The 71,736-nt window shown below is 45.4% G+C and overlaps 1 protein-coding gene across 4 annotated transcripts; it reads right to left on the bottom strand.

The window, feature by feature from the left end:
* Positions 1–36,203: 36,203 nt before the first annotated feature.
* On the bottom strand, positions 36,204–45,443 carry TMEM17 (transmembrane protein 17). Of its 4 annotated transcripts, none has more exons than XM_084798401.1 (5): positions 44,219–45,443; positions 43,806–44,113; positions 38,533–38,636; positions 38,283–38,396; positions 36,204–37,366 (listed from the first exon to the last, which is right to left on the bottom strand). In XM_084798401.1, exons 2-5 carry the CDS (start codon positions 43,903–43,905, stop codon positions 37,085–37,087), a joined length of 600 nt encoding a protein of 199 aa, XP_084654527.1. In that variant the 5' UTR covers positions 43,906–44,113; positions 44,219–45,443; the 3' UTR covers positions 36,204–37,084. The 4 variants fall into 4 exon arrangements, with proteins under 4 accessions (XP_084654527.1, XP_084654528.1, XP_084654529.1 ...); XM_084798402.1 differs by having other exon boundaries at positions 45,296–45,441; XM_084798403.1 differs by lacking the exon at positions 44,219–45,443 and adding an exon at positions 40,477–40,627 and having other exon boundaries at positions 43,806–43,910.
* Between the last annotated feature and the right edge of the window lie 26,293 nt (positions 45,444–71,736).

Below are 71,736 nucleotides of genomic sequence, written 5' to 3'. Positions count from 1 at the left end.
CATCTTTTTGGTTCTGGTGGTTTCCTTCACTGCTTAAGCTTTTCTTTAATTCAGAGTTCAGCTGGGTGAGGTCCTGCTCTGAGGCCACAACTTCCTTGAATGGATTCAGCAGCAGGCTTTTCTTTGTCTCCTCTTTTTCTCCTCAAACTGTCCATTTTGTATTTTTTCTTGCCGAGCCTGTTTCTTTTCATTTATAGATCTGCATACAAGGGATCACCAATAATCATGTGATGATGCAACACTAGGCTGCCGTGAAATCTCCTCTGCCAAGGCCGCTAATCCAAAAGCTCTTCAATTTAGCCTCAGGCAAAAATTTTTTTTGGACAAGGCCAAAAAGCAGAATGTGTCTGTAGGCCACCCACTAAAAACTCTTCTCTGAAATCACTTGGACTAGGCCGTCATGGTCTACATTTCTCTCAGTCTGCTGTCGTCTGTGTTTGGCCCAATAAGTCCCGATTAAAGCTTACAAAGGCTTTCCTAATCCAAAGTGCCGAAGTCCACATCTGCCAGCAAACAGCATGGTCAGGCGCCTGTCGCAGCAAGACCCCACCCCACTCCTGGTACCGGCAGGATACAAAGTGTTGAGTTGACAAAGTGTTGGAGAGCAGTCGGTACGTCTTTTCAAATACTGGAGACTGGAATTCCTTCTCCAGATGCTGGCTGGCGCTATGAGCTGGACATTTTTATAAAAACTGAGCCTTAAGGGGCCTTAAGATTTATCCATGTTAAACAAAAACGTTTCTTTTCTCATCACGGTCCTTTCTGTTAGGTGGAACGCCAGTAAGGGACTGTCTGACTGACGTTATGTAATTTATTCAGGAGAGTCCAGGGAACAGAAGCAAGGGGCAGAGAGAAGTGAGGAGTCGACACAAATCCTTCGTGAAGCCATTTCTGAGCAATTGGAGCTCACGCCCATCCAGCCGGAAGAGGGACTCACCCCTCAGCTGCCATCTCCTGTGAGCCCTGAGCGGGTGCCCGTTTTTGCAATGCCACTCTAGAAACAACAGTGAATGCAGGGCAGAGCCCTGGCTTTGAGGCAAGAGTCTATCAAGGTGAGGGGTCTACTTTGTTCGTGCTTTCTTACCTCGAGGGGCCTCCTGACTCATGGCCGCCCCACGTGGCCACTGCAGCAATTAGGTTCCTGTGAAGGCAGCACCTCCAGCCCTACCAACCCCCCCATAGGTCTTAGACGCTCTTACTCCAGTCCCACGAACCCCAAAGCCTCTCATTCTTCCTGGGAACATTTCTACTCCACTTAGTTACAAGGCAGAAATGTAATTAAAGTATTGATATAGTTGTTGCTTGGGCTCCAGATAAGTGGGTCTAGTGGTAAAATTTCAGAAGATCGGATTCCAGGAGCGATCCGTCGCTAGATCTAGCAGAGGGCTCAGAAAGCCAGTGAGTTTCCCATCCGGAAACGCACCTTGATAGAGCCCAAATAAGATTCACGTTTTCTCCTAAATCCATCCCAGACCACGTGACAGGACAGCAGTGTTGCCTGCTAGTTCCCTTCAGCTGGAGAGAGCAGCAGGTCCCGCTTCCTAGCTTCCTGAGTTGAAGGGGCAGGAAGGAGGAAATCTAGGGAGCGCGCGACTCTGGCAGCTGCCGCTGGGGTCCCAGCCAAGACCCTCAGAGCACACGGCACATCCTGCGCATGTGTGGCTGGGACGGAGAGGAACATTCCTACCTTGTAGTAGAGACCTAACCAGGCCGAAAAGGATGGCTGCTTGATTTAAAAAACTTGTGCTTCCCCCTGGGTTCAAGTATCTTACTTGCTTCTTGCACTGACCGGGCCAAGTGTGAGCCAGTGCTGGGTCAATGGCAGGAGGGGCTGGACCCACGTATTTCCGGTTCCTCTGGCTGGGAAGACAGAAATGGTTTGTGCTGTAGGATTTTTTTTCTCTTGCATTATTATTATTATTTCAAATTTTTTATTGAGTTTGTTCATTTATATGTCTATAACATGTATTCTGATTACTATGCCCTTTCCGCCCTGCTTTGTTTATTTCATTTTTTAATTACCAATTTGAAGGTTGCCATAGCTGTCAGCTCTGGTTTTATCTTACTTTGTACTTTATCTTGAAACAATTTCCAAAAAGGACATTTTGTTCAAAAGGAAACCCATATTCTGTGGGGAATTTAGATAAAACGGAATTCTGTTTTATCAGTTTGGGACTAAAAAGAGAAATAGAACCCCTTAAAGATGTCTGTCTGTCTGTCTGTCTGTCTGTCTGTCTGTCTGTCTCTTGATGGGGATGGGGGCAGGGGGTGGGGGGACACGGGTTGGGGGGATGGGGGTGGGAGCCCGGGCTGGAGGGAGAGGCCTGAGTTGGAGGCGGGCCTGACCTTTCACAGCCCTCCTTGCAGCTGCTGACCTGCTTGGGAGCCTCCGAGAAGCTGCTACATTTGTGTCTAGTGCCTCAGGGAAAACAGTTGGAAAGGCCGGTAAAAGAGGAGAAGGTCATTTGTCAGCACACGAGGACAGAGTCTGTTTCCATTGCCCCCTGCGATGATGTCAGTGTCCTGCAGGAGAGCCTGGTTCCCCACGCCGTGAAACCAAACACACATCTGTGGGGAAGCTGGACAGGCTGAAGGCAAACCAGAGGAAGGCGGGGCTGCCGTGGGTTTCGGCGCTGCACCCCCCCCCCCAAAGATAAACCCTCAGATAAGTGAGGACAAAATGCCTTCAGTTTCGCATCCCTCTTCCAGACCACACACAATAATCCCCTTTGACACGGTCAAGCTAGAAATATACAAGAAATGGATTGCTGGGGGGGAATTTAGTTGAATTTAGCTAAACTGACACTTTTTTTTTTTTAAACCAGGCCTGCCTGTGATTTGAGCAGTGTTCTGGAGGAATTAGTAAATTATGCGTTCTCACAATAGTCCCCAGTAGTCTCACAATAGTCCCCAAACCAAACAGAGTCACTGCTGTGAGTGGAGTGGGGGCCTTGGGGACGGCATGCAGCCTCAGCAGGGGGGCCACATTCTGTGCTGTGTGTTATCCAGCGACAAATAACCCAGGCATGGCCGATCCGGACACACCTGCCATCCTCTTAGTCTCAGTGACTCCATTGTTTGCTTAAGTGAGTTTGGGTCGGAATTTTGTTAGTTGACACCAAGAGAAACTAATTAACAAGTTGGTGTTGGGTGTGTCTACAGAACCTAGAAATGGGGTTCTTATACACCGAGAGCAGGCCTATTGAGCATTTAAGCTTAGAAATCAACTTTAAATTTCTCTGAGAAAATGTTGCTTGCAGCCAAATGAGTTATGCAAAAAAAAAAAAAAAAAAATCAAATGACCTGTTTGAGGGGTTTCATCTCATAGCAGGAGGTACTAGATCTCAAATCCGAGCCTGCCTGGTTCCCAAACGCAGGCCTTTTGCAAACTCTCGAGGCAAGTCTGAAGGGAGCCTTTCTAATTTCCGTTGGAAACCCAAGAGCCTATGGGGTGAGGCACAGACAGAAGGTCTGAATCCGAGACTGTATGTGGGATCGTACAACCCGATATCTCCTTTTAGCCAGACCAACAGAAGCCTCTGGAACTCACGTGGCAGTCCTCATTCGTGTGGTTTACATAAAGGACTTGAACAAACCAAAGCAGATTGGTAATTAAGGTCGTTTGTCCTAGTTAGTCCCCTAATATCAAATCCCCAAATATCAAACACTGTGGTGGTGTAAGTGAGCGTGGCCCTCGGAGCACGTGTAAGGAGGATTGGTAAAAATTAGGAGGTGTGGCCTTGCTGGAGAAGGCACCGCAGGCTTGAGGTTTCAAATGACTTGTGTGATTCCTAGTTCTCTATCTCTCCCCCCCCTCTTCCTCCCTCTCCTCATAATCAAGATGTGAACTCAGCTGTTCCTTTGCTCCATCATCATAGACTCAACCCTCTGAAACCATAAGCCAAATTAAACGCTTTCTTTCACCAGTTGCTTTGATCTTGATGTTTTCATCACTGCGATAAGAGTAGCTGGGACAGAAGTTGTTACCAGGAGCGGGGTATTGCTGTGACAGACTTCGCCGTGTGGGTTTTTGGAAGAATGCGGAAGACTCTTGGACTTTGGACTAAGAGAACAGTTTAATGCTATAACTGGGTCTTTATTTGCCATATTAAGAGGAGCTTGGAAGCCTGTAGTGCTGAGAGCAATGTGGGTTATGAAGGTCCCGATCAGGAGGTTTCAGAGGGGAACAATTTTATCAATTGGGCTAGAGACCTTTTTTGGTGATGTTTTGGCAAAGTATGTGACTGCTTTTTTGCCATTGTCCTAAGAACTTGCCTGAGGCTAACTTGGAAAGCAATGGAAAAATTTCTTTGGCTTCAAGAGAGCCTAATATTGACTCTGTTGTCTGTTGTGTGTCTTACACAGGTGTTTAATGAAAAAGAGCAAGTGGGACAAAAATAAATACAAAATATATACTTTGAAGCTAAAAATAGTAGCAGAAAATTTTATTTTGGAGCCAATGCTTGTAATGAAAGGGAAAAAGAGATCAAGGAGAAGACTGGTGCAAAATGAAATGAAGGGAGCAGTGCCCGTAGGGCAAGGCCCCACCCAGCTCAGCTTCTCACTTATGAAAAGTCCTGAGGAATTTTTTGTTCCCAAAAATCAACAACAAAGAAAGCTCCTCCAATGTAGGGGCCAGGCTCCACCCTACGTGTGCAGTGAATTTGGCAGTATCATATACATAGTTGATGTGTTGCGGTTATTTTACCAGTATGACCTAATAATGTTTATTATTAGACCTATAATTATTATTACAACAGTATTTTTTAACCTGCTTGCAATCAATCAAGACACAGACACCTGTTATATTTTAAAATAGCCTTAGGTAACCTGGGGGCAGGGCAGATATTAATCCCCTAAACTACTTCCCATAGTGGGGCAGGTATCCCATACCATCTGCTTCTAATAATTTCTATCAAGCTACCTCCCATCCATAATCCCAAATACTTGCTAATTATCATCCTCTGGGCCAAGTCTCCATCCATGCCGACCATGTGCTTCTCCTCCGCCTAACCCATGATGGCGCAACCTCCTTCTTCTCTCCTCTCCTCAGGTCTCTCTTCTCTCAAGGTTCTCTCTCTCTTCCTTAGCCCTAGAACCTTAGCCATGCCTATCCCGTTTGCCCTGCCCAGGTGTGATGGCCTTTTATTGGCCCAACAGGTTAGGCTCTTAGGCAAGGTACAGGTAGGTCACAGAGACAGCAAGCAGTAATTAGCATCAAAATACATCAGACCAACCTCCAACAATTATGGCCTTTAAGTCATGAAAGATACTTGACTAAAGGGTGGTGGAATCTTCCTCCATGGTAAAGGAGAGCCACTGTGACAAGGTATTCCAGCACAAATGCTCGAGAGGCTATTGTGTGAAGCTATAAAAGTGGAGATCTCTAGATGTTACAGGAGAGAGAGAGAGAGATCTACCAAAGAGAGCTGCAGACCGGAAGTGGAACCAGACTGAGAGAGAGAAGTGGGTTGCAGGCAGCACAGTTGGAAGGACAGAGCCAACCAAGCCCTTTGACATCGTATATGGAGCTGCATAGAGTTTGCCCTGCTGGGTTTTGGTCTTTCTTTGTCCCAATATTTCCTCATTGTACCCCAGTTCCCACTTTTGGAATGGCCATGAATATTCTGTGCATGTATGTTGGAAGTTTGCGATTTTGGGATGACCGTAGTTTGGAACACAATTTCTCTGTGTAGCCCTGGCTGTCCTGGAACTTTCTCTGCAGACCATGCTGGCCTCAAACTCAGAGACCTGCCTGCCTCTGTCACCCAAATGTTGGCATTGAAGCCATGCACCACTATACCTGACAGAAACATGTAATTTGTTTTTTTTGATTTTACAGGAGTTTATGGTAAATAGATTACCCTGGGTCTCTGAAGAGACTTTGGACTTTTAAAGTGTGTTGAAATTGTGAAAGACTACGAGGACTATTGAAATTCGACTGAGTGAGTTTTCCATTATGATATGGCCATGAACCTGTGAAGACCATAGAGTGGAACGTGGTGTTTTGAATAAAAATGGTCCTCATCGGCTCATAGCGTGAATACTTGGGCTCCAGTTGGTGGAAATGCTTGGTAAGAATTAGGAGGCATGGCCTTGTTGGAGGAGGAGTGTCATTGAGGGTGGACTTTGGGGTTTCCTGAATCCAGTTCTTTCTCTCTCTGCCATGGCTGTGAGTCAAGATGAGCGCTCATTTGTTCCTTCACCGCCATCATGGGTTCTAACTCTCTAGAGCCATAAGCAAAATTAAACATCTTCTTTTATAAGTTGCCTTGATCATAGTGTTTTACCATTGCAGTAGAAAAGTAACTAAGACATAACACTATTTAAGAAAACTTCGTCAGCAAGTAAATTTGGCAGTATCCTTCCCCTGTTTTGGTACAGCCATTTGGTACAGTGCCATGAAAGGGCCTTTGTGACCTACGTGTAAACATTGGGCTTTATCTTTTTAGCAAGTGGAAACCCTTCAGACTTTACCTAGCTTTATCATTGTTTTGCTTTTGAGAAAGTCCTTCCACGTAGCCAAGGCTGTCCCAGAACTCTCTATGTAGCCCAGGCTGACCTTGAGATTGCAGTCCTCCTGCCTCCCGAGTGCTGGGATTGGAGTGCACACTGCCATGCACTCTTCCTCCTTTTCCAAGCCTGATGTTATGGTTTGAGTGTGAGGGAGTGTTCATTCTTTGGACATGGAGCATGGCCTGCATAAGCAGGACCACAGGAGCAAACTTGAGGATGATACTGGCTGCACCTGGAATCTTCTCCTTCTGCTCCCGAATCCTCAGAGGCCTAATAAGCTATGCTATTAGCTCCTGCCAGCACAGACCCCGTCTGCCCCAGGCTCCATGTCCTTCCTGCAATGATGGAGGGAAATTGTGAGCCATGTTAACCCTTTCCTTTCTCCCTTAAGTTGACTTTGCCAGGTATTTTGTCATGGCGGTGAGGAAAGTAACTTGTGATTATATTACCAATATGGCCTAATAATGTTTATCATCAGGCCTATAATTATTATTAAGGCAGTATAACCTGCTAGCAATCAATCAAACACAGACCTGTTATATTTTAAAGTAGCCTTAGTTAACCTGGGGCAGGGCAGACATTAATCTCTAAACTACTTCCCATAGTGGGGCAGAAATGGAGTACCTGTCCCAATCCCATGGCATCTGGTTCTAATAATTTCTATCAAGCTACGTCCCATCCATAATCCCATATACTTGCTAATTATCATCATTTGGGCTAAATCTCCCTCCCTGCTGGCCATGTGCTTTTCTTCCACGTGACCCATGGTGGCCTCCTTCTCCTCTTCTCCTCAGGTCTCTCTTCTTCCCAAGAGTCTCCCTGTCTCCCCATGCCCAGGAACCTTAACCACACCTATCTCATTTGCCCTGCCCAGGTGTGATGGCTTTTTATTAATTAGCATCAAAATACAATCAGACCACCCCCCAACAGTAACCAACAGACTTATTTAAGGCTCTGGCCACCTTGAAAGGTTCCGTTCTCCGGTGATCCTATGGGCACCTCTGGAGACAGTTGGGGCAACATCATGTAATAGAGGCGTCTACAGAGGTGGAACCCATTAGCAGCCATGGGGGATGGTGGGTGAAATTTGGTATGAATAAGGTATTTACATTGGTTTTTTTTTTTGAGGCAGGGTTTCTCTGTGCAGCCTTGGCTGTCCTGGACTCGCTTTGTAGACCTGGCTGGCCTCGAACTCACAGAAATCCTCCTGCCTCTGCCTCCTGAGTGCTGGGATTAAAGGTGTGCGCTACCACGCCTGGCTACATTTATTGAATTTAAATGTAAGAAAATCAAGGTTACTGGATTTCACATTGGCTTCGTGTGTAATCTCTGACCGAGTTCAGATGAGACACAGACTTTGGTGTAGAAGATGGAGTTGATTACAGCATGAGGGTGAGAGTGGGCCGTGATTAGAGGGTCCACCGCAGAGGGATGATGGGATGAAAGTGATGATGACCAGAGACAGCACTGTGGAGAAAAAGCACTCTTACAGGGTGAAAAGGGGGCAGTGGTAAAGGACATGTATCTGTCTACAGCTTTAAACTGCAGAGGAATTTTAACTCAGAACATGGCTGCTCTGCTGAGAGATCACATCCAAAGACCTAGCTCTGTGTGATCCAGCTGGAATACAGACACACCTTTAATAGATCCGAGTTCAAGGCCGGCCTGGTATAGAGCAAGTATCAGGTAAAGAAAAGCTTGGGTTCAGGTATGGTGGTATGTGCCTTTAATCTCAAACGATGAAGGTAGAGTTAGCTTGTAGAAGGAAGCACCCATGTTTGAAAGTGATGTCTGATTGAGTGGCAGGAAAGGTGACGAATCAGAGAAGACATGACGGAATAGGATACGCCCAACTCTCACGAGAAGAGAGAGGAAAGGGAAGCTACTTAAGAGGCAGTTTTTACCAAGACAGTAATGGAGAGATGGGTTGTAGAGAGAGAACTCAGGTAAAGATGGAATGAGCCAGAAAATGAGAAGAAGACAGAAGATTAGAGCAGACTGCTGAGTTAGTTTGAGGCCAAGCAGAGCAATTCCCGGCCAAGAGAGAAGCCAGATTGTATAAGTCAGCTGGGAGAGGAGTTTGAGCCAGAACAGCTGAGATGAACCAGCCGGCCCAGAGCTCAGAAAGAACAATTAAGGGTGAGCTTATTAAGCAGTAAGTCTCAGAGGCTGAAAACCTTCTAGGCCTAGGTTAGATTGTGTGGAGGCTAGAAGCTTCCAGGACGAGGCCTAGGTTAGCAGAAGGAGGCAGTTGGTCTCTGAGATGATGGCTGAAATAGGCGAATAAAACTTTCTTTTTTACATTAGTAGCCTGTAGTGTTATTTCTAAAATCTCTAGAATAAGCAAGCTTGCTGAGGGGCATTTTCTCAGCCAGGCGGTTGACAGGCACATTTGGATGACATCTTGAGGAGGGGACAAGCACATTTGGATGACGTCTTGAGGAGGGGACAAGCACATTTGGATGACATCTTGAGGAGGGGACAGGCACATTTGGATGCTGTCTTGAGGAGGGTGCACTAGCTCATCTTCCTTTTTCACCAGAAGCCTCCTGCTTTAGCCTCACAGCCTTCCTGGTGGTTCAGACGGCTGTGTCTCCACCTGAGGCCAGAGACAGAACGCGAATACCAGTCTTCTGACCAAGAGTGACATATAAGAGCAGATTTAAAATAAGTCAAGAAAAAAAATCCATAAAAATAGCCATGGCTTATCAAGAGCAAGTCTCTCTCTCTCTCTTTGAATTTGAGTGTGTGGTGAATGTACACACGCGTGGAGTTGGAGCATCCTCATCTGGGTGTACCTGAGTGGAAGACAAGTCAGTTTTAGGGATCTTCCTCGGTTACTCTCCACTTTATTTTTAAAAATAATTTTATTTATTTATTTATTTATTTATTTATTTATTTATTTATTTATAGGGATGAGTACCTGTATAGAGGGTAACTTTTTGTCCTTGTGATTTGAGTGGTAATGGCCCCCCACAGGCTCTTAGATTTTGAGTTCTGGCCACCAGGGAGTGGCACTATTCGAAAGTGAGGGGCACCCTTCAGGTGACAAGACAGGGAAGTGAACCTCGAAGAGGCAAGAATAAAAACTTGGTTCAGATCGACTTCATCAACCTGGGTCAAACTTGGGGAGTCTGATGGCCGGCAGTTCATTACCAGCACCTTTAAGTACCGTGCAAGTTGGGAAAAAGCGTGTAGGCAACAGTTATTCCAGCTCCGGGCGCACAATAACGCACAAGGCGTGACTACACTGAGAAGCCTTTGCAAAGTACACGTGGCCACGGGGGTGGGTTCTACAGCTAAAAGGCCAAGAACATAGCGTGCCCTCTGACTGAGACAGCATTGAGGTGAGCAGGCTATCAGACACACCTGACATCTCCCCTAAAGGCGGGCTCTAGTGCCTGGGAGCTGAAGAGAAAGGCCTGAGGAGGAAGAGTGAAGGATCAACCAGTGGGAGGAGGTCTGCGCCTCCACAGCAAGAGGTGAGTGAGGTCTGCGCCTCCACAGGCAGCAAAAAGGCCACCAGGTCTTAATAGCCACTCCCAGGCTCTGGGCGCAAGGTGCTTCCTCCTTTGAGGGGAGGCTGCCCTGCATTTAACATTCTGGGTTCCCTAGTGTTCTGTGGATGCAAGGACCTTTGTGTCCCCAACACAAAAGGAGTAGGAGGTATGGCCTCGTTAGAGGAAGTGTGTCCCTGGAGGTTGGCGTTGAGGTTTTCAAAGCCCACACCAAGGCCAGAGTCTCTCTCTCTCTCTCTCTCTCCCAGACAAGGCATCAGGATGCAGCTCTTAGGTACTTCCTAAGCACCATTTTTGCCTGCACGGCGCCATGTTTCCTGCCATGGTGATAGTAGTTTAAACCTCTTGAACTTATAAGCCGGCCCCAACTAAATGTCTTCCTTTATAAGAGCTGTGGTCACAGTGTCTCTTCGCAGCGGCAGAACTCTGACGAAGACTGTTCTCCCTCCCTCCTCCATGTAGGACCTAGAGACTGAACTCAGATGCTGTGATGGGTGTTCCCGGTTGGCAACTTGACTACACTGAAAATTAGCTAAAAGCCCCAGCAGCTGGCCACGCCTGTGAGGGAGTTTTAGTTAACTGAATCATTTGAGGCAGCTGACTTAAAGGACACGAAGGAAAGCAGCCCCCCACCCCCGCTTGCTTTCGCTCTCACCGTTCATGTATCCTCTGGCTGAGGTATTCCTTCACTGGTGTTAGAGCTGACTTCTTTGGGAAGACCACTGGAGACATCCAGACTTATGGACTGAGAAACCACTGGATTCTTAAACTTGTCACTGGAGACAGCCATTGTTAGACTACCCAGCTCACAGGCTACAAACCATGCTAATAATCCCATATCATGCGAGAACGCGCATGCTTTGTCAGTTCTGTTCCTTTAGAGAATCTTGACTAATACAGGTTGTCAGCCTTGGACACCGAACCATCTTGCAGCCCATCCAGTTTTTGACAGGATCTTTCAGTGAACTTACAGTTTTGTTTAGGCTGGCTGGCCACTGAGCCTTTGAGACCTGCCTATCACTGCGCCCTGCCTCCCCTGGGGCTGGGGTCTGGGCGATCACACCTGGCTTGTGTTTGGATCTGGTTATCCAAGCACAGTTCTTATGCTTGCAGAGCAAGGACTTGACTCACTGAGCCACTTCCCCATCTCAGATAACCTTCTCCACATGGCCTCAACAAAGCTTTCCTAATTCTAGGTCCCTCGCTTTCTCATAGCATTCCAATTGATGTTTTCTCTCTTCTGTTGGTAGTTTAAACTCTAGATAGGTGCTGTCACGAAGGTTTACCTACCTTTACCCATCACTGTTTTTCACTTGTAAAATTGATGCATTAAGTAGGGAAACAGAACCCATGTTCCAGTCTCATTTCTAGATACCCGTGCCCGTGTGTGCATGCGTGTGTGTGTGTGTGTGTGTGTGTGTGTGTGTATTGGTGTGTACACAAGAGTACAGGTATCTGAAGAGACCAGAAGAAGGCATCAGATCCTGTGGAGCTGGAGTTACAAGATGCTGTGTGTTTTTAAACAAAAACCCAAATATTTGATTTTACCAATAAAGACTCAGGAGCCAGATGCTGGGGTGAAAGCCTGTTAGCTCAGAGAGGCAGAGAAGGCACCCAGCTGAACTTCCTACTCAGGTCATGGCCCAGAAGGAAAAAGCCTCTTCTCCATGCTGTCTTTAAAAACCCCTCAAAGTCCAAGACAGCCAAGGCTACACAAAGGAACCCTGTCTCGAAAAACCAAAATCAACCCCCCAAAAAACAACAACAAAACAAAACAAAACAAAAAGCACTGCCAACAACAACAAAACCAACCAACCAACCAACCAAACAGAATGTATGTGTCTCCTTTCTACTTCCTGTGTGTCTCTCTATCTATCCTCTGGACTTCCACTCACTCTTTATGTTTTTTTTTTCTTTCCTATTTTCATTTCCTGTTAGCTGGTTGCTTGCTTCACCTCTTGATCTGCAGCTGACTTTATTTAATCCTGTTTACAGAAAGCTCTTGGATTAAAGGTGAATGCTAGGTGTGGGAAAGATTAAGTTTTGTCACAGGTGGAAGCAGTCTTGGTGGGCTTTACCCTTGGGGTACCCCATGGATACCTTGTGACAGACTGAGTGGAGCCATCTTGGGTCTGGAATTCAGGAATCAGACCTGGGGACCCCACCTGGGCTATTGTTTTTTTAATTGACCCTCACCGGGAGCAGGAGACCGCCCTTCCCACATGACTCAGGCAGGTGCGGAGGAGAGAACAACAAGTTGAGCCCGGGTGAGAGCGTTGGGGGGGGCGCAGTGAACAGGCCGTACCAGCACGAGGGCCAGAGAGACACCTAAGGACCCGTCCCGTGGAACGGATACTGGAAGGTTTACTCTTTTGTCTCTTTAACCTTTTTTTCTTTTTGGGTAAGCTAGTTGGGTTGTATAATAAAGTTTAATTGTTGAGAAACAGAGCCAACAGCTAGGACTGAACCACACCACAGCTACCTGTTTACAATAAACAAAAGGCTTTTGGGTTAAAGGGTTAAAGGTGTGTGCTCGGGCTGAGCCACACCACAACTAGAAACAGTTTTTTTCAGTACATAACCTCAAGGTTGGGGTCACAGTGTGATCAAATACCCTACAACAGTGGGTGACACAATATGAGTGCTAGGAGCCGAACTCCAGTCCTCGGAAAGAGCGGTGTATGCTCTTTGCTCTTTACACATGTATTAACTCTGTGTGTGTGTGTGTGTGTGTGTGTGTGTGTGTGTGTCCGCTGTACCATTTATCTTACATAACTCTTTGTACTTCCCAGTGTCTGCTTGATATCTTTGGTATTTTTTCATGTCTCCGATTCTGGATTCATCACTCCTAAAATCCTCTGTTTACTTATATTTGTGACATTGTTTGGACCACTATGACTTTAAAAGGATGCCCACACCGCAGAATCAACTGATTGAGAATGACATAAGAAGCCTCAGACAAACAGAAGAAAGGATGAAGAAGAGTCCTGACTTGCCTCACCCAGCCATAATTCTGCTACCTCAGGGGCTGCCTAGTGCTGCAGACATGGGGAATTGAGGGCGGGAACTCCATCATTTCCTACTTTCTTTCCTTGAAAAACTACTTCAAGGATCTTTTTGTGCAATATCTTATTCCACTGTCTGCAAAAATCATATTCTATTGGATTTGGTGGCTCTCAGAAGCAAGTTAAAAAATTCCAGGAAGAGCCTGGCGGTGGTGGCGCACGCCTTTAATCCCAACACTCTGGAGGCAGAGGCAGGCGGATCATTGTGATTTCGAGGCCAGCCTGGTCTACAAAGCGAGTCCAGGGCAGCCAAGGCTACACAGAGAAACCCTGTCTTGAAAAACAAAACAAACCAAGCAAACAACAACAACAACAACAACAATTCCAGGAAGTAGCCTCATGAAAAAGAACTATCAGCATCTTTGTCACTAGAGCCCCAGATTCCCCTTATATCTGCCCTTGGCCTGTGCTTTTATGAAACAGAGATAAGTGATCCTTCTGGCGGTTTTAATGTTTAAAATAAGATGGCAAGAGTTGCTGAAAGAGAGCTGCTTGTGTACACTTACTTCTGCCTCCTCAGTGACTGGTCTTTGGAATAGCCCCCCCAATCACAGACCCCTTCCTCTGAGGACCAGGGCCTCTGTGCGTGAAACTAACCTACCAAGTTAATGCCTAATCTTTCATGCTGGAGTTTTTCTTCCTACTTTCATTTTTGGTGGCCAAACCCATTCTTTCCCCAAATTCACTCCCCAGATAATTAACATAGTTTAGTGTCCTGAAATGTGCCCTTGCTGGTCTAAAACCCGCTGATGTGTGAAAGAAATGATTCTGGAGTGTGGGTCGGAGTGCCACACTGTGGACGCTGAATTGCTCAGGCATGCTCTGCAAGCCTGGCCGGGGCAGTCCAGAGCCAAAGTCAGTTCGACTTTGATACAGCGTTGGAGATCTCTCAAGCTTTTCATCTCGAGCAGACTTCTGGTCAAGACTGAAATAAAATGTTGAGGCGTTAGCTAGGAGAAAACAATTTTAAAACTTGGCGTTCGCCGTGCCGCTCTCCGTGGAGATGTGTGAAGCAGGGATGGTCTTCCGGCTGGAGAGAGTCAAGGTGGAGCTATCTGGTTCCTTCCTCTGCTGTCCGTGACTCTGGAACCCGGCGCCTGGGATGAGCACGGCGCCCCTGGCTACCTGCAGCCCTCATTAGCGGGAGAACGAGCTTGGAAGCAAGCTGGAAGAGAAGACAGAAGTCACCCAGAAAGACAAAGTGGGGAGCTGCTTGAGTTGGGGGCACATGGAGGATGCAAGGGGCCTCATCTTGGCGACAGTAGGGTATTGTATGAGCCTCTCGCTGTTTTCACCAGCGAGTCCAGCTTGGGATTCTGGAAGCCGGAACTGTGCCTCTCTGTCTAGATGATTTGCTGTTGTCTGGCCCTTTTCTTTTCTTACCAGATGGTGGGGAAATGCCCTTTGTATGTCACGTTATACATGCACGACATGCCTCACTCCTGGTAAGCCCAGGCATTTTAACAATTGTGTCAGTTCCCAATAGCCAGCAATAGCTGTGCCACCGTTATTTACTGCTGCAATAGTTCCGGAAACCAACCGTCTCCCCTTCACACAGCTCCTGTGCGCAAGCGTTTCTGGGTATGTTGTTTTATTTTGGTTCTTGTTAAGGAATGAAAGACTCTGCAACCTTAGCACAACTTCCATGCTCAGAGGCCAGATTTTAAGCCATGAGTGCATGTGTGTGTGTGTGTGTGTGTGTGTGTGTGTGTGTATGGACACACTAGGATACCCTATTGGGGCACTTGATTATCTTTCAGTCAGTAATAGCGGAAGTGAGCTCTTTAACCAGGAAAGAAACTTGGAGATAGGAATATGAGGAGACTGGAGCTTGGCAGCGCAAACTCCCACCCCTGCTCCCAGGTATCCTGGAATCGCTTGGCCTCCAGGGAAAGCAACTAAAATAAAGTGCACTGGGGCAGGGTTCTCTCAGGATGAGTGGTGACTCTGGCTCTCCGTGTCCCAGCCCCGAAGCATTGCTGCCTCAAATGATCAAAACAACAAGGGAGGAATGTTTTGGTTGGAGAGCCTGCCCCTGTTTCCAGCATATTTTCGACTTGCATAACTTTGCTTTTGCCTCTGAGTAGAACAGAAGGTGGAGTGTTCTTTACCGAAATCATAGGAATCTCTTTCCTGCCATGTGTGCATTCAGGTCTGCTTGCCTTACTAACAACAGTTAGGTTCGCTGTGAGCAAAAATGTTTTTTTATCTTTGGCGAAGAAATCTGTGGACTGCTGATTGGCCTCCATGAGTCAGGTGAGCATTGTGGCAGCGGCTTGAGAGGGCATCTGCTTTTGTTGGGTGGGTCTTTCTCTTTTCCTTCCTTCCTTCTTTCCTTTTCTTTCTTTTTCTTTTCTTTGTTTTCTTCTTCACTTTTCAATCCACTTGTTGATTTGGGTTTATTTGTAAAAAGACTTATTCCATCTTATGCAAGATCTGTTTTATTACCAAGGGGCTATTTTTGTAGCCTCACAGACTGAAGTTTTCAAAATAAGTCTGACACCCTTTGGGGATAGTGAAAATTTATGTGACAAGGAGTCATACAGCAACACCTTAAGTGTATGTATATGTTAAACTCATAAACAAAAGTCAGAAATGAAACGAAAACAAGTCAATGTTTCTAAGGGATGGGGAGATGGTGGGCTCAGCGAGGCCACAGGAGACAGGACAGCCACTGAGGCATACTGGTCACTGTCTTAGCTCCAGGTTGAGATCCTGTTTCAAAGGAATAAGGCAGGCAGAACACTTAATGTCCTATGGTCTTGCTAAGCACACACACAGGTTCATGTACCTGCATATACACTGTATTGAAACGCTCTGTCTGTCTCTCTGTCTCTGTCTGTTTCTGTCTCTCTTTCTCTGTCTCTGTCTCTCTCTCTTTCTCTCTCTCTGTCTGTCTCTCTCTGACACACACACACACACACACACACACACACACACACACATACACACTCATTACTAAGTAGCCCCACACTTGAGCTCCATGGTTTTCTCATCCATGAAATGTTGAATCAGTGAACTCCTTGTTTCTCTGGAACCAAAGGCATACTTTAGAAAATATTTGTCTGGTATTTTGTGAAACTTGATCATAGATGCCGATGAGGACCTGGCAGCTTGTCGTCTAAGCTTTGCAAATGTAGGAACCCTGAGTCATAGCTTCGCAGAGCTGCAAAGGACTGAAGAAGCTGTGTGTGCTAACAAACAGCTCTCTGATTCCGAATGGTCCAATCCAGTCCTTTTCTGGAGAAATAGGACAGTGTGTGGGCACCTTAGGTGGCTCTGAGCCAACAAGGATACAAATAGTTTTCAGAGCTGCTTTCTTCCCACCCCGCTGGCCCGGTCCCTTGTCTTTTCTCTGTGGCTTCTCAGCTTGCACCAAGTCAGTTTGCATCTGCCAGATTTCTGCTTTATAAAAACCGGCTTTTGATTTTATTCCGAGGGATGAGGGGGCAGGTATGCATGCCAACTTATTGCAAAGGCCCATCTGCTCCCCAGCTCCACCAGTGGCCCCATGCTCCAGACTTCTTGGCTATTTGAAGTGGGAAAGAGGTTGGTCCAGGGAGCTCCAGAGTTCCCCCACCCAGCACTTTTCACTTGTTCTGCAGTCCAAGTTTTGTCTGTAAGTCTCATGAGGGCACAACAGCACATTCCTCATCCTGGACTCTCCTGTGCCTGCAGGGCACAGGACCGCAATTAATTTGCAGAACAGAACTTTAGGCAAGCTGCTGAATGTCTCAGTTTGAATCCCAGTTCAAGTAGGAACTATGGGTTTTTTTAGACCACCCTCATACTAGAGTTCTCATTTGCAAAGTGGGAAACAGCATTGTAATTACAATGGTAACATAATGCAACAATAATACCATCAGCCATGTGCTGTACAAGGACATTTCAGTCAGTGGCAGACCAACATACAAAAGAGATCTTAGTACCAGATACTATTGGGAGGGCTGGAGGGAGGGGTTTCATAAACAGTCCTTTCAATTAACCTACCAAAGGGTTTTCCCCAGTAGTAAAAATTAATCAAATGCACATCTAATTGCCAATCCTCTTTGATCAACATGCCATGGCCCAGGGTGATGCACTGAATGTGGAGGAGTGCCTTGAGTGGATGGAGCAGTTGTCAATATAGCATGGTTTAGCCAATCAGCTGGGCAGAAGGACAGGAAGTAGAAGGCGGGGATTCCAGGAAAGGAGGAGCCGAGAGTAGACAGTTGAGAGAGAACAGTTGGTGGAGAGCAGCTGCCCTAGGAGGGTCAGATTGGCAAGTGCTTGGGATGTAGTAGGTTATGAGGATTAGAGTGGTTTAGTTTAGTTTACTAGTAGATTAGTAGCAGTTTAGATTCTGCCCAGCATAGTGCTTACAGCTTTAAATTACTCTTCAGTCTCATTGTATCAGTTATTTGTACCCTAGGTCATACTGATACATATCAATTATTGGCTTCTTAGGCCTTACAGATATAATATCTGCAACAGCGAGTAAATCGGCTAAAGGGTGGGCCAAAGTAGGGATGAAATAGAAGGCGAATTTGAGTCACTATGTCCCCTGCAGTCATTTGCGCCCAGTGTCCCCAGTATGGAAGGCAGTGCTCATGTGTTAGTCACGTTGGCACTCAGGCACTAATAATGCTGGCTGAGTGCACAGACTGAGCACGCGGCTCGAGCTTCACCTACTCACACCTGAATCTTCTGTGGAATGAGAAGGAAACCCAGTATTAAAATCCATAACCCCTTTTATGCCAGCACCCCAAAGCTGACTGTGTACCCCACGTCAATACAAGTAACAGCCGCCATTGGCACCATTCAGCCAGACACCTGTTCTGTAGCAGACGCTGTGCTGGGGTTCACTCAGCATCTCACCAGGTCTCACGGCAGCTCGGCAAGGTGCACACCATTCCCTTCTCTGTAGCCAGAACGAGGGCCCAGGCGTGTCTAGGAATCGCCCAGGGTCACGCCGGGGTAAACGGAAGTTGAGATGGAAACCTACCGTATGTGGCTTCCACCCTGCCCTCTCACTGGCCCCAAACACATGCTCTCAGAAGCATCTAGGTAAGTGTAGATCTATGCAGTCCCGAAGCCAAAGCAGGTAGAAGCTTGGACGCCGCCCCCCCTCTCCCCCAGACTAGGGTCAGTGAAAGTAATCAAAGTGAGTTCTCTGTTTTTAGTCTAAGAACACATTTGCCCAAGGAAAGACTAAGCAAGCAAACTCAAACGCCCAGGTGCTTCCTATAGGTTAGAACCACACGGACTCAGTTGTTATTATATCTGTAAGGCCTAGGAAGCCAATAACTAATACTTATCAGTATGACCTAGGGCACAAATAACCCACACAATGAGACGGAAATGTAATTCAAAGCTGCAAGCACTCCGCTGGGCAGAATCTAAACTGCTACTAACCTACTAGTGAACTAAAATAAACTACTCTAATCCTCATAACCTGCTGTATCCCAATCACTCGCCAATCTGACCCTCTTAGGGCAGTTTCTCTCCACCAGCTGTTCTCTCTCAACTGTCAATTCCCGGCTCCTCCTCCTCCTCTCCTGGAAGCCCCGCCTTCCACTTCCTGTCCTTCTGCCCAGCTGATTGGCTAAACAGCGCTTTATTGACAACTGCTCCACCCACTCAAGGCACTCCTCTGCAACTCACTGCAACTTGACTTTCCCTTCTGTCTTAGCATTTCCCATGGTTCATTGCTTCTGCCGCTCTGTCGACAACCCCTGAACTCTGTGTATTGCAGTCTCACCACCTGGAGCTCTCAATTTGGAATAACAGTTATCTTCTGTTTGAGGGTCCCCAGACATCTGGAGGAACTCACTCAGCTGCGCCAGGTGGAATCATGGCTACATTCTTGTTCTTCAGCTTAGTGCTGCAATACCTGGCTTATGCACCCCTTCAGCCCCATACTCCAATCTCTACCCTTGAACATAGCACACGTTGCTGGCCTCCCTAAAGTTCTCCGTGATATTCCCTTGGTCCTAGGGATATACATTGGTGTTTTGTCTGCATGTATGTGAGGATGTTGATCTTAGAGTTACAGACAGTTGTGAGGTGCCATGTGAGTGCTGGGATTTGAACCTGGGTCCTTTGGAAGAACAGTCAGTGCTCTTAACCACTGAGCCGTCCCTCCAGCCCTAAATAGGCAGTTTCTTAGAAGACATATTTCTAGAAGGTAGATGAGTGGCTCAAGCTCCCTTAGATAGGTGGGAAGAATATTCACACTTTGATCACACCATACTAAGCAATTTTAATTAGTGTGTGTGTGTGTGTGTGTGTGTGTATTTGGGCTGTATATGAGTCTTTTATTAGTTGCTGTTTTTAACAAAATCTCAAACGTTCAATTTTACCAATAAAGACTCAGGAGCCAGATGCTGGGGTGAAAGCCTGTTAGCTCAGAGAGGCAGAGAAAGGACCCAACTGACCTTCTTCCACAGCTGACATCCCGGAAGAAAGGGAGCCTCCTTCCCCACACATCAAAAAACAAAACCAAACAAACAGACTCAAAACGAAACCTCAAACTGAATCTCCCTCCCTTCTACTTCCTGTGTGTCTCTATCCATCCTCCTGACTTCCTCTTACTCTCTCTGTTTTTTTTTTTTCCTATATTCACTCCCTGTCAACTGGTTGCTTGCTCTGCCTCTTGACCTGTGGTTGACTTTATTTAATCTGTTTACAATATTCAAACAGGAAGCTCTTGAATTAAAGGTGTGTGCTAAGGCTGGGCCACACCACAAGAAACAGTTTCTTTTCCCAATAAAAAGCACAATCTTGGGGTTCACAGTGTGATCAAATATCCTGCAACACAGGCCTCTCTGTCACTCCTATTGAGTCTGTTTAGTTATGGCTCACTGATAAAATTGAGTTTCTGGATAGAGAAGCTAAGAACCAAACTATATTAAACCCACGTAGGCAAAACCAAAGTAACCAGCTGCCCCTGACACTTGTTCTCCACTGTGTCTTAGACACATCTTCCCTACACCAGTAATGATTTCCTAAGGCTTCACAAATTTGAAGATCAATACTCTTAAGAAAACAGGGTAAACTCCGATGTGATACATTGGTAAAAGGAAATGTTCCTGGTGGTTATTTATGTATTAGCTTGTTACAAACATCCTCACACCGAGATCTAATCTCCTATCTAATCTCCTTGTTTGGAAGCTTCGGTTTTCCGTCATATCTTGAGGTCCCAAGTGAACCTGGTCCTTTGGAACCACAAATGTCACACCCATGTCTATTACCAGAGCACAGCTGTAGCTGCTCTTTTGCAGGGTAAGTCTCTCACCATTTTAGATGAACAGAATTAATCCCTGACTTAATCAAGCCTTGAGGGGTACGTTTCTGAGCCCCAAAAGCAAAAGGTGAGTTGAAAGACTTAGAAGGAGACGAATTGCCTGGGAATTCCAGGATAGAGAATTATAGGAATAACATCATTTATGAATGCCCACCGGCCCACACTAACTTCACCTCACTCCTGCAATGCTGTCCTGGCACCCATCTTTAAGGAAGAGGAAATTAAGAATTTAATAATTTGGAATAGAGTATTTGAAACTAGACCTAGCTGCCTCCGAAGTCTATGCAGGTAGTTTATTGTGATGCGGAGATTCATTTTAATAAAGTTCATCTATCTACTCACCTGTATTTATCAGTTATTGTATGTTAAGCACTGAAAATATACGAATAAGTAAGATGTTCACCATTGAAGGCCTTGTAATTAAGTAGCAGGAGTCTATTGTAAATATGCAAAGTACAAGTATAACAAGCTGTTATAGATGGAGCAGTGGGGTACACTCAGAGAAGGTGAAGTCTAAGTTCATGTGGGAGTAATGAGTTCTCCCATGGGCTGTGTCAGTTGACCTGAGTCTTACAGAAGAAGCAGTCTCTTCATGTGTGCGCGATTATTTGATGTGGAAAGAACAGTATAGAGAGAAAGAGTCTTGGGGAAAAACTTAGAATGTACAGTTGAAACAAGGGGGACCGGGTAGTATTGGAGGGGTGATGACAACAAGATGATGCCAGGTAGGCAAAGAGGCCTCGTACACCCTGCTGGGGAGCTCTGCTCTTACCCTATAGGAAGAAGCCTTGACCGACTTCCAGGGGAGCAATCTCAAGACCAGGTTCGGCCTTACCAGCTGATGACAGCGTGAAGCTGAGGAGACGGCACTCCTTACAGCAACAAGAGCCATTGCATGTATGCCTGTTAATACATGCCTGTTGTCTCCCCAAACTGCCCAGAAGTTCCCCCTGGAGGAAAAATAACAGAATTATGTAATAATGAACTATTTGAAAAGTACATGTGTGGATATAGGAGGAACACGTATGTTTGCATGTGCATGCATGTGTGTGTTGAGTGTTCTGGGCTTAGCAGTTCAGGCTTTTGTGAGATTCTGTGTGTGTGTGTGTGTGTGTGTGTGTGTGTGTGTGTGTGTGTGTGTGTACATGTGTACATCATGCATGTATTGAGGCCACAGGTTAAACTCCAGTGTCTTACTCTATTGCTCTTTCTTTATTTTTTGAGGCAAGATCTCCTGTTGAACCTGGGGCTTACTGTGAAAGCTGCACTGTGGGGATCTACTGTCTCTGCCCTGACTCACAGGGTACTGGGATTACAGGCTCGCACCATCTGCCTAGTCTTTTACGTAGGGCCCGGGGATCTGAACTCAGGCCCTCACACTTACACAGCAGGCACTTTTCTGACGGCATCAGTTCCTCAGCCATGAGATTCTTTTGAAATGTGATGATTTCATCTATCAACTTAGCTTCCTCTTGCCATTTTGGTTTCAAAAAAGTCAGCAATGCTGTCTAATTTTGTTGAAATATGGATCTACTGTTCACTGCTTTTGTTCAAATTGTTATAGCACACTGTATAAATGACTAATAGCGTCCTGACGCCCGTCTTTTGAGTTCATTTTAACCCATCCTCCTCTACACTTCTCATATGGAACTTTCCAGAAATCCTTCTGGCCTTATTCTGGCTTTATATTTTAAACGTCTGCACTTTTGCCTGGTCTGTCCTGAAGTCTGCCCAGGCCCTGACAGGCTTTCCCACGCATCTAATTACAGTACTCTCATGAAACACCAGGCGCGATGGCTCTCCCTGTAAGCCCAGCACTTGGGAGAAAAAGGGCAAACAGTCTCAAGTTTGAGAGTTCAAGGCCAGCCTGGGTGCCATAGTGAGACCCTGTTAAACTAAAGCAAACAACGTTACGACACTCATGGCATGTTACATTAATTTATCTCTTTCCATAGATTTCAACTTGGAGAACAAAAATCTGTTTATCGTTCATTTTACTGCTGCTGTGTGGATATGAATATGTTGGTACCAACCACGTGGTTTACTTTGCACAACAGGAGTCGCGGCATCATGAAAATCTGAAGACGTTTTAGCTGCTCTGCGTTGTGATTTACTGAACAGCAGCTAACATGCTACCCTTTGATTACACACCAATACCTGTAGCTCTCTTTTCTTTAAACTCTCCTTTATTCCGGCTCTTTAGACCTCAACTTCCCTTCCAACCTTCCAACTCTACATAGAAGAGAGAAGGTTAGTGGGGAGAGGGGGACCCTTTACTTCTACTGGCTGTTTAAGGTGGAAAGGTCTTTGGGTCTATACCAATGTCTGTCAATAGCAGACGCAGCCAGCAATTTCCTCCCGGCCGCTGCACCCTGAGGCATTCCTCTCCGTCTGTTGTTCCAAAAGGTCTCTGATATCTTCAAACTGTGACCCGCCTCATGCCAAGACCCCACACCACGCTATGCTCTCTCTCACCACATGCCAACATGGTACGTCACGCTATGCTCTCTCTCACCACATGCCAACATGGTACGTCACGCTATGCTCTCTCTGAGATCTCATGTATAGTCTCAGAGTCCTAGACCACACCGCAATCCATGCCCCACGAGGAAGAACATACCAGCTGGCAAAAGTCACACCCTTCACGAGACAATTATCAGCTGTGGACAAACTAAAGCTCAAACTAAAATCCTACATTTAGGATTAAAACAAAAACCTATTTATATAACACAACCGAGTTTCCGAGGAAACCAAAACTTCCATTACACATACGTAACCTTACCTTCAAGAAAAGATAAACGATGCCAAAATTTATAGACTTTTTGGGAGCAATAATTCTGAAATAGCAAAAAAAGTTAATTTTGTTTTGTTGTTTGTTTGTTTGCCTCTTTGTTGTGAGAAAGGGACCCACTACGTAGCCCAGGCTGGCTTGGAAATCATTATGTATCCCATGGTGCCTTGCACTCATGACTCTTCTTCTGGATTGTGGCAACTTTTGGCACAATAAGCTCTTGTTCCTTTTAGAAAAAACTATTAAGGTCCTAAACATCTACTCCTGTGACCATCTTGGTACTTTTAGGCACTGATGAATCAAGCATTCGTACAATAACTATCAAATGTGTATGTATTTTGAATATCAAGCGATCTTCTCTTTGAGGCTGCACTGTTGAGCCGTGCATCTACTCTCTTCCAATTAGACTATAAATAACTCCAGACCAGGAACTAAAAAGCCTTTAAAGATGAATCGATTATACCATGATCCTATTATCCAAATGCAGGGCCTTTGCAGTTCTGAAAAATTAAAGATAAGGCCACTCTTGGCTGCTTACTGCTTTTAGGTGTCCGCACGTTTAATGTCTTTGAGTGCTAGCCTAAGTGACTACATGGTGGAGGAAGGACAGTGGTGACATGAACCTGGTGACCGTGTGTGTCACAGTGCGGCAGCCCCTTCAGACAAGGGCTTCAGCTGTGGTGTGCTTGCTTTACACTGGGCCTGTTGCAAAGAGCAATTTCCGGAGTCTTTGGCTTTTCCTGGAACCGTGTGTTCCGTGCTATCCTGTTTTTCATCCTTCTGTAAGGAGCCCTCTCCTTTCTTGACTTTCGTTTAGAATGAACACACATTGATGCCTAACTTCATTTTCAGGAAAATAGAAATCCATGTACCAATTTTGTTGTTGTTGTTGTTGGTTTTTTGGTGTTTTTTTCCCCCAGACAGGGTTTCTGTTTTAGCCCTGGCTGTCCTGGAACTCACTCTGTGGACCAGGCTGGATGTCAACTCACAGAGATCAGCCAGCTTCTACCTCCTAAGTGCTGGGATTAAAGGTGAGTGCCACCACTGCCTGGCCATGTGCCAAAATTTAAACCGTATGGCTTAACTTGTGTTTAAAAGGTTCTGGGGCCTGAGTACTTAAAATGCTTAAAGTTGGAGGGATGGGTGGGTGGGTGGGTGGTGTTTAGAAATATCTTTTACAATGCCGAGCAAGAATCTGGCTTTTTAATGACATAATGTCCCCAAATCAGAGTCTTTTAGACCTAGAATGAAGATTTACATTTACAACAAGTTAGAGTTAAATAAACTTACCAAACATAATGGCACAGTTTCCCTGACCTGAAACCTACCATTGAGTTAGCCTAACCAACGCGGGGCCTTCATAGATGAGCAGCTCCGGCCGCCTCGGTGTCTCTGCCTCTGTGCCTATTCCGCTATGCAAAAGCTTTATGTCAATTTACTTTTTGAGCCGTTTAACACCAGACCAAACCATTCCTTCAGCACATTTTAAACAATCCCTTAAAGACCTCTTTTTCTTGGCTCTGTTTCCAATCTAGGCTTATCACAATAATATTTCATGCTCTGTGCTTCTGAAAAAATTCAATATTCAAGAACAAAGTAATCCAGAGCTTTGCTTCATTTCAGCCTTTTTATGTCCTGGGGCTGTCGCGACTCGATGACCCAGTTTTTATTGTCACATCTCACTGTCTGTTGCTGTGACCAGCTTGCCTAATGCTCTTCTCATCCTTATCAGTTTTACCTTAATTCAACCCCCCCTTTAAAAAAATTCTTTGCATTTCTCTTTTCTCAGCTTTTAGACTTCCCCCTTCCCAGGAGACCCAGTGTTCCTCTGGTGGATACCTAGCAATACAAAACCAAACATAGCTAAAGACCTCAAGTCTGTTGGCAAAATTTCATTCACTGTTTTTTTAGAATCATGGGTGAATTATAAGAAGTGAACATTAGAAATTGATAATTATAATGGTTTATACCTAAGGCAAAATATCACATTTTCTCTTATATATAGATCTAGCATTAACAAACTACATATGAAAGAAACCAGCAATATTTTTATCTAAACTTGCATGTGTCGTGCACGCACACACACAGACACACAGACACACACACACACACAGACACACAGACACAGACAGACACACACACATACACATACACACACACACACACAGACACACATAGACATACACACACCACATGAGGGAGGGAGGAAAGTTGAAGGGGGCTGTTGGGTGGGGAGAGGCAGTCATGGGAAGAATGTTTGGGGGACACGTGTGAACAAAGTTCAGGAATATATATGTTTGACCATGTCAAGCTGAAACTCATTAAGCGACAACTAAATAAATTGATAAAGAAGATATTTTAAAATGTGCGTAATTTTGGACAAAATATTGCTCTTAAGAATCTGCCTTGTTAATTACAAGGGGCCACCTAAGATCAGTAAAAATCTGTGTAGATGAGATACAGAAACAAAAGAAAAAAACAGTGTAAACATCCAACAATAGGAAAGAAGTGAAAAAAGTCTCAGCGCCCTCACTGGATACAGTAATGAGAACAGGCGCAGGACTGAGAGTGCTTCCGGCTACAGCTATTCTTTTCTGACTTAGTAAATGATGCTTGTTTGTTTGTTTGTTTTGAGACAGTGTCTCCCAGGTTGGCTTAGAACCTTCAATCCTGCTGTATCTGTCTCCCCAGTGCTGTGGTTACAGGTGTATGTATCAACCTAGCTCACTTTCTTCATTTCTTTTAAGACAGGGTCTCACTGTGTAGCCCGGGATGATGGAAACTCACAGAGACTCACCCATGTCTGCATCCTGAGTGCTGGGTTTAAAGGCATGCAGCATATTTTAAAAAGGTCTTTTTTTTTTTAAAGTATAGAGACTCTCCCAAACAGCTCAAATACTTTCAAGTACTGAGATTGTCATTACGTGCCTACTCCACAACTACACTTTCTAATGAAGCAAATTTAAATTGCATTTACCTGCCCTGTGTGTGCGCATGTGCGTGCGTGCATGTGTGTGTGTGTGCGTGCGTGTGTGTGTGTGTGTGTGTGTGTGTGTGTGTGTGTGTGTACATGTACCAATCTGTATCAAAGTCAGAAGACAAGTTGGGGACTCAGTTCTCTCCTTCCTCCATGTTGGTCCTGGGGATAAAAGACTTCAGAATAGCCAGCTCTTGTGTTTATTTTTTAAAACTACATTCTAATTTATATATGTGTATGTGGAAGGCAGCATGTGGATCCTAGGCCTTGGCGACCTGTGCCTTGACCTACCGAGTCATCTTTCCCCCACACACTATGCTTTAAAGTAGCATTAAAAAAACAAACAAACAAACAAAAACAAGGAAACAAGGCATTTGGCAACATTTGCTATTTTAGGCTAGGAGAAGTGTAGATAGGTCTTCTTTATTCTCAAAGTGTATAATCTTAATTGATCCAAATAAAGAATCATTTTAGCAGAAGTTGGAGAGCAGGCTACGTTCTTCATTTTGAATACATTTTGAGCCAGAGGATGACGTTGTACCTGTGTGGACCCACGGACGGCACATGTGTCTGGCATCACCCATGAAGAAGAGTGGCAGACAACTTGTCCTGGGGGTAGGAAGGGGGCCACCTTGTAAAGTTGTTTGGGGTTGTCTTAGTTAGGGTTTTACTGCTGTGAAGAGACTCTTACAGAGGAAAACACTTACTTGAGGTTTAGTCCATTGTCACCAAGGTGGGAAGCACGGCGCTGCGCAGGCGGACTTGGTGCGGGAGAAGGAGCGCAAAGTTCTACATCTGGATCCCAAGGCAGCCAGGAGGAGACAGGATGTGTCTCACACTGGGTGTAGCTTCAGCATTTAAGACCCCAAAGCCCCACCTCCATGGTGACATGCTTTCTTTAACAAGGCCCCCCCTTTCTAGTAGAGCTACTGCCTATGGCCGAGCATTCAAACACAGGAATCTATGGGGGCCATACCTATCCACACCACCACAGGGGGTGAATTGAGACTGTAGGGGCGAGGGGTGTATTTAGATCATGTCAAGAAAACCAAGCCCAAGAACTTAATGGACATACCAAACTGAGGGTGTACATTCCTCACCTGGGCCAGAGACGGAAGTAAATAGCAACGTAGGCAATGGCAACGGCCCCCTGCCAACCTGTCATCTGATCATCTGATGCCCACGTCAGGGACTGTCCCAGAGGCTTTGGTTCATTTCCGCTGCCAACGTGTTTTAACCAACTGCTGTCTGCCCGTCCTGGTGGGCAGCCATGGGTGATCCGCCAGGCGCCCATCTTTCCGTTGCGTCATCTAGACCTTGGCCTGACGTTCCGCTTCTCCAGCTGGACTCGGGACTGGCGCAGCTCTGCTCTCGAACCCTCGCCTCTCAGCAGCCTGACCTTCTGCTGCCGAGGACGGCCAGAATCACCTCCTTGTAGCTCGGCTCGTTATCAACAGGGATTCGGCTTGCATCATTATTAGCTTCTCTGGATTTCCTGAAACCTCTAAACCTCTGCTGTGGCTGCTTAGCCCTTACAGGCCTATGGATATGGATATGTTTTCTGGGTGACGTCATCTGAGAGTTTCTATCGGTAATTAAGGTTGTAATGAAAGAGCTCGTGTTTGCTTTGCTGCGCATTGGGACGTTTTTCAAGGAAAGAGGGCACACCGGGCAAATAGCTGCCAGTGAAGCCACTACATTGTGTGGGTTTACTGCTATTCAATAAATCCTGGTCTTGTAGAACGACATCAAAATGCTAATTTATTCTGACAGTATTATGACAGTATAGAAGGCTATTCAGATAAAGTTCTGTTTAAGTGTAATAACAGGGAGGGGACAACAAAGCAGGACGCCATTTTGGTTATCACTGTCATCCTCTCTGGAAAGATAAACCAGGGCATTATTTTTCCTGAGGTGATATGGAGAAATGTCCATTTGCCCAGACAGGGCACCAGCAGTAAGTTGAGTCCACCATGGAGAAGCAGTGAGTTTACTAGACTTAGATACAGGAGCCTGGGTGAGGGAGTGCGTGTGCATGCTTGTGTGTGTGCTCGTGTGCGCATGTGCGATGCTAAGGAGTAAGCCTAGCATATGCTGTCCTGCACTCAGATAAAGCAACTCTCTGATGTGGTCCACACCACCAGCCCTTAGTGATTGAAGCAGCGTCTCACTAGCTCAGGCCGAGAACTCGGTATGTAGCCTAGGCTGCTCTCAAAGTCTCTGCCTTCTGACAAGTCCTGAGATTAGAGCCACGCATCACCATCCTGCCTTAGCTAAAGTTTTAATCTATTATTTTAATATTTACTTATTAACTTTAGTTTTTGTGTATGAGTGTTTGACCCCCTATATGCAAGTGTACCACATGCACACATTCACTGTCACATACACACCGTCACATACACACAAACACAGTCACACATACATACAGTCACATACACACACAGTCACACATATACAGTCACATATACACACACAGCCAAATATACACACAGTCACACATACATATACACACAGTCACAAACACACATGGTCACATACACACAGTCATACACATATAGTCACCTATACACACAGGCACATTTACATATACATACACAGCCACACATACGCATATACATAGTCACATGTACACACAGTCACATATACACTCAGTCACATACACATAGTCACATACATAATACACAGTCACACATACACAGTTTCACACACATAGTCACACACACATATAGTCACATACACATACAGTCACACATACATATACACACAGTCTCACACACACACACACACACACACACAGCATAAAAGCCCTCACAGTTGTGTAGGTATTACTTTATTTTCAAGTTAATTTTATTATCACTTTTCAAGCATCTCTATTCTGTGCCATTTCTTCTTTTTCCTCAAGTTTCATCATGTTGTGCCTACAGGATTTTAGGGCCAAAAACAGGACTCTGTAGCCCTGACAGCTGAGGCTTGATTACCTGTTGTTATTGACTTAGATAAATATTGAGAAGAGCCATTTCCCACTGAAAATGATTGTAAATGCTTCATAGAAGCCCCAAGAGCTATGGAATATAAAAGACCGAGCACAGCTAAAATTTGAAGAAAATTTAAAACTTGAACAAAGTTTAGCAATGGACAGTCTTAGTTATTTTCATCTTACAGGGCATTTTAAGATAATTATTCTGAGTGACAGTCAGGATCATCAATCAACCTGTCTTAATTTTCTTTTCAAATAACAATTGATTTTTGTTTCAGTTCAAGGGATGAAACAATTTGTCAATAATGTTGTACTTGTATACACACTTCCATTTAATTTTGTGTTTTAAATATACATTAAAAAGTGTTCTAAATATAGTAGTATGCACTAACTTTTTTACACATGCACCTAGAATAATGATGTGGAATACCTTTTAACTATGACTGATGCACTGCTGAGGGGATCCAGTGTCTGGGATGTCTAATTCTCTTTGTGTAATTAAGTCCCTGTGCACACAAGCCAGGGAAAGGTTAGGGCCATGGACAACTCTGGTTTTGAAGAACAACAGCTTGGTGAAGTGTTTTCCTAAGTTTTGTGTTTTACTTGAGGAACACGGATATTCAAGATACAAATGAGCCCACAACAGCTGGCATTCTGTCTACACAGAAGGCCTTCATGGATTAATTCAGCTTCTACTTTTGAAACAAAACGGAGTCTTTGGCTTGGTAGGATGTTTGGTCTACAGCACTAGGAAAAAAAATTAGGGAAGGATACTAGTAACCAGGTCCACGTAGCCTCATTGTTTGCTGATGCACAACTGCATTGTGAGTATATCACAAGATTTTTTTTTTCCTTCCAGAGCTGAGGACCAAAGCCAGGGCCTTGCGTTTGCTAGGCAAGGGCTCCACCACTGAGCTAAATCCTCAACCCCTTATCACAAGACTCTTAACAAGATTTTAAATGGTGAAAATCCTGATGTAAACTGGGTGTGGTAGGGCACACCTTTAGTCCTAGAATTTAGGAGGCAGAGGCAGGCAGATTTCTGTGAGTTCAAGGCCAGCTGGTCTGCAACGTGAGATCCAGGACAACAAGGGCTACACAGAGAAACCCTGTCTCAAAACAAAACAAAACAAAACAAAACAAAACAAAACAAAACAAAACTGTAGGGCTCTTCTGGGAAGGGCAACATCTGGTGCTTCCAGATGGACTCTGAGGTAGGCATAGAGTGACAGATTCCCTTTTTCAGGGGGGTCTCCACTCTACCTGAAAACCTAGAAACTCTTAGGGGTGTCAGATAGCCAGCAGGGAGGCTACAAGGTTGTTTTTCCAAAGGTCCTGAGTTCGATTCCCAGCAACCACATGGTGGCTCATAACCATCTGTAATGAGATCTGGTGCCCTCTTCTGGTCTACTGGCTTATATAAAGACAGAATACAGGACATTCTCCACTGGTGAGTGGAGAAGGAGATCTAACTTTCACACAAACTCTGGTGCCCCATATTTGAACATGTCCCTTGGATGGAGATGCCTGGTGGCACTCAGAGGAAAGATAATAGGTCACCAAGGAGAGACTTGATACCCTATGAGCATATACAGGGGGAGGAGGTCCCCCTCAGACACAGACATAGGGGAGGGGAGGGGAGTAGGGGGGAAGTGGGAGGAAGGGAGGAATGGGAGGATACATGGGATGGGCTAACAACTGAGATGTAATATGAATAAATTAATTTAAAAAATAAAAATTAATAAAAAAAGACAGAATACTGTATACATAATAAATAAACAAATCTTAAAAAAGGAAGAAAGAAAGAAAGAAAGAAAGAAAACCTGTTCAGCAAGCACCTGGGAATTCCTGGAGATACCCAACCTATGCTAATGAGATATCATGGAGTCGTGGCTTTCAAACAGTGTCCTTTGACTTTTCCTGGAGGTCTTCCCCCACCCATGGATAATTAAATACTGCTTCCCCCCTCTTATGACAGGGCTGTTTTGCTACATGTAGATTAAGTATCCCTGTCATCTCTAGCCCCAGCAAATCAAAGACACTCACCCTCAAAACCCATGCCACTGCCCAACTTCTACAAATGTCTCTGATTCATGAAATAAACTCTCTCATGCTTGCACAATTATACCCACCGGGCCCGCAGCTCACCAGACCTGCCTTCTGCATGGTTTCAGGCATCCGCCAGCACCCCCTGCTGTACTAAGCACAGCAGCTTAACCAAGGGGCTGTAACACTTTGGTATCACTTCAGGCCTTGAGTTCCCACTGGTATCTAATACGGGCAATTTCATTCTAAGAGAGCTAACTGTAACACCCAGTGGGAAACAGATTTCCACCACCACCACCAGTGAGACTGGGAGCAGTGCCTAGAGCATGGGACTCACCCTGAGCACTCTAAGCCACCCCTGATAGAGAAATGGGACCTTTGCTCTTGAGGTCCCTGGTTCCCATCCAGGAAGCAAGCAGCACCTGGACCAGCCTAGCAGACATAGAAGCTGGGCCACCACTGGATGAGGAACAAGACAACACAAACAAACAAAAACAAACAAACAAACAAACAAAAAAAGAAAATCCTGATGTAGTACATAGTGAAAAGACAGTATTTATTGGCCACTTTGCATGCGTTAATTCACAGGCCTTTAGCTGCAAACTTTTTGCATGACATCTGGGTATGGTACAGGTTCACACCTCTACACATTTCGGGTCATACATACATAGGCTACAAAATGTGATATAATCATCTTAACACTTGGTTACAAACTGGTTATTTCCTAAAGCTTTAACATAAATAGATATGTAAGTGAACCATTTCCTTAGTAGTCAAATGCATGAGGACGTCAGCAGGAAATGTGAGAAACTATGTTAATAATCCAGCCAGATGTGGTGGCATGTGCTTGTAATCCTGGCACTTGGGAGGCAGAGGCAGGAGAATCTCTGTGAGTTCAAGGCCAGCCTGGTCTACAAAGCAAGTCTAGGACAGCCAAGGCTACACAGAGAAACCCTGTCTCAAAAAAACAAAACAAAACAAAAGACAAAATCCTTGTCCATGAAGCCAGATTTGTCATAAATGTTATGTAGAGTAGACCAGGGTTTTATGTAGACGAGGCTGGCCTCAAACCTAGAGCCTGAGATTCTCTTGCCTCTGCTAGGATTAAAGGCGTGTGCTACCATGCCCAGCCTGACCTTGTTCCTTTGAACACAGAGACCAAAGCTCCAGCTTTTCTTTCTTTCTTTCTTTCTTTCTTTCTTTCTTTCTTTCTTTCTTTCTTTCTTCCTTTCTTTTTGATGAGGTCTTTTTTCAAATATATATTTTATTAATTTATTCATATTACATCTCAATTGTTATCCCATCCCTTGTATCCCCCCATTCCTCCCTCCCTCCCATTTTCCCCTCACTCCCCTCCCCCCCCATGCCTGTGACTGTTTTTCACTGAGAGGATTAGACATTGCTAAAAGGCCTGTGGCTGGAGCCACATAGCTTCCATGAGCACCGGCCAATCCCAGTTAGAGTCACGTAGCCACAGATAGGATTCCCCTAGAAGCCTTTACAAGAGTCTGGGAGCTCCTCCTTGGGCACTGGCATTTTGTGTGGACGGTTGACCCCTGCATGCAGGCTGTTCTGCAGAATAAACATTCGTTGCCTTTTACCTACTATTTGAGTCTGGGGGTGGTCTTCCTTTAGCGATTCTTGAACCCTTACATCACTGGTGCATTCATTGTGGCATAAACTTACATTTGAAACACTAACAAAATATTTTTAGAGAAAAGTGGGTTTTTTTTTTTTTTGGTTTTTCAAGATAGGGTTTCTCTGCGTAGCCTTGACTGTCCTGGACTCATGTTGTAGACCAGGCTCGCCTCGAACTCACATAGATCCGCCTGCCTCTGCTTGCGTCTGCTTTAACAAAAGTGTTTTTTTTTTTAATAAAATATTTTCCTTACTAGACTACCTTAAAATCTTTTATTTTTGTTGTTGTAGCCTTAGCTAGCCTGAGATTTGCTGTGTTGAAGAGGCTAGCCTCAAACTCACAGAGCGCCAGGGCCCAAGTTTGAGACCCCAGAATCTACACACAGAGCCAGGCATGGTGCCAAGTGCCTGTAATCCCAGCCTTGGGGGTTGGGTAAAGATGGTGGATTCCTGAAGCTCATTGGCTGGTCAGTCTGGGCAAATGGGAGAGTTCAGTAAGAGATCCCATCTCCAAAAGAAGTGGCAGAGAGTGACCAAGGAAAGACAGCTGATGTTGGATCAGGCCTCAAGCACACCTGCGCATGCACACCCCTTCCCCGCCACAGCCAAACAAAAATAAATTAAAACATAAATAATAAAAAGAAAAAAGAAAAAAGAAGCATCTGAAAGAGGAAATAAAACAAAAGACATAGGACAGAGGGATGAAAAGCTTCAAGTCCAAAATGACCCCCAAATGCTCACGTTTGGAATGTTTCAAATTAAGCCACATTGAAATAGCAATTCTACCACAAAATAAATTTTAGAGTATGTGAGAATGAATCTGCCGCAGATTTTAGATTCAGTTATTTTCAGAAGTCCTGTGTGCAGTTTTTTGTTTGGCCCTCATATCGTAAAAGACTCACGTGATTAAGAGATGGCTGAAACAGGAGCAAAGCGGGAGGCCTGTTTTGAGGTTAGCTCCTATAGTGGGGTTAGTTACTGGGGCCGGCATTAGCTCCCTTAGCCTGAGGTCAGCTACTCTGTGGGTTCTCCTGTCTTGCACGCTTCTCTGCCATCCTTTCTTCTACCCTTTCCTTCCTCTAACACCAGATAGGAGAGAGGAAAGGACAGAGAGGAAAGGACAGAGATCCTGAATAAAGTCAGGGGCTGGAAAGGGGGTGATGTTATCATTGGACCACTTCCTGCTGGTTAGGGGCTTCCAGCTCTTTGAGGCAAGTTTGATCTTCCCTGTCAGGATATTCAATTTCTTTTTCTTCTTTCTTCTCTGTGTATAACTATTTAACAACTGAGACCAACAGCAAACAGCAACCAACCAACAACCCACCCTGCCTCTGGGGCCCTAGTATTTACATATCTTTTGAAAGAATTCCAAACTTTGCACAATCGTAGAAGCTATCTGCAGTTCTGGGGATCAGGTATCAACACAAAATTACAGAAATTGATCTTCCCTGACACACTGCCTGACATCCCAAAAGCTCAGGTGAACCCAGATTTGCTCAAAAGAGGCCCTTGATGCAAGACCTGTCAGAGGAACAAAGTGTTTAACAGAATCCTTGATTGGCTCAAAATGGGCCTATCAGAGAAATAGAAGTCATCCAAGTGGCCCAAAAGAGCCCCAAAGACAAAGAACGTGGACATATTGTCAGACAAACCTCAGGAATGTGAATTACTCCAAAAAGAACCCAAACAGCTCAAAAGAGCCTCAAGGCTGACAAAGAAAAGGCAAGGCCTGAAGCAGCTGATGGAATGAAGCTACCAAGGACTGAAAAGTCCAAACAACAGATTAGCTAAAAGACAGGGGATTGTAAACTGAGTGTGGTGGCATACACCTTTAATCCCAACATTCGGGAGGCAGAGGCAGAGGCAGGAGGATCTCTCTGAGTTTGAGGCCAGCCTGGTCTACAAAGGGAGTCCAGGACAGTGAAGGCCACACAGAGAAACCCTGTCTCAGAAAACCTAAAAAAAAAAAAAAAAGGTAAATAGGTGATTCTTTATGAATTTGAAGCCAGCCTGGTCTACAAAGTGAGTCCCAGGCCAGCCAGGGCTACAAAAAAAAAAAAAAAAAAAAAAAAAAAAAAAAAGACCTTGTCTAAAAAGAGGGAGGAAGGCAGCAGAGGAAGAAGAGTTTTTAAAAATGTAGTATAACTATTCCCGTAGTAAAGTGAAGGAGAGATTAACCTGTTTTTTAGGATCCCAAGTGCGGGATTGGAACGGTCTTGTGAGAGAATAGGTGAGGTTAATCCACTAGAAGACCAACCACCTAGTGCGGGAGCTTGATTGTTGCCAGCTGAAAAGATCCCGTGAGCAGACTCTGGGAGGAGATATATAAATGAGCCCAGACTGGAGGCGGGGCTTTCTGGAGACTTGGGATAGTTTTTGCTGCTCTTCGCTGCACTTCAAGACGCTCCTAGAGAGAACCACTCCAGGGAAGGCTTCGGGGCTCCGGCTCCTGCTGAGGTTCTGGGTTCTGGTTACCCCAGGTTCCAGCAGAAGAAATCCTGTGGCTCATGCCCGGAGAATCATTCCTCGGAACTAATATCCTTAAGGTTTTGTTATTGTGTCCATTAATCCTCATTCCCTATTGTTTTGGTTAATCAGGTTATAAGTGACGTATGCTCTGTCACTAAGTTGTTAATAAAATATATTGGTTAAGAAAATTGAGCATACAGTAAAGTATGTATTACTTATAAAGGTATATTTCCTTATAGGAAAGAAGAAAGTCTGATGAAAAACTCCATCTTTAAGACAATCCAAATAAATACTTAAAAATAATGTGGGGGATATACTCAGGAAACTGTGTTTTTAATCAAGTTTCCTTAAGCAGGTTCTTTTATTCACAAGGGAACATGGCCTTGCAGAGTCACCAGTGCAGTCCTTCTCACTTCGCTCAGACTCAGCTCTTACTGTGTAAAAACAAGGACGCCCTGTTTTCAAACCAGGCTTCATCTGTGACTCTGACAGCTGTGTAGCAGTTTGTCAGTGAACACGAATGACCTGGTAATGAGACAGTTCAGGAGCCTCCGCTGCCCGCTGGGCACTGGGCTCACTCATGTTACAACCCCAGTTAAGACCAACGCGCAGGGCTGGGGAGACGGCTCAGTCGGTGAGAGCTCTGGCTGCTCTTCTGACAGCTCAGTTTTGCTTCATAGCAGTCATGTGGTGGCTCACAAGCTTCTGTAACTCTAGTCTCGGGGGATCGGGCACCCTCTTCCGGCCTCCACAGGCACCAGGTGTGCGTGTGGTGCGCGCGTGCGCGCGCGCGTGCACACACACACACACACACACACGCGTGCAAGCAAAACACCCATGCAGATACCACAAAAGTTAAAACAAAATAAAACAATCTCACAAACCTCATAGTTTTCAAAAGAACTGCACAGACACGTATGATACGTTGCTGATATTTTAATATAAATCATTTATGATGTAGAGTAAAAAACAGTTTGTATGCTACCATCACAAATACTGAACATGGTTTTATGAAACTTAAAACATTTTTATGACAAAAATATTCCTTAAATATCATAATGATCCTGCCCTTTTCATCTCAATATAAACTCCTTGGATACTTGAATGCCCTTCACCTCAGTATGACAACTGAGAGGAGATTTGGAATTGAGCAGTACCGGCACACCCCCAAATTTGGCCTCACTTAAAAATACCACCTAATGCGTAAGCATGCCGATGATCAAGCATTTCCACATGGTCCAAGAAACCCAGGCCAGCCAACAGATCTCTGACAAGCTTAAAAGGTTACACGTTACTTTTTAAAATTAATATTTTCTTTATACCATTTCTTGTATGCTTTTTCTACTTTTCCAATTCCTTCCCACCTTCTTACCCCCTAACAATAGGACATTTAAAAAAAAAGCCAAAACAAATATAAAATGAAACAAAGAGTTCACAGAAATACAATGGAGTTAGTTTTATGTTGGCCAAATACTCCTGGGTAGGGCATGTGTCCGGAAGTGTGTCTCACACTCAGTGGGGCCTCATTGGACACATTTCTAGTTATAAATTATTACTTGAAACATTACTGGAAATGTGGTAGATCACAAGTACTAATAGACTTATAGGCAAACACCTGCAAAGTCAACATCAACTAAGGTCAGCAGGACATCGCCTCAGCTTCAGGGTTAATCCGCGTGAGTCTCGGCGTTGCCTCCATGGAAATTTCAGTCAGGGGAGACAACAGGACACTTGTCCCCTCTGGGCCTGACCGCAGATGTCCTGTCCGTCTCCGGTCTTCTTGAATGATGTTTCAGCACCGATCAGAGCTCCTCCGTACAGTGCCTCGTCCTCCTCACGGCGGCGGCACTGCTTGCGGACAGCCGATCAAAGTCCTGGAGGTGGAAACGGGCTGCCAGCTGATTGACCATTTTCTTCAGGGTCAGAAACGCTGAGATGACTTGGAAAGTGAGGAAGACAGTGAAGACGATGTGCACGGCCTTCTCCAAGGGCAGGTTCCTTAGGCCTTCGTTAAGGAGCAAGAAGAGGATTAAAGGCAACTGCAGGAGAAGGCTCAACAGCCAGAAGCCGGCCAGCTCCGGGACCTGCAGGGACACACGCAAGGCTGGGAGGTCAGTAAGCGCGAGGTTTGTTTTTGTTTTACATACAGACCAGCGCTTAGTGGTACAGCAGGGACCCCACGCGTAATTCAGGAGTAGGCCACAGTCCCGGGCCTCAGAGAGCTGTTGCCATGAGAAAGCCAATTCGATGTGATACAATTCACACCGGAGAAGGACGGACGGATGGACCGGAAAAGGACGGAGCGCAGCACTGAAAGGTGCCGCCTAAGTGCCGCAGAGTCAAGTGAAATGGAGGCTTGCAGGGTGTTCACAGGGGAGCCATGCCACCCGGAAGCTCCCGCACAGCAGGGAATCAACACTTCCGCCTTGGGTTAAGACAAGGCAAGGGCAACAAGATGTGCGGGGTGGGGTCTATTATAAAGGCGGGGCAAACCACAGAACTGTTTAAACACTTTAGAGACTGTAAATCCTCTGTCAAGATGATTCAGAAAGCATGGACCTGGCGTTGGACACAAATTTAAATTTTTTCTTAAGGCTCCAAACAGGCATTATATCGACTAATTTTTTTTTTTTACAACTCCATCCATCCAATGTACTGTGATCATGTCCCCCCACCCCATACACACTACCCTCCCTTGTCTCTCACCCTCTCCTGCCGTCTCTCCTCTTGTTGACCAACTATTTTCTAGACTGTGAAGAAGTTCCCAATCAGTAAGAGTCTATTATGTTTAGACAGTAATTTATAGGAGTCATTCACTTCATCTCAGTAAACACGTCATGGTTATTTTCAGCATCTAGTATATGGGGAAAGCGGTGACAGAGGTCTTCAAGTGGGAGCTGGCCCGTAACCCAGGCGGATGCCACCTCCGCACCAGCCAGTGCTTTATTTGCATGAACCTTGACTCTTTAGTGTAGCCCTGAAGGGAAGGGAGGCGCCCACCTTCTCCTGCAGGTTCCCCAGGCAGCCCAGGTACAGCCGGATGGCTTCAATCAAGGTGACGAGGATGACCACAGTGATCACGATGAATTTGTAGTAATCGGGCAAGACCGGATACTAGAAAGAAAAGGCAAAGCATGCTTGTAAAAATCTTTCCTCCGGTAACATGTACCGGGGGTACAAGAGGGGTTGGATACCCTCCCCTGGGAATGTGAAGAAGTCAGAGAAGGGCAGGGCGGTGAGGGAGACTCACCTTCGTGTGAAGCATCGTGACGCAGCTCACCCACCACAGTGGGAAAAAGTAAGAGTTGAAATAAAGTGACATCTGTAGTGGCAGGCTGGAGACCATTTCATTATCTGCAGAGAGGAGGACAGCAGCAGTGTTGGCCCTGCCCACTGCCCTGAGAGCCCTGAGGAGGACAGTGGCAGTGTTGTCCCTGCCTGCTGCCCTGAGAGCCCTGAGGAGGACAGTGGCAGTGTTGTCCCTGCCCGCTGCACTGAGAGCCCTGAGGAGGACAGCAGCAGTGTTGTCCCTGCCCGCTGCCCTGAGAGCCCTGAGGAGGACAGCAGCAGTGTTGTCCCTGCCCACTGCACTGAGAGCCCTGAGGAGGACAGCAGCAGTGTTGACCCTGCCCACTGCCCTGAGAGCCCTGAGGAGGGCAGTGGCTGACCCTGCCCGCTGCCCCAAGAGCCCTGAGGAGGACAGCAGCAGTGTTGACCCTGCCCACTGCCCTGAGAGCCCTGAGGAGGGCAGTGGCTGACCCTGCCCGCTGCCCCGAGAGCCCTGAGGAGGACAGCAGCAGTGTTGACCCTGCCCACTGCCCTGAGAGCCCTGAGGAGGACAGCAGCAGTGTTGACCCTGCCCACTGCACTGAGAGCCCTGAGGAGGACAGCAGCAGTGTTGTCCCTGCCCACTGCCCTGAGAGCCCTGAGGAGGACAGCAGCAGTGTTGTCCCTGCCCGCTGCCCTGAGAGCCCTGAGGAGGACAGTGGCAGTGTTGTCCCTGCCTGCTGCCCTGAGAGCCCTGAGGAGGACAGCAGCAGTGTTGACCCTGCCTGCTGCCCTGAGAGCCCTGAGGAGGACAGCAGCAGTGTTGTCCCTGCCCACTGCCCTGAGAGCCCTGAGGAGGACAGCAGCAGTGTTGACCCTGCCCACTGCCCTGAGAGCCCTGAGGAGGACAGCAGCAGTGTTGTCCCTGCCCGCTGCCCTGAGAGCCCTGAGGAGGACAGTGGCAGTGTTGTCCCTGCCTGCTGCCCTGAGAGCCCTGAGGAGGACAGCAGCAGTGTTGACCCTGCCTGCTGCCCTGAGAGCCCTGAGGAGGACAGTGGCAGTGTTGTCCCTGCCTGCTGCCCTGAGAGCCCTGAGGAGGACAGCAGCAGTGTTGACCCTGCCCACTGCCCCGAGAGCCCTGAGGAGGACAGCAGCAGTGTTGACCCTGCCCACTGCCCTGAGAGCCCTGAGGAGGACAGCAGCAGTGTTGTCCCTGCCCACTGCACTGAGAGCCCTGAGGAGGACAGCAGCAATGCTGACCCTGCCCGCTGCCCTGAGAGCCCTGAGGAGGATGGCAGCAGTGTTGTCCCTGCCCACTGCACTGAGAGCCCTGAGGAGGACAGCAGCAGTGTTGACCCTGCCCACTGCCCTGAGAGCCCTGAGGAGGGCAGTGGCTGACCCTGCCCGCTGCCCCAAGAGCCCTGAGGAGGACAGCAGCAGTGTTGACCCTGCCCACTGCCCTGAGAGCCCTGAGGAGGACAGCAGCAGTGTTGACCCTGCCCACTGCACTGAGAGCCCTGAGGAGGACAGCAGCAGTGTTGTCCCTGCCCACTGCCCTGAGAGCCCTGAGGAGGACAGCGGCAGTGTTGTCCCTGCCCGCTGCCCTGAGAGCCCTGAGGAGGACAGCGGCAGTGTTGTCCCTGCCTGCTGCCCTGAGAGCCCTGAGGAGGACAGCGGCAGTGTTGACCCTGCCTGCTGCCCTGAGAGCCCTGAGGAGGACAGCAGCAGTGTTGTCCCTGCCTGCTGCCCTGAGAGCCCTGAGGAGGACAGCAGCAGTGTTGATCCTGCCCGCTGCCCTGAGAGCCCTTAGGGTCCCGAGCATCAATGCTGGTTCAACAGGACTCCAAATTTTAGGCCTTTTTATACTCATTAACAGATTAAGGTATGTCCATCTGAATGACTACCTCTAACTTCAAACATTATTTACCTGTGATATGTTTCATATTCATCTATTTTTTTTGTCTCTATAGTCTGCAACAGTTTTGCAAACTGGTGGTTTGGATTCAATACGGACTATGAAGCTGGACGCGGTGGCCTTTAGTCACAGCACAGGGCATCTCTGTGAGCTCGAGACCAGCCTGGTCACATAGTAAGAAAAGAGAAAGAAAAGAGAAAAGAGAAAAGAACTGTCATCTGGCACGATAGTGCACTCTTGTGATCTGCACACCAAGAGATCAAGGCAGGGAAATACTAAGTTTAAGGCCAGGCAGAGCTACATATATGATCTTGTCTCAAAAAAACACAACAAAACAAACAAACAAACAAACAAAACTCCCCTCAAAACAAACAAAACCAAACCAAACAAACAAAAGGACCGTGAATATGAAACTCTTTTGAACAGACAATTATCATTGCCTCCTTTGTAGGGTCTCTATAAATAGCTATAAAGTGAATAAACAAAAGTGAATCTCTTATAGGTTAGCTCTTTCATAATAATTAATCTAAAAAATTCCCCTTTTAGCAAACCCTAGGCGTAGTGCTCAGCCTCGTCCCATTCTCCTCTTATCCCCCTTGCCGGCCCCAGCCCAGCGGAGCCCTCTTCCCTCCAGGTGCTCACCGCTCTGAACTGTGTGTAAGAAGGGCTGGTTAGGGCTGCTCTTGCAAAAGACTGCGTTCAGTTCCCAGCACCTACACAGTGGCTCGGAACCACTGTAACTCCCTTTCCAGGTGATCGGGTGCCCTCTTCTGGCCTCTGTGAGCACCAGGCATGCATGTTGTACACATACACACATGCAGGGACACATACTTACACACAAAAGAAGAAAAGTTTTAAAAAAAGTTAAAAAAAAAAGAAAAAGAAGAAAAGTGCTGGCAAATAATAATATTCGCTTCATCTAAGATACACTTTGGTGCACTGAAGAGACCATGAGCTTTAGAAGCTGTGGCGATGGCCCCCATAGGCTCCTAGGGAGTGATGTCATTAGGAGGTGTGGCCTTGTTGGGGGTGGGCTTGGGGTTTCAGAGACTCAAGCCAGGGCCTGCCCGCTAATCTGAGGTAGAATTTCCAGCTACCTCTCTAGCACCATGTCTGCCTGTGCAGTGCCAAGCTTCCCACCGTGAAGATAAGAGGGCTAAACCCCTGAACCTGTAAGCCAGCCCCAGGTAAATGCTGTGGCCATGGTGTCTCTTCACAGCAACAGAAACCCTCACTATGGCAGAAGCCAAGAGCTCCCGGGTGCCAGCGCTGGGATACGTTATTACATCTTTCCGAGTAGTCGGTTAATAACTCTGGAGTGATAAAGCCCCCCGGGCTACTTGTGCGGGCTGGGTCACTCTTACCAGTGTGCCTGTCACACTTAATGCATACAACAAGCAGTGCCATCTCCTTTTCTTACTTGTGGACACTCAGTCTCAGTGTAAGCACAGATTTACACTTCATTTCCTATTCAGAATCTTGCTGGATCCACTTTGGATAGCAAGCATGCACAAGAAGACAGAACACGTTCTCAAAAGCACACTGTCATACATGTAGTCATTTGTGACACACAAGTTCCAATTATCCAATGGATTACCCAACATCTTTTGCTTTTGTAAAAGGAAAAAACTCCCTCAACAAGAACTTAATTTTAAAACTTGGGCCCTAAAAAAATACATTATAAATTTAATTACATCCTTATTTTAAGTTGGTTGTTCCAAATATAAGAATTTAAAAAGATACTCACATAAGTTACTTTGAAATCTTTTTTGTTTCCTCTGCATAGTTTATAAAAAAGATTTATTTAGTATGTGTACAGTGTTCTGCCTGCATGTACACCTGCAGGCCAGAAGAGGGCACCAGATCTCATTATAGATGGTTGTGAGCCACCATGTGGCTGCTGGGAATTGAACTCAGGTCCTGCCTCTGCCTCCCAGAGTGCTGGGATTATAGGTATGCACTACCACCACTACCACCACTGCTTGGCTAGGAATGAATATTTAAAATCTGTTAGTTCTGAAGCAAACTGACTAGGATTTATTTTATTTTATTCTATTGTAATAGTACAATTCTTGATCAGTTGTGGGTGTGACGGTGCTATAAACTTCTTAAGAGTCTATCTACTTTCAGATTCAGGAAATAATTACACATTGCCTAAGCTGATACTTTTAGAACCTTTAAAACTGGAACTGAAGTCTAAATTTTGCAGAGCCTGAGGCAGGAGTATTTCAAGTTCAAAGCCGGTCTGGGCTGCATAACAAGTTTCAGGACAACCCAGGCATTTCTCGATTGCACTGTAACATAACACATTTTGTTGTTTGTTTCAAAAGCTACGGGCAGAGTGACTGCTTAGCATGCCAGAATTTTCATTTTATATACTGCCACGTCCATACTTAAAACACATCAAAATTATGCAATTGAAAAATCAGGCCAAAACGTAAATGTAAACCTTCATGTCAATGAACCACGAGGCGCAAGGGGTGTGGACTCACTACATTTTACAAAAGCTCCAGTTGAGTTCTGTAATGACATAAAATAAAAGCATTATCTAATTGGTCACATGAAGTTTACTGACTAATTAGTACCTGTCTTGGCAGAGAGTGAGCTTAAAGAGCTTTCCTAACGTTTGAATGGTTGGGAGGAAAGTCTTTGGGACACATACAAATGATACGAGCTTCTAGATTCAGTGTCTTTCGGGAGTTCTATTGGTACCCAAGCTATTACTACTACCTAGACTGCTCCTGAGGCTCTGCAGCCTACAAAACTACAGGACAAAATGTAAAAAATATATATATTACTTCATCTTTAACTACCCTCTGATCCCAGAGACCATATTTTTATCGCACAGCGCACTGTAGGAAAGACAGAACAGGCAGAGGAAGGGCATGTTAGTTTGCAGCCACAGTCTGGTGGATAGTGGCTTTAAAAAGACTTATCTAATGGGGAAGGGGAAACAAAACAAAACAAAACCCCCCACGACTCCCTCCCCTCTTTGCTATACCCTGGTGGCACGCTGGCTGGCTGGGTACGCGCTCGCTCTGCCAGGAGGGGTTCTGACCCAACAAAGCTTTCGCGCGGGGCGGGCGTCGCGAAGGCACGGCTGTTGAGGCTCTTCTCCCATCCCGGCCTGGAAGGCTGTCGCGCGGGGAACGCGGCGAAGGCCGGTGTCGGGGAGAAGGCGTTCCTGCCCCACATCCCTACCCGCCCTCCCGGCGACATTGCTACCGGGGCCGCCGCAGGGCCGCAGCCTCCTCCACGGGGACGCTGCCCTGGCGGAAGCCGAGGCCGCCATTTTTCACCCGGGCACGGCCTGCGCGGCGGCCCGCGCCCTGGGCACTCACCCGTCGCCTCGCTGGACTCCGGCCCGGTGCGGATGGAGTCGCCGAACATCGTGAGGCTCAAGTTGCTCAGGCGCTGACGAACAGGGTCCGGCAGCTCCATGCCTGGCCTGGAGGCTCCCCCACACCCCAGCTAGTCGGCTGGCGGGCGCAGCGGCGACGCGGCGCGGTTCCCCCGGCAACCAGGCTGTGCCAGCCGCTAGGGACCCGGGGCCTGGGCAGCCCGGCTGGCTCCTGAATCCAACTGTCTTCTTCCCCTTGGCCGGGAGAGCAGATCAACTGGATCCGCTGCAGAACGTGGCCTAGAGGTGCTGAAAATGGCAGGTTCTTTAGTCTTGCTTTTAAGCCGCCCTGTCTTAAAATGATCCCAAGTAATAAGCCGTTAGGTCCCGGGCTGAGCCACAGGGAGCTCTCACCCCATGGCAGTTTATCTAGAGGGAAATCTTAAAAGAATTTCCTTAAAGAGCCTTAGCGAATGCCCTTGACCCAGTAGATTCTTTTCCATGGATTTATAAAATCTGGAGTAAGGCTAGGGTGGATGAGCCAAGTGTTCCTGCTTCAGAAGAGAATAACACAAGGTACCGAGAGCAGTTATTTCTGGAATAAGGGTGGTTTTAAAACGTCAGAAAAGCAGCCTTTTGTCAGGCGAGGTGGTGCACGCCCTGTAATCTGAGCACTTGGGAGGCAGAGGCAGGCCGGTCTCTGAGTTCGAGGTCAGCCTGGTCTACAAAGCAAGCCCAGGACAGCCAAGGCTACACAGAGAAGCCCTGTCTCAAAACAACAAAATCCAGCCTTTTCCTGCTTTCTCTAAAGATGTGTCATTTTTAGCACTGAGGAGGCAGAGACAGTAGGAACTCTAGTTTGACGTCAGCCTGGGCTACATTGCAAAAGCCTTACTCCAAAACAACAACAACAACAACAACAACAACAACAACAACAACAACAACAACAAAAACGTTAAGCATACTAGACTATAAAGGAGAGGAAAGCAGGACCTGAGCGTATTAGGACTCAGGTCACCAAATCTTCCCAGCATCCCCAGGAGCTGCGCTTTCAGTGGCCAGCGGAGCAGCGGCCTATCTCATACAGCAGGCTGATTGCACAGTAGACATTTAACAAGAAACCCCACTTTTCACCATCCACATTTGTAATGGATTTTCTTCCTATTTAATGACCTGCCAACAACCTTCTCTAGTGTTGATGAGCACCTGTGTGTTTTCTACTTAGGAGCAGGCATGACTGGGGCCACTCTTGGTGAAAATGCCTGTTGGTGAACTTACACGTTTATGTTGAGTGTGTACTGGGGATGGAGGCGCAGGGTCAAAGGTTCTGCCACCACTTTTCCAACAGATTTTTTACCAAATCTGCCAGCCTCCCGCTGCCTGTGAACATCCCTGTCACCCGCTGTGCTTTACCAACACTTATATTCCATTCTTCCCTTTTAATCTTTCTGGTGAACGGTGGGCCTGGAGGTGTCGCAACAGCCACCAGACCTTGTTGCTCTTGCAGAGGACCCAGGTTCGATTCCTGTTGCCCACGTGGCGTCTCACAGCCAACTGTAACTCTGTCAGATATCTTTTCTGACCTCCAAGGGCACCAAGCAGATGTGCAGTGCACAAACAGAAATTCAGGCTAAATACATATAAAATTAGTAAGTCGAATTAAAAATTAAAAGCATGACAATCTGTGTATTTTTACAAGTGCCATCATAAAACACAGTTCTCATTCCAAAGGGAGTGAGAAAGAATTTATTCTGAGGTAAATATGAATACCTATAGCCTGGGAACACAAACTCTATTGGTCCCAATGATATGTTCCATTATCCAAGTGACAATGTGAATTTGTATTATCAGAGAATGCAAGATACTCATAAACCGATGCATTTACTAAATACATTAGTGGGTATGTAAGGTAGGCAGGTTACAGCAAACAGGGACATTCTGCCACAGGTCTCAAATGCTGCATAGGACATTGTTAGTGCTTGGGTGGTGGACTGGTGAAAGCCCACAGACAGCTAAACCAACATATTCCAAAGGCATCAGATACAGAGTGGTAAGTGGATGTGGCAGGGGTCGGGTGGAGGTGGGGGGGGGAACACAGGGATGGGGGACGGACAACCCAGGATACTAGAGCGAGCCCAAGGTAATTTTGGCTTTTGACCTACAGCCAACTACAATCACAGAAGCTCAGGGTCTTACAAAGGCGTGGCTTTTCCAGGAACTTCAGGTCACACAATCAAAAGGAAAATTTACAAATACGAATGTCAAGAAGAAGAAATGGAAGGAAATGGTGTTTTAGTTAGGTTTTAAAGGTACTTAAAAAAATGTTTATCAAAACACTTAGGGCAGTGAGACACAGGGAGGTGTGGTTTCTCTGATCAAAGTCCATAGATACATTCTAGTCAGGGATGGCTGAGAGAAGCTGGCTAGCTTTTGCTTCGGTTCAAGATGGAGTTCCAGACCCGGCTTCTTCAGGGTGGCTCTGAGGCCCTCCCTAAGGCCGCTTAACTCCTCTGTGACAGAATCTGCCGCCTGCTTTAGTCACGGGACTGGTCTGTCTCTCTCACCTGCCACTCTTTGGAGCCTTTCATCTTGAAGATGTTTGGTTTAGAGACAGCTGGAGAACTACTGAATGAATAAAGAGAAATAAAGGCCCAATCACTTTCCCCACAGCGACCCATTCCCAGTTCAAAGACGTAGCCAGCTCCTCTGTAAATTCATCTTGTAGAACAGACAACGCATGAATTAAAACCAGGTAAAGTTTAGCCATTAAAAATAAACCGTGAATACGAAGGAATCACTTTTTATCCCTTAAGTAAACCAAGATTTTTACAGAGGAGACAGTGAGCTCAAAGCCAGATGGATGTTGGTTTAGATTGGATTGTACGTGGGACAGCCCCGTAGGAATAAGCAATTAATAACAGTGGAAATAGCTTCTCAGGCCGCTTCTCTCCTCCAACTCTTCCCTGTCAACTGTCAACTGTCAACTGTCAACCGTCAACTGTCAATTTCCGGCTCCTCCCCCTCTCTAGAAAGTCCAGCCTCCCACTTCCTGTCCTCAACTGATTGGCTAAACAGAATTTTATTGACAGTTGCTACATCCACTCAAGCCGTTCCTCCACATGCGTGCCTGGTGATGCCCTTAGAGGCCAGAAGAGGGTGCTAATCCCCTGGAATTGGATCTATGTTTGGTTGTGAGCTACCGTGCGGATGCTGGGAGTCAAACCTAAGTTCTCTGGTGATGCAGCCAGTGCTCCTAGCTGCTGAGCCATCTTCCGGTGGCTCCCGGTATCTGGACTGTGTCTGCACTCTTCTTTCTGATCTGTGAAGGTAAACGGAGCTGCTGCCTCATGCTCCTGTTGTCATAGACTGACCTGCTTCGACCCTCGTGCGCACTCAGTGTGACCAGACTGGAGGAAATAAGCCTTTCCACATTTAACAGTCGTTTCCGTAAGATACTAGGTCACAGTGATGAGAAAAGTAACTAATACGTAGGGCAAGGAGGGTGTGTGTGTGTGACAGAGAGTGTGCCTACCTGTAAGAGAGGGGAGGACCGGCCCACATCACAGAAGAAGGTGCAAGAAACACGTCAAGGACCTGGGCAACATGGGAGCCTAGTGTTCCATTTCCTTCAGAACAGAGGGCAGAAACTTCCGGACAAGCTTTCTAGAGAAGCACCTACATCCTGTGAGGAAGGAATTGGAACCTTCCTACTGAAGCCTGTGAGACATGCCCGGCCCACTCCTCCAGTCCGTGTCAGATGAACACACGGGGTAAAGAATAGGGCACCCCGTTCCCATCCACACTGAGCCGCTGGTGATGGGCCTGAGGTAAAAATAACTTAAAATTCAGTTTGAAGTTTAAGGTGGAAATTAACACGACCAGAATGAGATGATTTTAACAACTTGAAGAGGCAGATAAGTAACGAAATCCAGCAGAAATATGTTTAAAAGAGCTGACACCAGAAAGAAAATGGGTGTGGCTAACACAGCTAGTCTCTGTGTGTAGTGATTAGAAATATTAACCATTTCATATTTTTACTACAGTAAGCTGGGCGCGGTCCTCAAAGACATAGATAGCTACAACAGCTCTGACCTCCAGAGGGCAACACGTGGTTCTGAAGAATAAAGGCCAACACATTCCAAATAAGAATGGCTTTAATGACTCTGTCTTGGCAGAGTTTCTGTCGACTCCACCTGCACCCAGGTTTGCCCTTTTTTAGGCAGAATTCTGTCTGTGGTAGAAATGAGGACATTTCCCCCAGTGGCTTGTCTGCCACATTTGAAGCCATCTCCATAAGGAGGTTCTTTGATGCTCATCATCTTCTTTGGGTTCCTGCCTCACAAATATGTCTGTCAGATATACTGGGCCAGAAGGCTAAAGATTATGCTCCAACATTATAGTTTTGGGTGACTGCCAAGGCAGCAAATTGTCTCTGTCATCTTCTCATTTGGGAAGCTGCTAACCTGTGCCCCCTCTATACTCAGGTAATTAATTTTATTCCTTCTCAAGTCTTTGATGGGGGTGAAGACAAGATAGTTTAGTTTTGCAATTAAGCTTGCTTGTTTAGGGGTTAAGATGTTTTTGGGTCTAGATAGATGTTTTAAGTTGATAATGATGAGATATGATAGATATTTATATGCAGAATTGTAGACGCACCAAGATAGGAAAGATGTTTTCTTCAAGGCTGCCAAGTACAAATAGCCAAAACACTAAGACTGTAACATTTATACATACTTCCTGATTGTTCCATGGTTGTTCTTGCTGTAGGTAGTTTATTGTATATATGTGTAATAATATAAATGTAAATGTAAAAAATAAAAAATATATTAAGAAAAAAAACTAGAATGGCTTTTATTGATTGGTTAGTTAGAAGCTGGTTTTGTTTTGTTTTTTAGCTAAGGCATGTGACACAGGTAAGGATGACCTTGTGGTTTTGAGGCTCCCGCCCCCTCCTCCTAAGTGCTGGGAGGACAGATATCTGCCAGCATGCCCAGTTTTATGTGGTGCTGGGCACCAAATCCAGGTCTTCTTGCATGAAGGCAAGCATTGTACCAACGGACCCACATCCCAGCACAAGAATGGCTTTGTTTTTTGTTTTGTTTTTTTAAAGAATTTTTGTTTGTCCCGATTGAGTTGAAGTGTAACATTCAGACAAAAGCGTGCACAGGTCCTGAGAACAGAGCTCTGTGGACTTTAACCTAGTGAGCCACCTGCGCTGGTTTGATGTGAATGTTCCCTATAGGCTTACGTGTGTAAATACTTGATGTCCATTTGGTGGGAAAGCAAGTCACTGCGTGTGGCTCTGAGAGTCTGGAGACCCATCCCACACCCTGGCCCTGCTCTCTGTGTGTCCTGCTGGAGGATGAAGATGTGACCTCTCAGTTTCCTGGTTCCTAGCTTGCTGCCATGCCTCCTCTGTCATTATGGATGCTCTGCTGCAACTCTAAGGCAAAGCAAACTCCTTTTTCCCTAAGTTGCTTTTGGCGGTGCTATGTTATCATGGCAACAGAAAAGAAACTGATACACCACCTGCATAATCAGCAGCCACAGAGAATCTCCTGGAACAGTGGATCTCAGCTTTTCCAATGCTGTGACCCTTTTACACAGATCCTCATGTTGTGGTGACTCCCCCCCCTCCCCACCCATGAGAAAATTATTTTTGTTGCTACTTTGTAGCTGTGATTTTGCTACTGTTATGAATCGCAATGTAAATATCTAATATGCAGGACATCTGACACGTGACCCCTCGTTTGACCTCCCCCAAAGGGTTGCAACCCACAGGTTGAGAACCACTGCGCTGGTTACTTTCTATAAATTTGACACAAACTAGAGTCAGCTGGGAAGACAAAGCTTCATCTGAAGAATCGCTCCCATCAGATTGGTCTGTAGACAAGTCTGCCCGGTATTTTCTTGATTAACGATTGATGTGGGAGGGCCCAGCCCACGGTGGGAGGTGCCACCCTGGGCAGATGGTCTTGGGTTGTATAAGAAAACAAGTTGAAGAAGTCATGCCAAGCAAGCCAGTAGGTAGTGTACCATGGTCTCTGCTTCTGTTCCTGCCTTCAGGCTCCTACTTCGAGTTTCTTGCCCCAGGCGTCCTTCAACGATGGGCGAAACCTGTCAACAAAATAAAGCCTTTGCTCCTCCAAGATGCATTTGGTTAGTGTCTATTACAGCAATAGAAAAGCAAACTAGACCGACATTTGTATATCCTCCTCCTCCTCCCCAGGTGCTGAAGTTATTTTTATATAACTGTGCTTGTTCTCTTAGTTTATTTCTTAACCCAGCTATCACACACATAATTGAGACTTTTATATTTGCTTATAAAAGCTTCACAACACAATCTTGAGCAGTTTAAGTCTGTTCTTAACCCTCTGTGCTGTTTTGTCTTACTCCCAGCAAACAGCCCAGCGGTACCTGCACTCTGTAGCTTTCCTTGGCTCCAGCTCCTTCCTCCTGATCTTCCTTGCACCTCTACCCATGGCTGAATCCCCTGCTTCCTCCTCTAACTCCTCCCCCCCTGGCTGGCAGGAAGTCCAGCCTTATTCTCTCCCCTGCTCAGCAACTGGCTGTAAGCTGCTTTACTGGTATACCAGGGAAAATTGGAGAGCAGTGTTTACACAACACTGAGATGGAATTGGATTTTTTTCTTTTTGGTTTTTCGAGACAGGGTTTCTCTGTGTAGCCTTGACTGTCCTGGACTTGCTTTGCAGACCAGGCTGGCCTCGAACTCACAGTGATCCACCTGCCTTTGCCTCTCAAATGCTGGCATTAAAGGCGTGTGCCAGGAATCAGAACTTAAACTATGTAACAACCTTATGCCTACACCCAAGTCACTATCCTCTTGATTTCCGTATCTGTAGATTATTTTTGCCTGAGTTTATTCCTATATAAAAGCTTACATTACATATGTTGTGTGTTTACTTCCTTCAGCCCACCATTTTATTTATGAGTAATATTATTTTGTTCAACAGTAACCTGTTCAGAGTCATTGTTGTTTTGCTCTTTAACTATACTATGAGCTTTTATTACCACAAATTGTGGTGACAATTCATAATTTTTTCTTTTTTCCAGTTTGGGATATTACAAAAAAATGCTGCTGAGGGCTAGAGAGGTGGTACAGTAGTTAAGAGTCCCAGCACCTCCATTGTGGCTCACAACCATCTCTTAATTCAGTTCCAGGGCTTCTGAAATCCTCTTCTGACCTCCAGGTACCACACGTGGTATACAGCACGAGGCAAAATAGGCATCCTAATAAAAGAAATCAAAGAGTGCTACTGAACTTGATGGTAAATATTTCATTTAGGATCTTCACATTTTTGTTGATGAAAGAGATTATTCTTTTTTTTTGTGGTATTTTGTATCAATGTTGCACTGACCTCATAGAAATTTTGGAAATGTTCTCCTTTTCTCTGTACTCCAGATGACTTAGCGTAAGACTGGTTAATTTTCTTGTTAGAAAGAACTTTTAAAGATTGCTATAGAATCCACCTGTGCCTGTGGTTTTCTCTGTGGGCAAACTATTTTTGCTTGTGAATGTAGGGCTATTTAATTTTCTGTTTCTTTTTTTTTTTTTTTAACCACTCTGGTACAGCTGTGTATGTCCAGGAATCTCTGTTGTTGGCATGTTGGCATGTAGGTGTTTATAGTTTCTTCTTATTATCTTATTTTTTATGCTGAAAAGATCTAAATTGATTCTCTCCATTTCTGTCTTCATAATTGTTCTCTCCCCCTCCCCTCTCTCTTTCTCTAGAGTCTTTTAAAATTACATTAGTTCTTTTAAAGAACCAGTGTTTGGCCTTTTGCTGTTTTCTAATATCTATTTTTCATAGATTTTTGACTTTTCTTTCTGTTGTATGTGAGCCTAATTTTCCATTTTCTCCCCTTTGCATATGACTTTTCAGATGGATCACTGGCTTTTAGACTTTCCTTTAAAAATGCAAAAATATGAATATCTCATGTATATGTGCATGTGTTGATGTGACTGCATGCCATGGTGCGGGGGCAACTTCTGGAGCCAGTCGGCTCGTCCCGCTGTGTGATCAAACTTGTGTTTCCGGGTTCAGCAAAGCATGTTTATTGTGTGAGCCACCATGCTAGTCTATTGCAAGTTTTCATTATTTATTGTGTGTGTGTGAGAGAGGGAGAGGGAGAGGGAGAGGGAGAGGAGGAGTTAGAAGTTTCTGGTCACTCCGTTTCTAGTTTAATTCCATTACCCCTAGAGAACGTGTCCTGTAGCACTCCATAGCTTTAGTATTTGTTGAAACTTGCCAGGATATGATCAATTTAAAAAATGCCCACATTCTCTTAAAAATAAAATATCTCTCTCAATTGTTAGACATAATTTCTAAGTGTGTTTAATTCAGTCATAGTTGTTAATTATGTTGTTCAATCTTTTGTGTTCTAATTATATATTTTACAAATATATATATACACACACATTATTCTACATGCATGTATACATGTTTTGGCCTCCTTGCCTTGTCAGTCACAAAGTTCTACCAAATTCTCCATTCTGATCATGAACAGATCCATTTCTTCTATAAATATTATTTGCGATTTCTTTGGAATTAAATTAAAATTGAAATTATTGATTAATTAATACCATCCCACCTCCATGGCAATACTGTGATGATTGGATGTGCTACTTCCCTGTTCTTCCTCGTGTGTCAATGTTGTATGTTTTAATTCTACACAGGGTTGCAACACTATGACGTCACTATTATTTTATTAACCATCTACATTTGCTCTGGTTTCTACTCCTGCATTCCTGCATTTCTGAGCCTCTCTCTGGGATTCTGTTCCCCTTGTTTCAGAGATAATTCATCAGCAACAGACCCTCTCAGGTTTATTAAAAGGAGGCAGCCGGTTACGGTGCTTGCATAATGTCTTTGCAGTCAGCTGTGGTTCTCCTTTCTTTGGAGGTAGTGAGCCTTTTTCTGACTATGGGGACATTTCACTCTGCCTTTGGGATTCAGTGTTTGGCTATGTTGTCTTCAACGAGTTTTACTGTGTATGCAAGGCAGAGAACAAGCCCAGGTGCCATGCCCCAGGTGCTGTCGTTTTTTGTGACAGACAAGTGAGCTAGGCTGGCTGGCCAGTGAGGTCCAGGGACTTCTCCTGTCTTTGCCTCCTCACTGCTGGGACTACAGGGGTGCCTCCTCAGTGCTGGGACTACAGGGGTGCCTCCTCAGTGCTGGGACTACAGGGGTGCCTCCTCAGTGCTGGGATTACAGGGGTGCCTCCTCAGTGCTGGGACTACAGGGGTGCCTCCTCAGTGCTGGGACTACAGGGGTGCCTCCTCAGTGCTGGGATTACAGGGGTGCCTCCTCAGTGCTGGGACTACAGGGGTGCCTCCACACTTTTTATTATTTTTTTAACATGGGTTCTTTTAATGTGCATTTTCATGCTTATAAGGCAAGCACTGTAGTGACTGAGTTATCTTTCCAGCCCTAGGGTTTTGGTGTGTGTGTGTGTGTGTGTGTGTGTGTGTGTGTGTGTGTGTGTGTACACTTAATACAAATATCTTGATCTACATTGTACATCTTGTGTTTTGATATATTTTGAGTTTTTGGAAACATTCCCAAATTCAAGTACTGCTTCCTCCTCTTTGCTCTGTTTTTCAATTTTCTTTTTGGAACTCTCCTGTTATATTTAAAATTAAACATTTTGCTGCATTAAATATGTCTCTTAAACTTTAAGAATGTATTTTCTATCTCTTTTTTTCTCCATCCAGGCTTGGGCAGACCGTATGCCCAGACCGCGCCTGTCACTCTACTGTACTCAGCGTTTCGTTCGAGGTGAAAGCCCCCTGCCCACGCTCCTCTAGTGAGAGAAGCAGTTGGGTTGTCTTTGTGTGGCGGAAGTCCAGTTTTTTGTGATTTGGAGCAGGAAAATGTAGGGGGACTGTCCAGCCAGTAACAAAGGGAGTGCAGCAAAGTCCAAAGCAGAAGCAGGTACCGAGGCGGCAATGAGAGACAGAGCAACGCTGTCCTCTGCCTGGGTTCCTGCGAGCTGCTCAGTGCCGACACAGGGTTATGACCCTCTGGAAAATGCGGTATTTATAACCAAAATGGGCTCATCCACCCAGAGAGTGCGCCTGAGCTTCAGAAAAGTGTTTCACTAAGTTATGTAAGCCTGTGGGCGTGGGCGAGCAGCCGTCTTTCAGTGTGATAGAGCCAGGCCAGGAATCACACGTGGAGGATGCTCTGGGTACCCTGATGAGATGATCCGTTGTCGGGGAGCGGCTCGTTTTAAAAGTAAAGTTCTCCCCTTGACCTTGTTCTCTTTAACACTTTTATTATAAATTTTATGGAAATTTACATTTACTTACCAAATTCACAGAAGAAAAACTTATTGTTTAACTGCATCCTGTAAGATGTTAAGTCCAGCAAGGTAATATTTACAAGACAACTTGATATAAAAATAGTATATTTTCATTGTTAAATATTTAATAATCATAACAAGATTGTTTTCTTTTCCAAAGTTTAGTTTTGCAAAAGTGTAATCATAATAAGCATTTTAGAATATATTAAATATTATTCTTAAAAATATTAAATATTATTTTACAATTTTGTTTTAATTGACATAATTTATTTGGGAACTCTAGCAGGATCATGCTACAGTATTGTTTTCTAATTTTTTTTTTGCTTAGAAATCATAAATACTTTCCCAAACCAAACATTATTCTCTCAATTTCTCAATTATTAGTAGATTTTATGATTTTCAATTTTCAGCCAAATTTTATAAGCATAAATTAGAATCTTGTTTTATCATAATTTCCTGTAAATGCTGGTGAAACTAAACATTTTTTCATATGTATATTGGAGATTTGGGTTTTTGTTTTGGGAAAAAAAATCTGTATTTGACTTTTCTTTTTCTAGGTACGGTGTGGATCTAAATGTTTCTTAAGAACTTTCATATATTAAACACCTCAACCGTTTTCTGAAATACAGGTTGTGAATATTTCTTCCAAGTTTGAAATTTGCTTTTGCTTACAGGATTTATTGTATTGTTATATATCTGTATTTAATTTTATGGACTGGATTTTTCAATTATTTTGCCTTTCATGTCATACTTGATGATCACCTCCAATTATTTAACTATTTACTTATGTCTTATATCAGAGAGAGTTAATACTTAATATAAATAGACTAAAAACCAGCTCACAGGTTCAGAATAGCAGTTAGTAAGCCTTCGCGCAAGGGCATTTGCTGTTGCGGCATCAGGGAACTCTGGTTAACTGATTAGGGTCTCAGTTATCAGTAATGAAGCAAAGGGACCAGAAGCAGGAAGCCAGTTCTACACCACTCAGAAAACCTCTTAGCTCCACAGCATGTTTGATTCAATATGTTCGTTACTGTTTATTTTGTAGCCTCATTGTTGTTGAACAATTATCAGGGCAAGTTTGCCTAATGAAAATACCACTTTATCCTCAAGATAAAGCATCTATCATGAGTTCCCCTCCCCCCAAGCATAAGAAACACAGTACTGCTGGGCACGGTGGCACAAGCCTTTAACCCCAGCACTCGGGAGGCAGAGGCAGGCGGATCTCTGTGAGTTTGAGGCCAGCCTGGTCTACAAAGTGAGTCCAGGACAGCCAGGACTATTAGATAGAGAAACCCTGTCTTGAAAAACAAAAACAAAACAAAATAAAACAAAAACAAAAAACAAGAAAGAAAGAAAGAAAGAAAGAAAGAAAGAAAGAAAGACACAGCACCAGCAGTTTGTCTCTGTTTATACAGCGAAGGTAGCTAGAGCCGTCTGCTGTGAGTGAATTCCATAGGCGTTCCATCCTATACCCTGTGTGTCTGAGCCACATGTCTATTTCCAATAAGGATATCTGCCACTGGGCTCTGCAACAGGCAAATAAAGAAAAAGAGCTAAAAGATGTGAAGGTGGGAAATAAAGTCTAGGAAGGGTAACTACTCCCAATCAGGATTTCACTGGGGCCTTCGTTCTGCCAAGTGCCAGGGGATTTATCTCAGGGGCTGTGCACACTACTTTTTTAGGATTGTTGTCGAAGTAAACTGAGAGAGCCGTGTGGAGAACAGCTGATTGGTGGCAAGGGTCCTTTGCAAACATGACATCTCAGGAAACGGTTTGGAGACAGCTGACCATGGGGAAACAAGGCAGAGGCGGGGAGAGCCAAGGTAGCCTGTTTGGTCTGGTTTAGAACTGTGGCATGGATCAGGGCTTAGCCCTAGCCTCATCATCCTCAGGGGCTGGAAAGTACAACCAGGGTCAACAGAAGGAGGCGAGAAGAGGACAGATGAACTTCTGCAGGACGTTTAAGAGTCAGTGTGATCGCAATAAACATGTTTAAAGAGGTGGCACGTTTGTTGTCACTGGAGGCGTTCAACCGAAGGCTGAGCATACCTGCGGCCAATGCTGTTGGGCTCCCCAAGCCTGGAAGAATAAAACACTCATGTTCTGAGTACTCAGTCTGTGCATCCACCAGGGTACCGAGTCACAGCGACGCAAGGAGAAGTGTTCTGTTTCGTTCTCACTTAGCAAGTCAAAAAGCAGGCTAGAGAGACTGAGCGACTGCCTGTTACCACACAGGTGGTAAGTAGAAACATCCAAGTGCAGGCCCAAGTGGGCTGCTTCTAGCGTGCTGATGCTTAGCCAGCGGATTGAGTGACCGTTAGAGTTTCCTCCGGCTCGGAGACTGTCTGGAGGGGTCAGGACCGAAGGGGTTTGCATCATCACCCATTCTGCCGCAGTTTGGCGGCTCTTCGCCAACCTAGTCATTAATTTGCCAACAAAAGCTACTGAAAAAAATCTACCTGTCATTTCAAACCAGAAAAGCGTTGAATATTCACACATCTAGTAAGGTACAAACAAGTTGGTAGACAGTGGCAGAGATCCCAGCCAGACACTGGCGATGAGACTAAGCCTATGAATACCAGATGCACTGTGTCTTATAAAACAAGTAGCAGCACTTATGAAGCATCGTGCTTGTTTTGTTGTTGTTGTTGTTTTTCTTCTAAGTAGAGCAAGCAGTTGATGTTGGGCCATTTTAATATCATATTGTAGGAAAGTATTTGCTTTAGCGGTTTGCATCTATACCCCTGAGTGACAAATTATTTCCCAGTAGTCACAGGGCGTGCTTAAAACCCGCAGCTCTGTGCATATGGTATATTGTGCATCTATTTCCTTTCAATATAAAAATTAGATGAAACACACAGGGAAGTAATGTGTATGCAAGAGATGAGTACAGAGATTGGACCTGTAAAATCTGCAGCTACGTGCATATGTATATTGTGCATCTATTTCCTTTTAAATATGAACACTAGATGAAATATACATAGAAGTAATGTGTGTGCAAGAGATAAGTACAGAGACCGGGCGTATGCTTTTGTTATGAGGAAGGAAGACACACAGACTGAGAGTTTAGCAAATTACAAATGCCAAGGAAGAAAGTAATGTGTCTGTGTTTGAAAAGACCATGCTATTTACTTGACAAGCTGTGCCAGGGCGAAGCTACAGCTGTGGCCTTGCTTTAGATCATTTAAACAGGCTTTTCTTGATGTCACTGACACTTGGGTCACATCCACTGAGCATTGCCATCAGTAAATAATAATTACCATATGTGAGAAGCTAGCGTGCAAGCAGGGCCTGTGTTAACACTACAGTCCATCAACACTGTCGGTCTTACTGGAAGAAAAATAGAAGGGAAACTCTGTGTATTATAACTTAAAATCACAGCGTCATATGCAAAGACAGGCTTGCATTTGTGTGTATATTAGGAAATATGGGCTTTGCGATCTTTTAAATATTTCTATATTCTTCACATTTGGACACATATTAGATCCTTTATGTTCTATCGTCTTTGCATTCATCTACCTCTGGAAACATGGGGCAGAAGGGTCTGCGCTTAGCTTAATCGTCCCTATCTCCTAGCTGTGTTGTGTGGCTGAGATGGCAGGCACAGTTGCTACCATACAAACGGAAGGCAGGCAGCCATGAATGCAAAGACACTGGTGTCATCATGGCATGTCACAGCAGAGTCAGTTCCAGCGACCTAGTTCTTCTAGCCTGATGTTTGATGGGAAATTAAGAGACGTGTAAACCGTCTGTAAGTACAGTCATCCTTCAAGTCCGTGGGTTCCGTGGTGTCGTGATCAGGCAGAGGTGACCGAAAGTGTGCAGGGTGATGTGTAGCGGTTACAGGCAGCTCCTGGGGCAGTTTGAGGAAGGGGCTTGAGTATTCTTGGGTTTTGATGCTGCCCTAAAACCAGTCTCCCGTGGTTAGCTACTGGTGCCTACAACAACAAGATCAGCCCTGAAATGAATCACCAATGGGCTGAAGGGAACATTTCACTTACCTATTTTTAAACCTTTCCTTATTTTAGCTTTGATGGTATATTGCGAGCCTGAATAACCGTTTTGTTTGTCCTCTATTTGCTAATGTGACCAAAATAGCTGAGACAATAACTTCAAGGGAAGATGTATTTATTTTCACTCTTGGTTTCAGGAATTTCACTCCATCACGGCAGGGAAATGACAGCAGAACAGCACAGCTTACGTTACGGTGGTCATAATGTAGAGAGAACGCCTGTTAGTTACTTTTCTGCTGTTGCGATAAAATGTCATGACCAAAACAACTTGCAAAAGAAGGTGTTTGGTGTTTATTTTAATTTTTTCAGAACATTAGATTCCATGCAAGGGCATGGCGGGAGGTAAAGCTGAGAGCTCACATATATTTTTTTAAAGATTTATCTATTTATTATTATGCATACAGTGCTCTGCCTGCATGTATACCTGCAGGTCAGAAGAGGGCATCAGTGCTCTGCCTGCATGTATACCTGCAGGTCAGAAGAGGGCATAAGATCACATTACAGATGGTAGCTCACATCTTGATCCACAGAAGGAAGCAGAGAGAGAGGCAGACAATGGGAATGGCCGCACCTCCTCCAACAAGGCCATGCCTCCCAAATATATAACCAACTGGTGACCAATTATTTCAACATATGAGCCAATAGAGTTTAAATCTCATTTAAACTACCACAGTGGCCTTTCTTCTTAACTCCCTTTGATTCCTTCCTGGCCCTCAGGTTATGGGATGGTGCCAGCCATGTTCAGAAACAGTCTTACCCCTCTTAGGTAATCCTGTCTGGAAATGCCCACACAGCCGTAATCAGAAGGATGTGTTTCATCTCCAAGGCACTTTTCAATCCATCACATTGATAAGCACAGCGAGCTATCTTAATCATGGCTGTTCTGGCGAAACCCCCATGGTTATTACTGTTATCGCTAGAGGCAAATCGCATGGAGTCTGTGTTTGTTTGGGGATGTGGGGTTCTCTGTTGGTATCATGGCTGACATCTCTACATGGGAAAGGCATTGGCAAGAGGAAAGCTTAGCAGGTCTGCTTGATTATAATTTCACAGGAGACACCACGAATGTTCTGACTAAAGGCCTAAGGATGCAGGGAAATATCTATATATTATGTTTATATTTGATAGCTTATAGACAACTATATTGTCTGGTAAACAGCGGTGCAGTGTCACACTAACAGAGTGGGGAAACGCAGCAAGGCCTATCTGCTCAGATTCTTCTTGGTCTCTCTGTCCAGAATCTTCCCTGAAGTGGGAAGCCTTCTGAAATGCGAGTCATATGACGATCAGGTAAAGAGAGAGACCACAGACTTTCCTTATGGCCTCTGCCACACAGAGAGGTAGGAATGACTCAGTTGTAGGCCTCGTGCCTTACCTTGGGGGAAAGGGTTCTAGTTTGGGTCATCTGCCTTAAGGGAGAGAAATGTAAGTGACCAGGTGTTAGATTATCAACGCCAGCTGCAGAGAGCTGAAGACAGAAGGAGAGGCTCAGTCTGACCTCAGGAGGGATGTTTGTTCCCAGAGGGAGCATTTTTGTCAGCCACGCGTGCATGCAGATGGCCAAAATGCCCATGGGGGAAGATGGGATGCGGCTTTACCTGGGTGGAAGCTGGGAAGTGTAGTCTTTCAGCAGGTTTCCCTTAGGAGGAAGAAAAGGAGAAGGAGATGGAAAGACAACAGAAGGTCGGAGAGGAAGGGCCCTGTTTTGTGTTCGGAGACATGCTCTCCAGGCGTCTAATTTGGGATATTGCTTTTTGAGCTCCAACAGCAAAGAAAAAGGAAGGGACTACAGCTGTGGGTGTGTTTGAAACGTCGTATTTAGTTACCCAGTTAATGAAATAATGAACACATTTGTATGTAATAGGTTCTTTGGCCAATGAAATAAGCTGATTCAAGCGGAATTCAAAGTAAAAAGCAGGTTTATTTGGGAACAGCTCCCAGACAAGTTCATGGGTCCCAAAGAATGGGGGAGGGGCAGGGGTAGTTGGGGGAAGGAGCAGGGGGGGATGGGAGGGAGGGGCAGAGAGAGAAAAGAGAGAGCCTACACTTGCAGGGAGAGAGAAATGCAGAGAGAGAGAGAGAGAGAGAGAGAGAGAGAGAGAGAGAGAGAGACAGAGACAGACAGAGACAGAGACAGAGACAGAGACAGAGACAGAGACAGAGACAGAGACAGAGAGACAGACAGACAGACAGACAGACAGAGACAGGAGAAAGCCCTGGTCTAAGTAGGGCCTGAGGGATGCTGGGAGAACCTGGTGGCCAGATCTGCGCTGATACATTAAATAGTTAAATAGACATCTCAACCACTTGTCCCAGGTCTGAAACTCAACAATACACACTTCCCATCACCATTATATATAAATATGGAATAAGAAAGGACTTGGTGATTGTTTTAAGTTGTGATTTCTCAGAGCCTCTTTGGCATGAGGCCATACTGTAGTAGTCAGGGCAGCCAAGCCTCTTCCTGCCTGCAAGCTTCTCTCAGGTCACCCAAGGCACTGGGGGTGTGGCTGGGTGTGGCTGGGTGTGGCTGGGTGGGGGTCCTGTGGGAAAATGATCTCTTGATTTCTCAAGACGTAACTAAATTTTCAAATTGCTTGGTTGTAGCAAGACAGTTGGGTTTTACTTTCTTTTATTCCTAGGTGAAAAGCATGCTGGTCCTTTAAAGGCTTTGGGAAGGACGGACTTATTTAAAAGTTGTCACTTGGGGTGGAAAACTGGCTCAAATTTGAATGATGCAGTGCTATTCTATGCTTTCAGAGATATTTGCCAGACTTTTTGAGGTCCGAAAACTCCAAAGCAAAGAGATGTCCCTCCCCCCCCAGTAGCAGGCAGTGGTTCCAACAGCATCCCACAGAAGCACTGCACAGAGAGGGAGCCTGGGGAAGGACAGGTTTTCTGGTCATGGAGTGGGCTGTTTGCTCTGTTGTACTCACCAGAGTGCCTCTTTAATTCAGTCTGTGGCTTTAAGCATCTTCAGGCTTTGACTGCACAGAGCTGCTGAGCAAATCACCCGTGTTGTTTGGTTCTTTGTACGTATTTTTATAGATTTGGATTATAATAATTCCTCCCATTCGTATGAGGTTTTCTCATTTTTACAGCACCTTGTGCTTTTAATCCTCACAATAAACACGGGTATGGAGGGTCCAGATGGCTCCTTAACTCACACAGTGACTTGACACCTCTGCTTTTATGACTTTAATTATAAAAGTGACTATCCTGGTGTTGGCCAAATCCTACCCTAGGGCCTGATTGTCTGACTCTCAGAGGTGATGGAGAAAAGAAAGAGCGCCTTTGATGTCAGTTCTGGGAGTAAGAAGAAAAACTTTAGGTTCTTGGATGCACATGAAAGGAAGGCGAACCCACATACCCTCTGCCCTGGAACACCCTGGACAGGGCTGCTGTGCATCCCTGTTGGAAGCCGTGCTGTCTGTTGACGGCAAAGGAAGGCTTTCTTTGGAGCAGAACCGCGGGATCATTTTGGGAAGATAGCTGGCAAGACAGAGATGCCTTGGGAAAGAAGCCGCGAGAACCAATAGAATTTCATCGAGTAATTTGCCTTAAAAATAATCTGCTGAAAACAAAGCATACTGTGTACTATCGGTGTAAAACGGAGCACACTGTGTGCTATGGCTATGCAACATTAGCAAAAGCAAGAGTAGAGGTGGGAAGAGGAGCAGGCTTATCAGGAGGAGGAGAAAAAGAAAACCCAGCCGTGGGATCGGGATTTGGGGTGGGGCTGGGGGCGGGGTGCGAGTGGCGGCAGAGCCCACGCAAAATCCTGAGAATCAGACTCCGGAGGCCAGACCCAAGGTGCCGATCTCGCTTTGTTGCGCAGTGTATACGTCTTTATAGGACTGAAGGGCCGGTCAGACCATCCCAGGCCAGCCTCAAGTACGATAGCAATCAATCAGGTTGACGTAGCTATAAGGAAATATGGTCATGGCAGGAGATGACCATAGAGAAGAGGGAGCCAGTCACATCCCTAGCCTCGGATCCATTTTGAGAATTCACTAGTGTGCTAGGACTCCCTGGTAGATGAACACTGTGTGCAGTGGGTCAGGACCTTTGTGCAGTCTTAGGAGCCGCTGACACGTCACTCGCTGTTCTCTGGGCCTCCAAAAGGCTCATCCCGACATGGTCCACAGCCAGCCATGGGGAAAACCAGCTTTCAGGGAGAGTTCTCCTTACTGTACATAAAAGTTTCTTTTTGTTTTGTTTTTTGTTTTCTGTTTTTACATCGATGACCCTGCTCTTGATCATAGTTTGAAAATATTTAGAGTACAGAAGCATTTTTTTTTTTTTGCTCCAGGCAGATTTATCAGGAAAAAAAAAAACCCTTTAATTAGAATTCCTTTGGATTGGCGTTTTTACAAGCCTTAGCCAGGCGGTGAGGAGTCACCCCCCACCCCCTCCCAAGGGTCCCACACAACGCCGGCCTTTTCTTTATGAACTTTGAAGATCATTGTGAAGACCTTTTCCCCCCTGACAATCGAACTGAATTTTGGTAGTGTAAACTTTGCCTTTAGGAACGTTATCTTCAATTTAGCTTTACAGGTAATAAAAAAATAAAAAATAAAAGTTTAATTTATGGAGCTTGTAGCAAATGCAAGGAACGAGTTAGGTCCGGAATGCGAATGGTTTTAGTTCCAGTCCACAACCAAAGGACAGACCCTAATGCAACAGAGCAGCCCGCTGTCTTGAACCAGGCAGCTGAGGTCACAGGATGCTGCTGACTTCAACACACCCTTCTCTTCCTAACCTGAAAGCCGGGTGCTCGCTCAGGGCACTGAACCAGTGCTCTGATAACCCCTCGTGAATATCTTGGCCGAATATCATGGCAACTCACAGACGTTGATCGGTCGATATACCATATTGGCTATTGAGCTTTTATCGATGTTTAAGTACAGTTGGTGTCTACAGATGAGGGCAGTTCAATGCAAGAGGAACACACGGTTGTTTCCCCAAGGCCGCCTTTGAAAACAACGAGCCTGTGGAATCACTTCAATGAAAGGTAAGTCTTGTCCCCAGACTGCCCCTTCCGTGCTCGCCTCGAACCCAACCCACCTTTCCTGCCCGCCTAAGGAGCCCCTCCTCGGCACTTTCTCCTCCCTCGCCCTCGCAACCTTTCTCTCCCTAGATGCCTTCGTGTCCCTTTATAAGAGAGTTGACAGACTCGTCCCCTAGTGTAATCTCTCACTTCATAGTCAACCCTCTGTAACCTGCCGTCAGCATCCGCTTCCTCAGCATCCTTTTCCTCACCTTGACCTGCATTGCTAAATTGCCTTTTTTCTTTTTTTAATCTTCTCAGCAACATCTGGCATAACCAATTATCCTCATCTCCACTCTCTCCTCCTGCCTTTTGGGGGGGAGGGGTGCTGAGGAACAATTTCTTAGGGTTTTTTTTTTTTTTGGTGTGTGTGTGTGTGTGTGTGTGTGTGTGTGTGTGTCTAAAACCAAATTCTTTTCAGAAAAAGAAAAGCCTTGACTATAGTGGGTGGGGAGGAGTCAGCACGGAAGTGTTTGGCTCCCCATACAGGAAGCGTTGGGCATCCTTAGGCGCTTCTCCGGAGTTTATCCTATGGAAGTCTTGTCCCCAGTCTGAGTCACTTGTCTTCCAACAATCCCCCGTGGGAGCAGCTGCAGTTCTCAGCATCTTCCCTGTCCCTTAGAAGAGAACCAGGGTCACACAGGGTTCAGAGGAAGCTAGCCCTCACTCAGTGGCAAAAACAAACAAACAAACAAACAAACAAAAAACAAAAAACCATGCCTTGCTAGCTGTCTGTAAAATCTCTTTAGCCAAACTTGGGGTTGGGTTTGGAGCGTGGGATGGCTCAGGAGGCTTCCAGTGTGGCCACTCTGACTCAACTAGTACAATTCAGATATTGTAAATATTTCTTAGGACTATTGAGGTATGGTGTGATTGCTTGTTCAGTATGAATGTATTTGAAAACAATATTGTCCATGGTTGGTTGCTGCCCTGGCCTGTGGGGTTCGACTAAAACTCGGGAGGAAGTTCACCTGTTGAGAATGCAAGACACAAAGAAGGAGAGCAAGTCTGATTGATCAAGCTCTCAAACTTTATTAGTCAGGCAGCAGTATTTATAAGTCAGAAGGCAGGGAAGCATATTACTATAGCAACCCAGCTGCAGGCTTTTCTCAAAACACAGGGAATTCCAGGCAGGGTCATAGTGTCCTGCCACGCAGGGTATCTGGCTCCCTCTTTGTCTAGTCTAACTGCTAAACCATAACAGGGTTGCTCCATCTCTATCTGTCTTTAGTCTAACTGCTGACCCTCAACAGGGTCAGCTAGTTTCTGGTGAAAGGCAAGCTCTGGGAAAAACAGAGACTTAAAGGTGCAGGCTCTGACAAGATGGCTGAACACTGGCTATATGGCCTATTGTCCCCAACAGGTTGCATCCTTGCATGTGGAACCTACTAGATACAGTGGTTGTTAGTTAACTGTCCAAGCACTCCAGAAAAAAATCCTTCATGGAGTCCAAGCATGATGTAGAATGTGGTCATATTCAGTGCCCGCTGCCCGAAGGGAGGATTTCAAAATTTATACATTCCCGAGATTTGTGTGTAAATGGTCACATGTAACTTATGGATAATGTGTTCTTGTTTCAGAAAGACCTAGTCCCAGGGTGAGAATGCTCTACAAAGTGTCATGAAACCAAAGGCAGGCGGTCCCGATTGCTGAGTGTAGCATATAGTGAGTGCTCTTACAGGCAGAGCACACGGTAGCAAAACTGGTGGGTCCTCACACCCCACGTCAGGAGGGTGCTTCGGCTCAGCTATGCTACAGCCAACCAGAGTGTACCTGGCCATTCTCAAAAACTGTTAACATGCTCAGCTTTTAGTTAAGAAGTAAGTCTCTGTGCTGGCACATCGTGGCCAGCTCAACTGCCTTAACATTTGTTTTCCTTGTAGGGGTTGGGATGTGTGCCAGGTAGCCTGGTATACAAAGTGGTGCTAACGACAAAGATGGAGGTAGTCATGTCCAACAGGATGCCCAGGTTTGTACCTGTCTATGCACATCTGTGTCTATCAGGCTTATTTTGGTTTGCTTGAGCTAGCTAGGCCTTCTGGTGCATGATGAGCAACAACTGTACTTCCAGCCACTCTTGTCTTTTTCCGGGGTAGAAAAGCAACAGCTGTACTCTTGCCTTTTTCCAGGGTAGAAAGGACATGTTTCCTGTGTGTCACATTGAGCATGATGTTCACTGTAGGTTACGGTAGACATCCTTTAGCAGTTTAGGAAAATATCCTTCTAAGGTTGAGGTATTATGGGAACGGATGCTGAAGCTTAACATGTTTCTCTTGTGTTGACATAATTTTACATTTTCCTTCTTTAACATATTAATATATTTCATTAACAGATTTTCTAATATTAACCCATCTTTGAAGTTTTGCAGCATATATACCCTGACCGTGGGTTATTAAATGTTGTATACATTTGAACATTTGCTTTGCTAGTATCTTTACTTCTTTTTTTTTTTTTTCATTCGTGTTCATAAGTGAGATTGTCCTTCACCAGTAAACCAGCACTCACTTCCAGATATGAGCTGGGAGTGTTCTCTTGGGTCTTTCTTTCTTTCTTTCTTTCTTTTTCTTTTTTGTCTTTCAGAATTATTTATCCTCAGAATTTCTGTTTTAAATAACCAGTAAAAGTTTCTGCTCTTGAGGAAATGTCGAGGATAAAGAACTCAAGAGAATAAAGATTCCTGGGTAAGAACGTTAGTGGGTTGGTTAGTCAGTTTCTGCTGTGGTGACAAAACGCCTGAGAGAGAGCAGCTCTAGGGAGGAGGGATGCACCGTGCCTCACAGTTCAGAGTTTTCTGCCCATGGGCACCAGCCCCATTGTTCCTGGGACCATGTGGGATGGAGTGGGCCACCATGGTTGATAGCGCATGATCAAGCCAGTGACAGAATGAGCACGGGGCCCCCAAAAACTATATCCTCCAAGGACACACCCCATCTTTGAAGAGTTCCTAACCATCCCCTCCTCTCCTCAAGATGCCATCAATGTACAAATCCGTCAGTGGCTTATTCCATTGATGGAACCAGAGCCCTTGTTACCCAGTCATTGTTCAAAAGCCCGTGTCAGCAGCCGCGCCCTTAACGCCTGAGCCTTCTGTGGGACCCTTCGCATGCACGGCACAGCTCCAGAGAAGATGGAGGGAATTCAAACACAGTCCAAGAAATTATAGATCCCATTAGACTAAAGTTTATTTATTAGTTTTAGAGGCCCTCCTTTCCCTTTTCCTACCCTTCCTGTGGTGGTTTGAATAAGAACGGCCCCCATAGCCTCATATGTTCGAATCCTTTGTCACCATGGGGTGGCACTACTTGAGAAAGAATAGGAGGCCTTGGTGGAGTAGGTGTGGCCCGGTTGGAGGAAGTGTGTCACTGGGGGGTGGGCTTTGAGGTTTATTTTATTTTATTTTAATTTATTTATTTTTTGCTTTGAGGTTTCAAAAGCCCAAATCAAGCTTATTCTCTCCTGCTCTGTCTGCTGCCTTTGGGTCTTTCTGAGATTGGCTTAAATTAGAGATAATATGATTTATCTCTAGGTGTGTCCATTTTCCTATAAACAGCATAGCGTCCTTCTTCTTTGTGGCGGAAGTAAAATTCCACTGCGCTTATGCATCACATTTCTCTATCCACTTTTTCTGTTGTTGGACACCTAGGTTAGTTCCCTAAATTAGCTACTGTGAATGGCGCTGTAGTAAACACTGGTGTGCAAAGTACCTCTGTGATGTCACTTGGAGTCCTCTGGGTAAACACTCAGGAGGGCTAGACCACCAAGAGTCTGAAGCCATATGCAAAAGCAAGGGGCCTGTATTGCCGCAGAGAAATCCAGCATTCAGGGATCACCATTTAGACAAAATGGTGGCCCGAGGTGAGCTGGAAGGCTCTTTCTTTAAAGGCATTCAGAGGAATTCCAAGGGAAAGGTTGGTGACCTTTAACAGGATTAGAGCGTTCAAACGGAAAAGGCACTGGCAGGCTGAAAAGGTACGGGGCAACCTTAGTCAGCGGTCACGGTCACAAGTTAGTCGTAGGACAAAATATTTCCGCACCAGCAGTAAACTAACCTTAAGAAATCTTATCTTCCTCTGGCCAGGTGCCTAGGCCATCCCTGATTGGCCGCTGTTTTCTCTAACTGCTGAGCTCATTTCCGAGGAATGGGGGCTCAGGCCTGCTCCAAGCTAACAAGAAACTGAAGCCAGTCATGGGGCCAGCTAGACTTAGTTAACCAGGCCTCCTCATTTCGTGTGGAAGGTCTGACTTTAGTTTTTGGGAGCTCCATACCGGTTTTCACAGTGGCTGAATGGCTAGCTAGTGTGCTCTCCGACCAGCAGGGTGTCAAGGTTCACCGCCCCACACCCTCATCAGCATTTCCTTTCCTAACGGCTGCCTATCGTGGTTTTGATCTGCATTTTTCTGGTGGCTACTGGGGCTTAACTTTCTTTTCCTATGTTTGTTAGCCACTTGTATTTCGTCTTTTGAGAAATATGTAACGAGTCCATTAGTACACTTATTCACTGGGTTGTTTGATTTCTCGTTGTTGGCTGGCCTTTGCTACTTTGTGGGTTCTTTTCCCACCTTTATGCCCCCTACCCGACTTCACCTCCTATCACTAGATAGGAGAGGAAGAAGGTTAGAGAAAGAGAGAAAGAGAGAGAGACAGAGAGAAAGAGAGAGAGAGAGAGAGAGAGAGAGAGAGAGAGAGAGAGAGAGATCCCTGAATCTAATTTCTTCTTGTTTTTTCTTTGAGCACAACTACTAACAAACTGCAGTCGATCCCCCTGAAGGACCGCCAACCCCACATACATCACCCAATTGCAGAAAATATCTGCACCTGGCGAAGCCACACCTCTGCTGGAGCACAAAAACATATCCTTATAATATTTCTGTGCATTTAAAGAGGCTGAAATCCCAGAATTCTCACTACATTTAGGTTTTTCAGGTGTTCTTTGTGTATTCTAGGTATCAGTCCTCTGTCACTGTGTAGACAGCAAAGGTTTTCTCCATTGTGTAGGCTGTCTGCAGGCTGTTTCTTCACTTGATTGTTTCCTTGGTGGAACAAAAATGTTTTAATTTTATGAGGCCTCATTTGTCAATTTTTGGAGTCCCATTGAGAAAGTCCTTGCCTATGCCTACACTTTAAAGTATTCGCTATTTTTTAAAATCAATTTCATGGTTTTAGGTTATACTTTTATATATGTGAGCCATTTAGGGGTGAGTTTTATGCAAGCTGAGAGAAAGAACTTTTGTTCTTTTTTTTTTTTTTTTAAGATTTATTTATTTCTTACGCATACAGGGCTCTGCCTGCATTTGTGCCTGCATGCCAGAAGAGGGCGCCAGATCTCATTATAGATGGTTATCAGCCACCATGCGGTTGCTAGGACTTGAACTCAGGACCTCTGAGCCGTCTCTCCAGCCCTGGACTTTTGTTCTTCCCACCCGAATATGCACTTTATTAGAACCATTTGTTAAAATGTCTGTCTTTTTGTCTATCTACATTTTTATATCTTGGTCAAAAATCATGTGGGTGTAGATATGTGGGCTGATATATCTGGGTCTTCTATTCTGTTGACCTATTTGTCTGTTTTTGCTCTAGCACCATGCTGTTTTTGTTACCATGGCTTTGTAGTATAACTTGAAATCAGGTATGGTGATTCCTCTAGCAGTATTCTTTTTGCTTTGGACTGCTGGGCCTGTTTGCACAGGGTCTTTGGTGGTTCCACATGAACTTTATGGTTTTTTTTTCTATGATTAGTGGTATTGGAATTTTATTGAGATTACCCTGTTTCTTTTTTTACTTTTCCTTTTAGTATGTATGTATGCACATGTGCATGTAAACATGTGTGCTGGTGTGTGTAGAGGTCAGAGGTCCTCTCTAGTATTATTCTGGAGTTCTAATTGTATTTTGAGATGGGATCTCCCATAGGCCTGTGGTTCACCAGTTTGCCTATGCTGCATGGGATCCAGCATCTCTGCCTCTGCAGTGCTGGGATTATAAGATGCCCAGTCATCTCCAGGCTAAGTGTGAGTGATGAAACTGGGGTCCTCATGCTTGCTCATCAAACCCTTTACCCACTGAGCTGTGTCCCCAGTACCCCTCAACTGGGATCCCACAACTGAGCTGTGTCCCCAGTGCCTCGGCTGGGATCCCACAACTGAGCTGTGTCCCCAGTGCCTCGGCTGGGATCCCATAACTGAGCTGTGTCCCCAGTACCCCTCAACTGGGATCCCACAACTGAGCTGTGTCCCCAGCACCCCTCAACTGGGATCCCACAACTGAGCTGTGTCCCCAGCACCCCTCAACTGGGATCCCACAACTGAGCTGTGTCCCCAGTGCCTTGGCTGGGATCCCACAACTGAGCTGTGTCCCCAGTGCCTCGGCTGGGATCCCACAGAATCTGGACGCTTCTTATGATAAGGGATATTCTCACAGTATTAGTTCTTCCAATCGACATTCTAATCTTTTGAAACACATTTCTATCATGGCAAAGCAAAGAATCTTTTAAGGTCAAACATTAACGTAAATGAAACCCAGGAAATGAGCAGGTTTTTGACAAAGCTTTTTCTGGAGAGCATTTGTCTCTGTACATGGTAGTTGAGGTGGATTCCAAGCCAGGGGTTCCTGAAGCTGAGTCTGCAGGACTGTACCCCCTGTGCAGGGACCAACCGCAAATAGCCTCCCATCATTTCTTCATCCTGGAAACAATTACAAGAGAATTGCCCATTTGGGAGCAGAGACCTCCCCTGATCTGGAGCTAGCCAGCTCTCTCAGTGTGGCAGTCCAAATTTATACTGTACGCGGGAGTCCAAAAAACTCAAGTCAAGAAAGACTTTTAAACCTTAGTTTGCAGTTTCCAGTTTCCAGGCAAGTGGCAGGAACAAATGCAAATCTATTCTGGGGGTGCCATTTTCAACAGATTCTGGGGTTGCCGTTTCCAACGGAATGCTCCACAACTCACCATTGATACATTCTAAAGAAACAAGAGCGCATGGTTGAAATCAGAAAACACAAAAGGAAATGACGTGCCGTGTGCAGGGACTGGCAATAACAAGATGGCAGCCAGGCTGGGAAGCTACTGGAACAAGTAGGCACCATATACAAAATAAGCAAGCTAACTATGTTGAGAGAAATAAGCAAAAAACTTAAAAATATACAGGAAGCATGACCAGGGGATTTGACAGGCCCAAGAAGAACAAAAACAAAACAAAACTACGCACCAGAAGTTTAGGACACCATGTGTGAATTTAGACATGTAACAAGATGTTACAGAAGTGGTTCCTCACTTAAGAGCACTGGCTACTCTTCCCAAGGACCTGGGTTTGGTTCTCAGCTCCCACATGGTGGCTCACAACCACCTATAACTTACTTCCGGGGGAACCAGGCATGCAGGCAAAGCATTCACAAACAGTAAATTAGATTAAAAAAAAAACCAGTAAAAGTTCAACACATCAGACAAAATAGTGTCTAAGGCCAAAACTGTGCAGAGCTAAGGGAGTCATTCTCCTAACCGGATGCGTCAGTTCACCAGGAAGACGGAAGAAGGATCAAGCTGATGACATCAGGAAAGAAACAGAGGATGAGAAGGCCCAGGGCAACACGGGCACTGTACCTGACTCAGGAGTTGATTATACATCCTTTTCTGACACAATGGAGTCTCTTTAAAAATTGCCCACATTTCTAAAACTATAAAGCCAACCTCAGTAATTCTAGAGAGGCTGAAATCACATACACCAGAATTTCTGATCACGACGCAATTAAGTTAGAAATGACTAAATGAACAGTAATGACTCCGCTATGTGGAATAGTAATATTACCTCTAAATAACCTGAGGGTCAAAGAAAACCTACAACGGAAGTGAAGAAAAAAAAACCCACTTAAAATGTGACAACAAAAACATCCTAAGTGAAAATGTATCTGATGCATTTATTGAGCAATTACAGCCTCAAATATTATTGGGGAAAAAAAAAAGAAGGCCAACAACTAATGAACTAAGAAGTTAGAACAAGAATGAAACAGAAATAAAAATGAAGACAGAAGCAGTACAGACAGAAAGGATGAGCAGGCACTGTTACTTTCTCTGAAAATCCTTTTATTTGTAAGTGTTAGAACAAAAGAGGCCATAATAGCCATGGTCCATACATTAAAATGTGTGTAAGCAATCTAGAAAACCAGATCCAGTTCTGGATATCTAAATTTTCTCAGGAGGAAGTAGGAAATTATAGCAACATCAAAGAAAATGAGTTAGATTAAAATTGTCCCATCGGGTAAGTTCTGGGGGCTGGAATGATGGCCCAGTGGTTAGAGGTGTGAGCTGTTCATTCTTGGAGAGGACCTGGGTTGTTTCCCAGCACATGCTGGGGTGGCTCACAGTGCAACACCAGCTCTCAGGGAATCTGATGCCCTCTTCTGCCTCCGTAGGTGGTGCACTCATTCACACACACACACACACACACACACACACACACACACACACACAGAGAGAGAGAGAGAGATAGAGACAGAGAGAGAGAGACAGAGAGAGAGACAGAGAGAGAGACAGAGAGAGAGACAGAGAGAG

Source organism: Acomys minous (assembly GCF_964271855.1).
Source record: "Acomys minous genome assembly, chromosome: 10".
Taxonomy (NCBI): Eukaryota; Metazoa; Chordata; class Mammalia; order Rodentia; family Muridae; genus Acomys; species Acomys minous.
This window is presented reverse-complemented; position numbering and strand designations above follow the sequence as displayed.

Bases quoted from the DNA above. Each gene is read 5' to 3' on its own strand.
- TMEM17 (XM_084798400.1), bottom strand. From the start codon at position 43,683: ATGTCGCCGGGAGGGCGGGTAGGGATGTGGGGCAGGAACGCCTTCTCC. The intron at 38,690-43,465 runs GTATAGCAAAGA...TGTCCTCCTCAG, and splicing joins CCAGCCAGCGTGCCACCAGG to GGCTCTCAGGGCAGTGGGCA. The intron at 37,367-38,282 runs GTGGGCGCCTCC...GTGTCCCTGCAG, and splicing joins TGGGGAACCTGCAGGAGAAG to GTCCCGGAGCTGGCCGGCTT.